The sequence below is a fragment of the Chenopodium album genome, chromosome 2 (genome assembly GCF_948465745.1).
Source record: "Chenopodium album chromosome 2, dcCheAlbu1.1, whole genome shotgun sequence".
NCBI lineage: Eukaryota > Viridiplantae > Streptophyta > Magnoliopsida > Caryophyllales > Amaranthaceae > Chenopodium > Chenopodium album.
In genome coordinates, this window is record NC_137835.1 from 42928706 (window position 1) to 43000794 (window position 72089).

Below are 72089 nucleotides of genomic sequence, written 5' to 3' on the forward strand. Positions count from 1 at the left end.
GAAGTCTCGTTTTTTGTGTCGTTTTTTTTCGGAGTAAGTCGGATGGTATCCTAAAAAAAAAAAAAAAAATAAGTAGAACTTCATTTTTTTTCTTTTTCTTTTTTTAATCCGGATGGGTTAAGGTTAAGTGTGGTCATTAAAAGGTGTATTTGTTTCGGTGTCACAGCGCTTGGGCAAGAAGCAAGGGTAGATTGTTACGGTGCGAGTCCATACCTCAACAACCTCTCGTACCAAAGAGGCGTACAAGGAAACCACCTCAGTCATCTCCACAAGATCCGTCTCCAGTCTACTTTCAACCAATGGCCACTAAGGAAGACATCGAGAACCTCAACAGGACAATCGAAAGGTTGTCTGACATGATGCAGACACTCACTACTAGAGTCAGCACTGTAGAGCAAGACAAGCAAAACAGTGTTACTGCTGCTGCGATGGACAAGATCAAGGAACAGATGAGTAAGATTTCAGAAGAGTTCACTTATGTGGAACAGCCTGTCACTTCCTCGTCCATAAGAGAGAAACTCCCTGAAAAATTTTCAACTGCTGATATTCCCAAGTTCAAGCCTACTGATAACCCGTTGTTCCATTTGAAGGCTTTTTCTGCAACCATGGCTCTTAAGGGAGTAGATGTGACATTCTTCCCTACGGTGTTTCCTCTTTCCTTAGAGCATGCCTGTCAACAGTGGTTCTATTCCCTAGAATCCAAGCATGTCGCGACCTGGGAAGATGTTGCTGAAAGCTTTATGAAACCGATACAAGTGCAACATTCAGGCCAAGACTTCTGAACGTGAACTCTCCATTCTCAAACAGAAAGAGAATGAAGGCTTCACTACTTACCTAAGTAGGTGGAGAGAAACAGCTGCACTCCTGGTAGACCCTCCCAAGGAGAAGGAAATGGTTCGCTTGTTCATTTCCAATCTGACGCATAAATACAAGCAACACTTGAAGTTTCTGCCTTTAAGTACCTTTGAAGCTGTATACGATATTGGAATCAATATCGAAGATGAACTGATGAAGTCTGTTGGTAACAACAATAACAGCAGCACTTGGAAAAACAAGAAGAACGACACTCCTTCTTCTTCGTCTTCTAAGCCCAATAATGCTACCAACAACATCGACATTAGTGATGTGCTGGCCCTTAATGCTCCTCCTCAAAAATTCCAAAGGCAAAGGAGGATTTATACGCCTTTGGGAATGACTTATGATGCTGCTTATGACCGTCTTCATAGTAAGGGATTGATTATGCCAATTGGACCATTCCCAGAACCTCGACCTGAGAATAGGACCGCTAGTTATGACCCCAATGCTTATTGCAAGTATCATCAAGGCAAGGGTCATAACACTGAGAAGTGTTGGAGGCTGAAAGACGCAATCCAAGACCTGATAGATGCTAACCAACTTCCTGTCCCTCCGGGGGGCAAGAAGCCTAACATTCAAACAGGTCCTCTTTCTGATGCTCTGGCTATCATGGGAGATGAAGTCTCCTTTGATCCGTCAATACTCATTCAACCTGTGAATGAACCTCTGCCAGAAGTTGTATTTATCTCAAGCACTGAAGAAGTGAATGGGATTTGGGATAGCGATGATGAAGATATCTATCTCAAAGATATAGCCTGTTCGTCTCTCGGCACCAGTGAAGATGTTTGGGGGGACCTTGAGGTCAAGGTTCTCACTAGAAGTGGACGGTTGCAACAACCTAACCCACCTCCACCTCCACCACAATCAAATCCGATAGTTGATCCCATCGACCCTGTGAATAGTGATGTGGTCAAACAGCTACAAAAGACCAAGGTGGAGATGAATGTATGGAAGCTTTTGGCCACTTCCCACGAGCATCGAAAGGCTGTAATGAATGCTCTGGTGAAGATAGGAGTCGATGACGACATGACTCCCCAAGGACTGGTCAACTTCCTCACTACTGAGCTGCCGAGTACCAGCAATCTGATTTCTTTTTCTGATAAGGATCTACCCCCGGAAGGGGATCAACATAATAAGGCCTTACACCTCACTGTGGTGTGTAGGCAGATGAATGTTCCTATGAGCCTGGTTGATAATGGCTCTGCAATCAATGTGTGCCCACTCCGTACTGCAAAGAAGTTGGGTATAAAGAATGAAGAGTTGACTCCCTCCACTCAGGGGATTCGCGCTTACGATAATACTCGCCGTTAAGCCGTGGGTACTATCATACTGAATATAACCACTGGGACCGTTGAGCGTCGCACCAAGTTTCAGGTGATGGATATCAAGGCCTCTTTCAATCTGCTGTTAGGACGCCCTTGGCTTCATGAGCTAAAGGCGATTCCGTCGTCACTCCACCAGAAAGTGAAAGCCATAGTGGGAGGGATTCCGATTACTATCGATGCTTCTCCTATGCGCATTCAAGTTATTGATACCCCTATCGTCCATGTTGAACACGACGAGGAAGATGAAGATCTGTGGGGTTTTTCTTTAGATGATGTTCTTGCGATCGAAGAAGAGGAAAAGTGTCATCTCGACTTCGATCCTTATTCAAACACTAGTATCAACGCCATTCTGAAGAAGCAAGGTCATTTTCCTGGAATGACCCTTGGGCTCAAGAAGAAAATGGCTAAATCTTGGGGCCATCTTGGTGCAATCAAGAAAGACACTTTCGGCTTAGGATTCGAACCAACAAAGGAAAACTTGAAACGGGCCGCCTTGAAATTGAAGGCTCGCAACAATGCTTGAATCACGAAGACAGAAATGGCCATGGATCCATATCCGTTCACTCTCAACGGCCAGTACATCAAAGAAGGGGAAGACTTCCCATGCTATGAATTCCCCGAGCCATTTGTCCATGATGGGATCCGTGAACCAGGATTCGAAGTATTCCTCGATTGTGACTTCCTCGATGAAGAACTCTCCACAGTCGAGAAGCCAGCCAACCTGAACTCTGATGATCTGGGAATTAATCTTCTTTTTGGAATGGAGAAAAATGAATCCAAGCCGGTCTGCAATGATAACTCTGAGCTCGTTCAAGCGGTCATAGCAAACAAGGAGTTTGATCCCTCCGAGTTAATCGTCCAAGCTGACAACATTTCAAGGGGATGGCGCAAGACATTGAAGATCACTACGCCAAGTGGAGAGAAGTTGGAAATAACCGCTGGGGAGGGTCCTATGTTTGATGAGCCTGAATCATCTGGGTTCGAGTCCGAGTCTGAGTCTAAGTCTGTAGATGAGTCCTTAGAGTTTGAGGCCGACCCTCTTTCTTCTATAGAGTTCAGCCCTGAGTCTTTTGTTGAGCCTTATCTTTCTAGTCCTAATAATTCTGGTGAGGTCGCAGCTGACCTTGCCTCTCTTGATGTTTTAGCCAGTGAATTCAATAAAATGAATACCTTTGCTTACGATGTGTGCCATTTCCCTAGCCCTGATCAATATTGCTTTGCTAATGATAAAAATGACAAAGAAATAATAAAAGCAATGGAAGAACACGAAAATAAAACAGCAGTTATTGAAGATACAGAAACAGTTAATATTTCCAATGATACGACTGTTAAAGAAGTAAAAATTGGATTAACGCTAAGTCAAGATGAACGCAAAGAGCTAATTAACTTGCTTAGTGAATTTGTTGATGTATTTGCTTGGTCATACCAAGATATGCCAGGAATTGACAGGGATATAGCTCAGCACACGATACCACTTATCCCAGGTATGAAGCCTGTCAAACAAAAGCTGCGCCGAATGAAACCAGATGTGGCTCTCAAAATCAAAGAAGAAATCAGGAAGCAATTGGCCGCAGGTTTCATCAGAGTATCCAAGTATCCGGAATGGATAGCAAATGTGGTCCCAGTTCCAAAGAAGGACGGAAGAGTCAGAATGTGTGTTGATTACAGGGATCTCAATAAAGCAAGCCCAAAAGATGGGTTCCCTCTACCTCATATTGACATTCTGATCGATAATACAACAAATCATGCACTCCTGTCATTCATGGATGGTTACGCCGGATATAATCAAGTACTGATGGCCGAAGAAGACATGGAGAAAACCACATTCATCACACAGTGGGGTACATATTGCTATACGGTAATGCCATTCGGGTTGAAAAACGCGGGTGCCACCTACCAAAGAGCAGCTACAGCACTCTTACATGATATGATGCATAAAGAGGTGGAGGTCTATGTCGATGATATGATTGTCAAGTCTAAAGATCGCCCAGGCCATATTGTCGCACTTCGCAAATTTTTTGCAAGACTCCGTAAGTACAACATGAGATTAAATCCAGCAAAATGTGCATTCGGAGTCACGTCAGGCAAATTACTTGGATATGTGATCAGTTCTCGAGGGATTGAAATAGATCCTTCAAAAGTAAAAGCGATCATGGCCATGCCACCACCCAAAAATGAAAAGGAGATTCGAGGCTTCATTGGAAGGTTGCAGTACATAAGTAGGTTCATATCAAAGCTCACAGCGATATGCGAACCTATATTCAAGAAGCTTAAAAAGAATGTCCCAGTCACATGGGATAATGACTGTCAAAAGGCTTTCGAAAAAATCAAAGAGTATTTGGCAAACCCACCTGTGCTAGCGCCGGCAATACCTGACTTTCCTCTTCGACTCTACCTTACGGTCACAAGAGAAACGATGGGGGCGATGCTAGCACAAGAGATCGAAAGCAAGGAGAATGCAATCTATTATCTGAGCAAGAAACTCCAAGGATATGAGACGCGATACACGCCACTCGAGAAATTGTGTCTCGCACTTGTATGGGCCGCACAAAAACTGAGACATTACATGCTCACTCATACAGTGCATGTCGTATCTAAGATGGATCCTCTCAAATATTTGTTCGAGAAAGCAACACTCAACGGCAGATTATCAAGGTGGATAGTCAATCTAGCTCAATTTGACTTGAGATTCGTACCACAAAAGGCCATCAAAGGTTCTGCAGTTTCTGACTTCTTAGCAGACTTTCCGCTAGAAGAAGCTGAAAAAGAAGAAGATGAGTACGATTTCCCTGACGAAGATTTACTCATGACCGAAGACGATAGTTGGACACTCTATTTCGATGGAGCCTCAAACCAAAAGGGATGTGGTGTGGGAGTCTTGCTCGTATCGCCCAATGAAGAACACATCCCAATTTCCATGAAGCTCGACTTTGATGTCACCAATAATGCCGCAGAATATGAAGCATGCATTTTGGGATTAGAAACAGCTGTCGCCTTGGGAATCAAGAAACTCAGAATCTATGGTGACTCCTCACTAATCATTAACCAAATCTCTAAGAGATGGAAAGTGAGGAGCGAAAGTCTCGCTACGTATCAAGCTCATCTGGAAACTCTCACGGAGCAACTAGATGAAGTGGAATACACGTATTTGCCAAGAGAAGAAAACCAGTTCGCCGACGCACTAGCTAAGTTAGCATCAATGGTGCGAATTCCAGCTAACACGATCAGAATGCCACTGACCATAGAGAGAAGATATGAACCAGCTTATGTTCATGCACTTGATGATGAACAAGAAGAAGATGAAGAACCATGGTATACAGACATCCTCAATTATGTGACAAGAGCAGAGTATCCTCCTAATACTAATAAAAGGGCACGCCGTGCTTTGAGGCTCCTGGCCTCACAGTATGTGCTCATCAGGGGAGAACTCCATAAGAGAACCGCAACAGGAAGGAATCTCTTATGTGTAACTAAAAAAGAAGCACATAAAACCATGGAAAACCTTCATGCTGGTATATGTGGAACTCACATGAATGCAAAGATGTTAGTCCAAAAGATTCAACGACAAGGTTACTATTGGACTACTATGGAGCGAGATTGTCACAAGTACGTCAAGAAATGTATGAAGTGCCAAATCTATGCAAACTTACAACATGTTCCACCTTCACTTCTCTACACGTATACTTCTCCATGGCCTTTCTCCACTTGGGGCATCGACATCATTGGAAAAATCACACCACCAGGACAAGGGGGGCATGAATTCATTCTCGTAGCAATCGATTACTTCACCAAATGGGTTGAGGCAGCCTCATATGCCAAGCTGACAGCAAAACATGTAGCTCAATTCATTGAGAAAAATATTATATGCCGCTATGGGGTACCACATGAGATGATCAGTGACAATGGAACACATTTCCAAGCCGAATGCGCGGAATTGTTGCAGAAATATCACATCAAACATCATCGATCATCACCTTACAGACCACAAACAAACGGAGCAGTCAAATCGGCCAACAAAAACGTGAAAACCATCATCGAAAAGATGACGGTAAATTATAAAGATTGGCCAAGTAAGCTACATTTCGCCCTTTGGGGTTATCGAACCTCTGTCCGTACATCGACAGGGGCTACCCCCTTTTCCTTGGTCTATGGCGTCGAAGCGGTACAACCAGTCGAGCTCGAGATACCTTCTCTCCGAATCGCATTGGAAAGCCAACTAGATGAAGTCGACTGGATTAGAGTAAGATACGACGAACTGGTCTTGCTTGATGAAAAACGCTTGGCAGCTTTGCATCATGTCCAAACCTACCAACAGCGTATGGCACGACATTTTAATAAAAAAGTCAAGACCAGGAACATCAAGGAGGGTGACCTAGTGCTTAAGGCCCTCCGCAAAAATGTGTTAGATCCAAGAGGAAAATTCAGACCAAACTGGTCAGGACCGTACATTGTTAAAGCCATTCTGTCCGGCGGAGCAGCACAATTGGTAGACATGGACGGTAACGGCTTCCATAATTTAACCAACTTGGATCAACTCAAAAAGTTCTACGCCTAGTCGCATGGGTTCATCACCCAATAGAGCTACGTCTGGCCTGATTCCTTTTTAGGATACGTAGGCAACCCCTCAAGGGGGCCCGGCCACACTCTAAAATAAAAAATGCTCCCTCTATTGATTTAATATGTGCCCGGGTCAACATTGCGTCACGGCCAAAAAAAAAAAAAAAAAAGAAAAAAAAAAAGGGTACATATGCCGCGACACGGGAAGAATTCCCGTCTGACGGGAGAAAATCCCGTGTCACGGAAAAATCTAAAAAAAAAAAAAAAAAAAAAAAAAAAAAGGGTTTTGCCGTGACGCGGGAACTTTAACCGTGTCACGGGACCTTTTGACCGTGACACGGCGGTTTTTCAGTTTCCCGTTTTATTTATTGGCGCATTCGTTGCGAATTTCCGGTACTAGCTTTGTTCTTCCATTGCGTCCGACTCCTTGACTCGGATAATATATAAAAGTCATCGTAATTTTTATTTAAGAAATAAATGCGCTATAAATGCGACTACAATATTGGCATCATACGCCTTATTTTAAATAAAAATTAAATAATAAAATGCAAAGCACTATTGATCTAATCTCTCTTCTCTTTAGGAACATCCTTCTCTTGCTCAATTAGGTCGGCCCTCACCATTAGTGTGTCTTTTGTAGCCCGAACCGTCACACCCCTAGTCGAGTTTTCGCCCCTTTCACCTTTCTTGAATTTTTTTGGTTGTTTCTCCCTATACACCATCTTTTCTTTACCCTTTCCTTTCACATAGACCTTTTTCCTTGGCATTTTAGGAGTCTTAAACTCAGTTCCTTGTGTTCTCGGACCTAGGCGATCTTTAAGAGGAGCCTTCTTATCTCCAAGACGACTCTTCACATCAGACTTGCGTGATCCGAATCGTTCCCTCTTGCTTCTAGGGTTCAACCATGCCTTGTATGCACTAGATAAGGGAGGAGGAGCTTGGTCACTTGCAGAAACGGTCCACAAAGGTCTTCCAATCCAATAAGTCTCGTACTTGTGAACGTTACTTTCATGCAACGATACTTCACGAGGACTATCGTTATAGCGTGGAATTACTTGTTCAAGTCCATACTGCCGCATCAGTCGAGAGGGACAGTAAAAGGTCAATTTGGAGATACTAGGAGCACGGCAATATGGTGTTTCATTCGTGCCAACCATCCTAGTAAGCCTCCACCAAGGCACCACCCAACGAATGGAAAATTCTCTCTTTGCAAAGAAATTTTTCCAATCTTCATACGACATGTTCGCAGAATAATTCTTCTTCCTACGGACTAAGTCGTTAGGGCCATATTTTTCAATGTCATCGGGGGCTTCAAATAATTCCAAACGCTCCATCAACCAAATCTGCAAAACAAAAAGACCATTAATCGTCAAAAAAAAAAAAAAAAAAAAAAAAAAAAAAAGAATGCAGATTCCCGTGACACGGCAGTTTTGACCGTGTCACGGCAGAACCTGACCGTGACACGGTGACTGTTTTGTGTCACGGGGGCTATTCAGAGCGTATTTTTACCTGTAATAGTACCAGAGAGCCCTTCCTGATGGCTTTCCGGTCAGATTTTGCCTCATCTAAACCACGAAATGTTTCTCCAAGGCACGTCGGCATAGGAGATCTTCCGGATTCCACATGCTCAAGCACAGACGCTAGACAAGCATGTCCTACCTTACCGTTTGCAAAAAGTAGCTTGCTAAACATGCAAAAAATATATGCCCTTCTACGATACACATGATAGGACTCAGAGACAGGGCGATTAAAATATAAGTTAGCAAGTTTTTCTATGTCTACTTCATTACCACAAACAATTCTATTTAAATCTGGATCTGTTAGATTCAGATGGCGTTCAAAGTCTTGGTAATAGTATTCACGTAAGGTAGGCATGGCTATAAGATTCCTAGCAGGAAATCCAAAAATTGCGCCAAATTCCTCCGGCAGAGGACAGATTTCATCATAATCAAATTTGAAACAGTGCGTTTCTGGACTCCAATAATCTAATGCTGCCCTAAGAAAATCATGTTCAATAGCTACATGTCGCAGGGCTAGCAAACCCCTGACATGAAACAATTCTAACTCTCTTTTTTCAGCATTGGTCAGTGAATAAGACCAGTCGCGCAATGTATTATCAAAATTCTGAGACATGATTATTGAAATATGAAATTCTAAATTATTTTGTGTTTCGTAATTATGCATATCATGAATAATCTGGTCTTATTTTATAGCAAAAGCGCTCGAAACTGCCCAGAATTTATCTTTTCGCACGCGTGGAAAAAAATTGCTGAATACTAAGCTTCCCGTGACACGGGAAATTCCACCGTGTCACGGGAATCTTTGCCGTGAAACGGCAGGTTTTGCCGTGACACGGTGAACAGTGCCGTGTCACGGCACCTTACGCGCCTGCTTTTGTTTCATCTTTTCCGTATCTATCCGGATTTTTTTTGTATTTTCTTATCTTTAACGCTTGTTTTTTCAGTCTTTTTCTGAGAGTTCTATTCCTAATACAATTCTCACCTTTTTTTTTTATTATTTTATTTTTATCTTTATTTTACGATACTTTTTATTTTTTTTTTATTTTTATCTTTATTTTACGATGCTTTTTATTTTTTATTTTTTATTTTTTATTTTTCTTTTTGGGGAAGATAATTTTTTTTAGTCATTTATTCATCATTTTATCTTTATTTCTTTTCTTTTCTTTTCTTTTGAGGAAGGTAATTTTATTTCTTTTCTTTTGGGGAAGGTCGGTACCCTCCATTACTCCATTTATGTCTTCTTTCATCGTGTCATTACTAAGTACACAATCACACACAAAGAGTCTCAAACACACTAACACACACAATAGTAGATATATAAACTGTAAATAATGTACAAAGAGTCATAATACATAAATGTATCAAGTGTTATCACAGTATGCACATAAACCCTCGGTCAAAAATCTCTAGAATCAGAATCAGTCTCATCTTGTCCCTGTGCATGTGGACCTCCCTGTGTGTATGGAAACGGCGAACCAAAGAGTCCCTCGACCATCCGAGTACGGGGAGTAGAGTCCCTACTAGTCCCCGCAGGCCCAGTAGTAGTCAAGCTCAAAGCAGGACCCGTCCAGCCGGAAAGCGGAGTAGACTGGCCCAAAGATACTGGAATCATCGGCGAAGGCATCGTCCCATATAGCGGAACTGAGAATAGGCCCGACAGTGGTGGAGGAACCCCGGATAATGGGGCCGAGAATGAACCAGGATCCAAAGGAGACCCAAACTCAGGAACTGGAGGCTGTGAAAATGACGGACGCTGAGAAGACTGCCCCTGCTGCCACTGAGCCTCCTGGAACGGCTGAGTAGTCCGCGGCTCTCGCTGAGAACGTCGGTGAGCCTCAGGAGATCGTCTACTACGACCAAGCTCCTCCTCGTCCGAGCCTCTGGGCCTCGAGCGCGAGCGGGACCTCCGTCGCTCCTGAAAAAACACAAAATCAAAAGGCGTCAATGATGCAAAACAAAACAAATGGTGGAAATGAAAAAGTAATAAGTGATACCTCAAGGACGTCGCTAGAGCTCCGACAACTCGCACCACGCCGAAGCTTGATGATGCAATACTTCAGCGCGTCCACCAGCTTCATAATTCCCATCACCTCCGGGCGGTTAGGCTGAGGACAAAACAAAGAAAAATCAGTAATAAGCAGCATTAAAAGAGTGGATAATACGTCGAAGAAAACTCACCGGCTCAAAAGCCTCAGGCACTGAATCCTGCGCCTGTCTATAACCCTCCGGCGCGTCAAGCAATATGGTCCTCCGTGATACCGATCGGCCCAGGGTAGCGGACAGACTGAGGAGGAATCTGAATCCTCCCCACAGGGTGAATGGTCGTCTGAAAATATGATCGAATAATCAAGTTATTCGACTAATTAAAACAGAGACTAGTAAAGAAGATTCTCAAAATCATACCTCGGGAAGACGGGGTGGAGGAGCCAGAGAGGGAAGCAAATCCCGCGCGTAGTCACTCTCCATGTGAACAAGCTCCTGCCACGGAAAAGTGTAGCGCTCTCCCCTGTTGATCAACCCTCTGATCAAGCGGGAGTCCAGCATCGACTCTGGCGGGGAAGAAGGCACCACAAAGCGATCGCCGCTATGCTGACGGACGACTCGCTCCCCCAAATACCAGACGAAGCGCCCAGTACCAACCAAAATGGTACGGTACACTGAAAGACGTAGGGCCTCGGGCAGATCAGTCATCTCGGCCCAAGGACGATACTGAACATCAATGGGAACCTGAAAATCATAAAATGTCAGGCGTGAAACGACAGAAACAACATCAGAAGGAAAAAACGCAACAAAGCTAATCCTTACGCCAACGGAAGAGGTGCCTCGGCGTAGTACCCCACGAAGCGCCGGAACAGACTCCACCCGTGACTCTCCTCGGTCACGCCAGCTGGCCCCGACGGGGAAGTCATGGACCACTCCCCGACGCCGGCGAGGAGCCAAGCCTGGGAAGTACTCATAGAACCATAACTGCAACAAAAATAACATTCAGCATATGAATCGAAAAGCCGAAATGGAACAAGAAAGGGAAAAGATCATCACCTCTACGACTCTCCACAGGCCGTAAACAGTGACAAGGGAGTCGTCATTCAGCTGACGGCAGCCATGATGTAGAGATAGAAGAAGATCCGCGTATCCAAGACTGGCCCAGCTGTAGGATCCTATCTCGGGAATCCTGGCCAAAGAAGGGAGGTAACAGAGGAGCACGCGTGAACTCCTGTCAGGAGAGAGGGTCATAGAGATCAGGATCAAGATGAAGATCCGCACCCGCTGCTCGGCCGTCGTGTCCTCCATATCGAAGCCGCGAGCAAGAACTGAAGCCGACTCCGATCGTCCACTCCTAGGACCACCTCGTGACACCGGACGAGTCCTGATGTGCTGAACGATCGGACCTAACAAATCAGCTACCTCAGCCGATGTCCAGGATAGATCAGACATCTGGCCTACTGCCCGGTCGGTAAAGCGCAGCCCGCTGATCATGCTGAAGTCTAAAGGGGTCACCGTCATCTCCCCCCAGGCGAAGTGAAACGTGTTGGTAGTATCCCAAAAATACTCCAACAACGCACGAACAACCGTCGCGCCGCAACCCCGGGGGCTGCAAAACCCTACAATCGCCGCATAGAAATCGACCAAGCCAGACGACTCCCATAGGGCGCTCGTAGTAGGATCCTCCGTAATGACCTGGTGAAGTCGAGGGATCAAATCACCGGCCCCGGAACCATGTTGGCGAAGTGTGCCATCGACTATGCCGGAGAGTGCACGATGAGAAACATGGTTTTCACGGCAGAAAACCAACTGGTCTGGAGTCCAGGGAGGTGGAACCCACCTACCCCTACTCGTAGAAGTCCGAGGCTCGGACTCCAAGACGTCGTCGTCCACGCCCTCAGGGACAGTGGGAGTGTCCTCCCGAAAAGCCCGACGCCGACCGCGGGTAGAAAGGTCGCAATCTCGTCGTCTAGGCATGCTATTGTCAAAATCTAAATGTTTAGCATCATTTCCTAAACATTTAATTCAAATTGCATATTTATAATAAAATCTAAATACTTAGCATCGTTTCCTAAGCTATTTAGTTGTTTATTGAATTATATGCTAAATTTTATCAAAATCTAAATGTTTAGCATCATTTCCTAAACATTTTAAATTGCAAAATAATAATCTAAATACTCGGCATCATTTCCTGAGTTATTTAATTGTTTATTGAATTATACGCTAAATTTTTACCTCAAGGCTAAAAATTGGCAAAAATTATAGTATTTAGTTTCTCCATGACAAACTAATACTACAGTGCTCCTAGCCGCATGATACTATGTTCTCCATGACAATATAGTACATATATATCAACACATCATTTCACAAGATTCATCACTATTTTTTCACCATTTCAAAGCATGAACATTATCTCACAAAGTAGCACCCAAAAATGGGTGATTTGCTCAATTCTCCATCAAATCATGCAAATTTTGTCTCAAATTCCTCACAAACACACATGTATACATATACAAGTAAAATCATGGCAAGAATTTCAACATAAAGCTTCAAAATCAAAAACCCCCAAATTGATTTTTTTAGGGTTTGTCATAAAATTGTTTATGTGAAGCAAATTCAAAGAAAAAAAAATCAAAAGAAACTTACATGAATGTTTGTAGAGGGTCGAAAATGAGGAGAATATCAGAAATTACAGCAAATTGGTGAGATCGAACTCCAAAATTTAAAAAATTTCCGGCCACCAGCACGACTGCCGCGACACGGTCAACAACAACCGTGACACGGCGAAGCAGTCCCGTGTCACGGCGAGCTTCAAAGCCGACGGAGCTCCGATGATTTAGGCGGCAGTTCCGGCGGACACAGCAACAACAACAGCAACAACAGCAACAACAGCAGCGAGGTAGCAGCAAAACGCGACAAAAGAAAAAAAAAAAAAAAAGAAAACAAAAATCAGAACAACCGTGTCACGGTTGCCATTTACCGTGTCACGATAAGCTTTGACGGCCGGCGGTTCACCTTAAACGTGGCTCGGCAATTTTGGTAAGCAAGGAGCAAAAATGGAGAAATGAAGAGGAGGTGTGAAATGGTGAAGTGTGAAAGCAAGTATGCGAATTTAAAGACAGAAAAGGACAAAAAGAAAAGAGCCGTTGTTGACTGATTCAAACAGCGCAAATAAAAAAAAAGAGAAAGAAAAAAAAAAAAAAAAAAAAAAAAAAAGGAAAACATGTGTCCCGTGACACGGGATACTAGTCCCGTGAGACGGGAATCCCTGACCGTGTCACGGTAACCTTCTGACGTGGCGCGACAAATCCAAGTCTGGTCAGGGAATATTCCTAGCTTTTTGACCAGTTTGGCTGACTTTCCGGGTTTATTGGGAGATTATTTTTTCGCTACAGTTACGCGGAAAATCCCAACTGATGTTTAAGGGGGACTAAAATTACCATTTTACCCCTGGCAAGCGTCAAAGCTTATTTTGCGGCATTTTAAACATTTAATATGGTCGGATAATCGGTTTCAAATTGTGAATCACTTATAGCCCATGTTCGGGGATAATCAAACCACCATACATTTATCAATTTTCAGCAACCGTCGGTTTTCCTCAGGCTTGGAAAGCGTTATCGGTGGATTTTTCTTCAAGTATAGAAAACCGCCAAGTCGGCTTTCCTCAGGCTTGGAAAGCGTTATCGGTGGATTTTTCTTCAAGTATAGAAAACCGCCAAGTCGGCTTTCCTCAGGCATGGAAAGCATCATCCGTGGATTTCTCTTCAAGTATAGAAAACCACGAAATTCCTTTGTCGGCTTTCCTCCAGTATGGAAGGCATTATTGGTGGAATTCTTCAAGCATAGAATGACACCAAATTCGTTTGTCGACTTTCCTCAGGCATGGAAAGTATTATCCGGTAGCCTTCTTCAGGCTTAGAAAGGTACCAAACTCTTCAGTCGGCTTTCCTCAAGCATGAAAAGCATTTCAGCCAATGTCACTCGGTAGATTCCTTCAAGTATAGGAAAATACCAAACTCGTTTGTCACTGACACACTGGTGCCAGATAAGTATTCTATCCCTTTACTCTTTTATCTGTAGAACTAACATTTTTCTGCAGGTATCGGCGTATACAGAGTGATTTAGGATCGCAGAACGTCTTAAATCATTCTCCGTCCCTATCGACTACTTTGACTATCGTTTTCGAAACTGACGTTTCTACAAACTCAGTCAAAGTGGGGGCTTCTGTAGACACCTAAAAATGTCTCCCCAAAACCAAGCCCGATGATAAATAACCTTTCACCGCCACTGTTGGTCGGGTTTAGTATTTAATCCCGAGAGTGCTTAAAAAATCGTATTTTATTAAATTCATATTTTTGAAAGGTCCATGGATCAGTCTTGGTGTTTGGTAAAAGCATAGTTTTAATTTGTTAATTAATTTTAAGCCCAAACCTTTTTTATTTTATTATTATTTTTGGCCCAAATATTTTATTTAATTTTATTTATTATTTTCTTATTTTAGCCCGAATATTAAAAGTCAGAAAAAAGCCCGTAATCATCAATCGGCACTCAAAAAGCCGAATGAAATTAGGGTTAAAAATGAATTTAGACGGAAAAGTGAATTGGAATTGACCGTGTCACGGTCAAGCTTGACCGTGTCACGGGAACACTTCCCGTCTGACGGTGGGACTTCCCGTGACACGGGAGGTTCTGCCGTGACACGGGGAGTTCCGTGTCCTTTCCGCGTAAACCCTTAACGCGTTTTCCGTTCCGTTTTCTGAAAATTTCCCGCGACACTCCAAAGACTGACCGTGTCACGGGAACTTGTACCGTCTGACGGTACAGTCTAACCGTGTCACGGTACAGCAGTCCCGTGTCACGGGATATTTTTTAGGGTTTTTTTTATCATTTTAGGGTTCCGTGTGCTCCCTCAGCACATTTCCCTATAAATACCCCCTCATTTCTGATGAACGGGGCAACGAGAATTCTATTATTCTTATTTTTTCTCTCTTCTATGCTCTTAACCTAAACACTAGCCTACCCTTTTCACTTCAAAATTCCCTCTTCAAGCACTCAAAGGAGTCCATATTTTACTCGAGGTTCTATCCTTAAACCAAGGCGTGAAAGGTAGAATCGTTTGAGAGTTTGGCCCCAAAATTAACCTTGTTTTTTTATTTAATTTAATTTAATTGTTGTTTTATTATTTCCTTGAAGTTACTAACTCGTTTTATTATTTTGTAGTTGCAAGCAAACAGATTCAAAGTAAGAGTTATGCTCTTTTTATTATTATTTTTCTAACAATTTTTCTGTTGTTAGAATTATGATTAAATTGATTCTTTTTATGTTTATATTGATTCTATTATTTATTTTGATCACAATATTGCATGTTAAAGGGAATCTGTAATTGAAAATCACGACTAATAAGATAATTTGGACAACCGGTTTAGGTTCCTTTTTAATCTTGTTGTTTAATCAAGTGATCACCAAATATTTAGACTTACGTGTGCATTAATTTTGAACCAATTTAGTTAAATAATAGTTTGGAGCGAATTGAATTATTGTTTGTATGCCTTTGAGATCACAGGAATACTTTTCACTATAAGAATCGAGTAGAGGCCAATACGGGCGAATGTGACTCCATGACTCACTTCGTACCATCATCCCCGATCCTCCTTTCGTGGTTCCGAACCATATGGAGTTAGTAATCTCATGGATTATGAATGGGGTGTAACCTTCACGGGTCAATCGTTGCCTTCGTTGTCCCTTTATCGTGGTTGCCTTTTTATGATCCGTGAACGGTTTACAAGTTCCTAAAAAAACTTGTTGGCGGCTCCCTACTTTATTTGTCCCTAATCGTAATGTCAATTCCCACTTCCTATGAGTGCCAAGCATATTCACAACATGCTTTTAACGTAGGCGCACTTCGAGCGACGCCTACACCATGGCTCCGACTTCACTTCAAGGACATGTAGACCATCATCCCTTAGAGCCTCCTCTATTGGCAAACCATCATCTTCAAACCTTGCACCGCCTAACCTTAAAAGGTGATCCGCCACCACATTCTCGGCTCCCTTCTTGTCTCTCATCTCATAATCGAAGTCTTGGAGGACTAAAACCCATTTCAACAACCTCGGTTTAGCTTCCTTCTTTCCTATTAAATATTCGAGAGTCAAGTGGTTGGTATACACAATTGTCCTAGAACCAATGAGGTAGGTTCTTAACTTCTCAAAGGAGTGAATAACCGATAGGAACTCCTTCTCAGTAGTTGTGTAGTTTCGTTGGGCATCATTGAGAGTTTTAGACAAATAATGTATGACATAAAGTTTCCCATCCTTTCGTTGTCCAAGAACCGATCCAATGGCCTCGTCGCTTGCACCGCACATGAGCTCAAATGGAAGAGACCAATCCGGGCCTTGGACAATAGGAGTGGTGCAAAGGGCTTCTTTCAACCTACAAAAAGACTCTTGACAAGCATCATCAAACACAAACTCCTTATCTTATTACAATACGGATGTGAGAGGCTTAGCAATCATTGAAAAATCTTTTATAAAGCGCCGATAGAACCCGGCGTGGCCAAGAAAGGATCTCACTTCCCTCACATTGGTGGGGGGAGGAAGTTTTTCAATGATCTATACCTTGGCTCTATCTACCTAAATGCCGGCATGGGAAATTTTATGCCCAAGAACAATCCCACTTTCCACCATAAAGTGGCACTTTTCCGAATTCAACACGAGGTTAGCCCTCTCACATCTTTCTAAGCAACGAGATAAATTAGATAGACAATCTTCATAGGTGGCTCCTCCAACAGAGAAGTCACCCATGAAGACCTCTATCTCATCCTCAATCAAATAACTAAAAATGGACATCCCACAACGTTAGAATGTTGCGGGGGAATTACAAAGCGCGAAAGGCATGCTACGATACGCATAAGTACCGTAGGGGCAAGTGAAAGTCGTCTTCTCTTGATCCTTGGGGTCAATCTGGATTTGGAAAAATCCCGAGTAACCATCGAGGAAACAATAGAAGGAATTCTTTGTAAGCCTTTCCAACATTTGATCAATGAACGGTAGTGGAAAATGATCTTTGCATGTACTTGTGTTTAGTTTGGGATAGTCAATACACATACGCCAACCGGTAACAAGTCTAGTGGGCACTAGTTGATCATGATCATTTTTCACTACCGTAATGCCCCCTATCTTAGGCACAACTTGTATGGGAGATACCCAATCACTATGAGCAATTGGGTAGATAATTCCCGCATCAAGAAGCTTAGCCACTTCCTTCCGCACAACCTCTTGCATGGAAGGGTTAAGCTTTTTTTTCCTTTGTCTAACGGGTTTGTCATCTCCCTCTAGATCAATTTTGTGCATACATAAAGATGGACTTATACCTTTGATATCATAAATAGTATAACCCAAAGCTTTCTTGTGTTTTCTCAACACATTAATTAAGAGGGAGGTTTGCTCCTCCGTTAGGTTAGAATTGACAATCTGATCCGTGCCATTTATGGCACCTTTAGGCTATGTTTTCTTTATATTTCTATGCTTCTTTGTCGTCGTTTATGTCGTGTTTTTAGAGAATAATGCTCGATTTGCATGTTTTTGTGTTAGTTTAGAGAAATGCATGCTTTTAATGGCTTTCTTATCATTTTATTAATTTCTCGGCTATTTCTCTTGCTTCTCCATTTCTTTGTCTTATTTTGTAGGTACGTCGCGGGCTATATGCACGGGAATTGAAAATAGCACCCACTAGGATCAATATGCACTTTTCGGAATTGAATTTGAGTTTGAAACAAAGGAAAACGAAGGATTGCAAAGTATCAAATAGGACCTTTGTGCATTGTTTTAGTCATATCTCAAGTTTTATAGATCGGATTAGGGTGATTCAAGTTGGGTTGGAAACTAGACTTGAAGATATTTCCAATGATAGGTCGCACGCCTTCATACGATTCTTAGATCAGAGGTTACAGCCTTCTGAAGTTGGCCCTGGAAAACTGTCGCGGGCGCGGGGTTGCTGCAGCTCCAAAACTGCCGTATTTGGGCAGTAAGCACCCGCGGTTGTCCCGAGGGCTCCCCGAGGACGCGGGCCTTTGCCCCGCGGGCGCGGCTATCGGGTTGTCCTTTCCGCTCCGCGGGCGCGGCCGATTTCTCCGCGGGCGCGGGTTTCTTGGTCTTTTACGATTTTAAGCTTCTTTTCTCCTGTTGTTTATATAGTTTTTTGGTTTTCTTTATTCTTCAGTCATGTAATTCTTTAGTTTTAGAATAGTTTTCTCTCTCTTAGGTTGAGAGATTCTCTCTCTAGATTAGGCTAGATTAGGAGTAGTTTTAGAGAGAGAAAGTGAGGAATTTCAATGGTGATTGAGAGATTGAAAATGCAAGTGTGACAATCGTGTTGGAGATCTTCTTAATTATCAATGAGCATTTCTAAACTCAATCTCATTCAATTGCTTTGTTTAATTTGATGTTTGTTTGGTTTGATTTTGATATTTGATGTTTGATTAGAGTAATTGTTCTTGATATTTTGTTCTTGATATTTGATGTTTGATTAGAGTATTTGTTCTTGTTCTTGATATTTGATATTTTGTTTATTCGTGTTCTTGATATTTTGTTGAAACTTGTATGATTGATTAATTGTGATTAATTTTTGAATTGTGTTGATTAATTGTTGAGATTAAAGTGATTAGTGAAGGTTTGCATGTGTGTAATTCAATTTGGCCTTGAGAATTATGCTAGATTGCATTGTAATTGCTAATGACATGAACAATTGATTTAGGAATTGCAATTATCAATTGGTTTTGATTGTGATTCTCTTAGTTTATTATTCATAGTGAACCCTAGCTTAACAATTAGGTGATAGCTCTTTGATTCCTATTGATTGCTCTTATCATTTAGTCCTCACAACCTTTGATTGGCATGCTCTTCCCAAGTTGTTGTAATTGACATGATTACTTGTTGATCCCCGTTCCTAGTGTTTTATTTCCTTGGTTACTTGTTTTGTTAGTTGTTAGTATTCTCTCTTACCTTCGTCTTCGACCTAGCTTAGGCGCATAATTGAAAGTGCTTGAACATTACCGTTCCTTTGGGTTCGACCCTTGACTTGCCTCTATACTCGTATTTAGGTTTGTTAAGTGTTTATAAATTTAGTTTGATCGAGGCAAGATTAGATAACGACCTAGTTTTCCCCTCGTCAAAATGGCGCCGTTGCCGGGGAACGATGTCTATGTTTGAGTGATTTTGATTGCTTGAGTCTAGGTCTTTGTTTTTACTTTTCTTTTATTTGATTTTTGTTTGCTTTGTAAAAAAAATGGCATGTCTCTCATTTCCTCAATTTGACAATGAGACTTTTTGTGAATATTTTAATAGACTAGAGGGATTTCTTGATTGTAATTGTTGTAGCCTTTGGGAGGCTTGTGAGATTTGTTATTTTGGTTTGAATGAGCAAACTAGGGATGAAGTTGAATGCATGCATAATGGTGAATTTAGAGCATTGTCAATTGATGATGCTTGGGATTTCTATGTTTGGTTTGCTAGGGATGTTTATAATAGGGATAATCATGATCCTAATATTGATATGCAATGCGTTGATTCTTCTAATATTAGAATGAATTCCCATGATTTGTCACATGATCCCTTAAGTGAACCTAGAACACATGATTTCAACTTTATTTCTCCTTTTGTTCATGATAATGAAGTGCAAGCTCAAGTTGATGCTAATGGTGTGTTTCAATATTCTTCATTATTTACCATGCCTTCTTGTGATGTGCTTCATTCCCTTAATGATGAATCTCATGTTATAAATTGTGCCCCCACTCCCCAATGTGATGTATATGCTCATGATCTTGATGTTGATTCTTCCAATATTGGTTGTACTTCTTCTTCTCTTGTTGAGCCTCAACCTTCTACATCTTTTGAATCTCTTGCTGATACATTTGAGTCTTAAATTAGGCGCATTGAGCTTGATAATGAGTTTGGGCCTAGTAAGGAGATGATTCTTAATTCTATGAGAGGTCAATTAGAGATAATGAAAAAGAATGAGGAGCGTATTGAGGAGGAAAAGAGAAGAGGAGAAGAGTTAGAAAGCCAATTGTCATCCTTGATGCTTGTTTGTGATAAATCCCAATTTAATGTGTGTGTTGAGGATGATGATGATGATGATTTTGAGCAACCAAGATAGTGTGAGGATCCCATTGGTGAGCATTTGAGTGATGGTGAAGGAGTTGAGAATGAAGAGAGTGTTGATACTGAAATTTCTAACCCTCTTTCCCATCTTGATGAGTCTCATGTGCATGTTTGTGACTCTTCTATCCATGAGTATTTCGACTCGATTGAGGTTATGACCAATGCATTCTTTGAGAGTCAAAAGAAAACCCATAGCCTTTTAAATGAGTTCATTGAGGATGCTTCATGGGAGAGAGATGAGTTTGAAATGAATTTGCATCCATTCATGCATGGTTTTGAGACCTTAGGCTTTAAAGTTGTTGAGGGAGTTGTTGTTCATAGTTGTGATGGAGGGGATTATGTTGTTCCTCTTGGAGGGTGGATGTTTGAGGGAGATGGATATCATGAGTGTTCTTCTTTTGAGGACTCTATGATTGATTTCCATGTTCTTATTGGTGATTTGAGGCATGGTGGTGAGAAAAAGTTCATTTGTGAGGCCATATCCCCTTTTCTCTTTTCTCATACCCCTTTTTCAAGAAGATTCAACCATATCCCTTACACTCCTATATCCCTCCCTTCCTTTGTTAATGAGCCTATTGGGGACCCTCTTGTCTATGATGATTTGTATGTGGCTCATTTGTCCCAAATTGAGGAAAAGGGTGATGTTGCCACCCAAAAATATTGTGAGGAGAGTTTGCCTTCTTCTTTTTCTTTTTCCTTTTCTTATTTTTTTGAGTTTTCTTTTGATTGTTCTTCCTTCTCTTGGCATCTCTCTCCTCATAGGTGTGCACTAAGCTTGTTGCATGCCTTATTTTTGTCATGTGCACACTTGCTTTCATATGAAATGTGTAGTAGTGCATTTGACAAGCTCTTGCGCGCGTGGAATTATTATTTTCTAGAGCGGTCAAGCTTGAACCTTAAGCAAGCCTTTCTCGGGAAGTAACCCGTGTTTTATTGCTTTCATTTTATTTTATTTTTAGAATAGATTTTCTCTCATGGAAATATTTGTGTTCCTTTTGCTAGGTACATGACTTGATATACTTTTGTGTTTCGATTTGGATCAAGAATCAAGGAAGCTTGACACCTATTTTTGCTAGCATATGAAAACAAGGTTCAATTCTTGAGAATTTAGCTTTGAAAGGTCTAATTGGGTCATTTGCGGGTATTTACACCCACCTAAAATCCGGTAATATCCTTCCTTGCTCTTTCTCTAATGGTTGATGCCATGTTGGACATATGTTGGTTGGTTGGATTGATCTCCTTGTTTTCCCCTCCCATGGATTCTTTGATTTATGTTTGAGTGTATAGTCTCATTCAAGCTTGGGGGAGGGTATTCTATCATGTTTGATGGGATGTTGATTCATATATGCTATGCACCTTTGTATATGCTTTTCCATGTTCTTATATTTTGTAAAACTCCAAAAAGATTTTTGTTTCTATCAAGGAAAAATTGCAATGTGTTTTGTTTTGTTCTTGCTTTAGACATAATAACATATGGACTTGTATACTTGAATGCTTTTCTTCCTAAGTGGTAGTGGTGTGCACGGTTTGAGATACGTTTGGCTGATTCTAGGATAAAGCTTGCTAAGGTAGTTGTCTAGAACTAGGGGGATCATGAAACCGGATTCTACTTGTTTGTGGCATGTTGGTAGTTGCTCCCTATCTTCGATTTGACAACCTTAGTGAGTTTTTGCTACAACCATGTGAGATTTATATTTGTTCAAGCTTCCATCATATTCTTGCATGAGCGGCATGGGGTCCTTGACTTTGCAAGCCTAATCTATAAAGCTTGATGTATGATTCTTAAACCCGAGACCGAGCTATCTAGGGAGGACAAAGGCACCTTTTTCGGGGTGGAATTTTTCATTTTTAGGTTAGTTTGATTCATATTTGTTTTTGGGTTTCCATTTTCCTTCTTGCAACCATTTGAGCCTTATACCTTCTTTTCAAGCCACATCTTTAGTTCTTTGGCCTTTTGTTTCATTTTCTTTCTATTCTTGGTTTTTTGTGAAGCAAATTGATCACGTATGATGGAGTTTGTGGTGGATAAGATGGAAATTTGGTTTTTATGAGTGCTAGTTTGTGATTAAGTCTTCTTTGTGAATAATGGCAAGTGTTTGAGTAAAAGTCGTCCTTAATCATAAAAGGCATGGACTAATAAATTGCATTATAGAAAAAGCCGTCCGAATTTAGCAAAAGGCGAGGACATTGCAAGTTTAAGTAAAAAAAAAAAAGAAAAAAATTTGAAAAAAGTGAAAATTCAAAAATATTTTGATGTATTCTTTTCTCCTTCTAAGCATTGAGGACAATGCTTCATTTAAGCTTGGGGGAGAAGCGTTTACGCTTTTTGTATATATTTCTTGTGAGTATAGCTTCAAATAATCTTGGGGGTGTTGCTTTTGTTTGGTGATTTCTTGATCGTGTTGTTAAGGATTGATCACCCTTTTGCTTCACTTTTTAGGAAAACCTCAAACCTCCAAATTTTAAATTTTAGCCTACCTTCACCCTTTATGCCTTATGTTACAACCTTGGGGAAAGACCTTTCGACCTAGAAAGTTGAGTCACTATTCGGGGGAGGGAATCATGGGTCATTGCCTAAGGAAAGGGGATGCGAAGTCAAGATGTCGAGTAGCCCAAAAATTTGATCTTTTTCCGGTTCCTTCGCGGAATCTATGAGATGCTCACTATGGGGAGATATGAGATTAGTAGGGGGAACGCGGTAAGACCTTATGGGATGAAAGTGGAGTGTGATAACTAGTTCCTATGCTTAGCATTTTTATGTTTCAATCAACCTTAGGTATCTTATAGCGTGCACTCCCTTACTTGTTTAGAAATATTTGCATTCATTGTGCTTGTACATTTGCAAAAGTCCTTTCATGAACATTTGTTTGTTTTTCTTGTATTTTGTTTTCTTTTTCATGCTTTGCCTTGTTTGTATTATTATGAGAGTTATGGGTAAACTCTTAGGATACCCTTACGAGAGCATCACTCGTCCTCTAGGGCGATCTAGGGGTTTAAATGGCTTGTCTTTAGTTGCTAAAATAGACCGTGATTCCTACGAAAGTGAGTTAGTGTATATTCCTATCTTCTCTAGTTTTCTCGTTTCTTTCTTTGCTTTAATAATGTCATCATTTTTCCCTTGGGTTGGATTTTATTTTGCTCGAGGACGAGCAAAAGTTTAGCTTGGGGGAATTTGATCCGTGCCATTTATGGCACCTTTAGGCTATGTTTTCTTTATATTTCTATGCTTCTTTGTAGTCGTTTATGTCGTGTTTTTAGAGAATAATGCTCGATTCGCGTGTTTTTGTGTTAGTTTAGAGAAATGCATGCTTTTAATGGCTTTCTTATCATTTTATTCATTTCTCGGCTATTTCTCTTGCTTCTCCGTTTCTTTGTCTTGTTTTGTAGGTACGTCGCGGGCTATATGCATGGAAATTGAAAATAGCACCCACTAGGATCAATATGCACTTTTCGGAATTGAATTTGAGTTTGAAACAAAGGAAAACGAAGGATTGCAAAGTATCAAATAGGACCTTTGTGCATTGTTTTAGTCATATCTCAAGTTCTACAGATCGGATTAAGGTGATTCAAGTTGGGTTTGAAACTAGACTTGAAGAGCTTTCCAATGATAGGTCGCACGCCTTCATACGATTCTTAGATCGGAAGTTAAAGCCTTCTGAAGTTGGCCCTGGAAAACTGCCGCGGGCGCGGGGTTGCTGCAGCTCCAAAACTGCCGTATTTGGGCAGTAAGCACCCGCGGTTGTCCCGAGGGCTCCCCGAGGACGCGGGGCTTGGCCCCGCGGGCGCGGGCTTGGGCCGCGGGAGCGGGCTTGGGCCGCGGGAGCGGCTATCGGGGTGTCCGTTCCGCTCCGCGGGCGCGGCCGATTTCTCCGCGGGCGCGGGTTTCTGGGTCTTTTACGATTTTAAGCTTCTTTTCTCCTTTTGTTTATATAGTTTTTTGGTTTTCTTTATTCTTCATTCATGAAATTCTTTAGTTTTAGAATAGTTTTCTCTCTCTTAGGTTGAGAGCTTCTCTCTCTAGATTAGGCTAGATTAGGAGTAGTTTTAGAGAGAGAAAGTGAGGAATTTCAATGGTGATTGAGAGATTGAAGATGCAAGTGTGACAATTGTGTTGGAGATCTTATTAATTATCAATGAGCATTTCTAAACTCTATCTCATTCAATTGCTTTGTTTAATTTGATGTTTCTTTGGTTTGATTTTGTTATTTGATGTTTGATTAGAGTAATTGTTCTTGATATTTTGTTGATTCTTGTTCTCTATAGTTGATAGTTGATTTGATGATGTTGTTTGAGTAGTTGTTGGCTAGGAATTGGGTGAAACATGTATGATTGATTAATTGTGATTAATTTTGGAATTGTGTTGATTAATTGTTGAGATTAAAGTGATTAGTGAAGGTTTGCATGTGTGTAATTCAATTTGGCCTTGAGAATTATGCTAGATTGCATTGTAATTGCTAATGACATGAACAATTGATTTAGGAATTGCAATTATCAATTGGTTTTGATTGTGATTCTCTTAGTTTGTTATTTATTGTGAACCCCAGCTTAACAATTAGGAGATAGCTCTTTGATTCTTATTGATTGCTCTTATCATTTAGTCCTCACAACCTTTGATTGGCATGCTCTTCCCAAGTTGTTGCAATTGACATGATTACTTGTTGATCCCCGTTCCTAGTGTTTTATTTCCTTGGTTACTTGTTTTGTTAGTTGTTAGTATTCTCTCTGACCTTCGTCTTCGACCTAGCTTAGGCGCATAATTGAAAGTGCTTGAACATTACCGTTCCTTTGGGTTCGACCCTTGACTTGCCTCTATACTCGTATTTAGGTTTGTTAAGTGTTTACAAATTTAGTTTGACCGAGGGAAGATTAGATAACGACCTAGTTTTCCCCTCGTCATAATCACGGGGAAAGACTCATCGGGACCAAGAAATGCATACCTCAAGCCCAAAGGTAGAGGTTTCAAGTCTACCTTTGGTGCTCCCTTACAATTGGGGCTTTCTTCTCTTTATTTAACTTGAAAGAGGTCATGAATGTGAGGAGCCTCTTCTTCCATGCTCGCATCCTTGCACTCCTTCTTGCTTTTCTCAAGCAAATCCTCATAGAATTGTATGTATTCTTTATGAGTACCTATCTTTGATTCATTCAACAACACACTTTTGGGAGGATTATTAGTAAAATGCAAGTGGGAGCGAGAAAATTCATTAAGAACGGTATCAAGAACATCTACTTTAAAGCATTCACCACTTGAGGAGGGTTGTTGCATGACATTATTCAAATCAAACTCAATGCAATCATTGTCAATTTTCAAGGATATCTTACCCTCCTTCCCATCGATGATAGCTGTAGAAGTAGCTAGAAATGGTCTGCCAAAAATTATAGGAATTCTCTCATCCTCATCCATCTCTAGCACATAGAAATCCACGGGGAATGTGAACTTTCCTACCCTAAGGGGAATGTCCTCAACCTTTCCCATGGAGAATATAACGGAACGGTCCGCTAGTTGGAGAGTAATGTAAGTGGGGGAGAGGGTTCCTACACTAAGCTTTTGGTAGACGGAATACGGCATGAGACTCACACTTGCTCCTAAATCACTCAAGGTTTTATCAAATTCAATGCCAATGATAGAACACGGGATGGGAAATTTACCTGAATCTTTCAATTTGGTAGGAAGTTTGTTGGAAAGAATTGCACTACAATTGGCGGTCAAACTCACCGTCTCACACTCCCTTCTCCCACTCAAAAGATCTTTCAAAATTTTGGAATAATGGGGAATTTGCTTCATAGCATCAACAAAAGGGATGGAAATATGCAAATTATTAATGACTTCCAAAAACTTCCCAAATTCGGCATCAAGTTTAGCTCTCACAAATCGTTGTGGACAGGGTAGCCTCTCCTCTCTAGGTTGGCGATTTAGGGGCAAGGGGGTGGCTTCTTTTTCCTTTGGCACCTCAACATTTTTTTCCTTTTCAACACTCAATGGCTCATTGGTTTTTTCACCCTCATTCTCTAACTCCACCTCTTCTTGGGGTTCTTCCTCAACTAAAGGGTCACTCCCTACTACCTTCCCACTCCTAGTTGTCACGGCATACAAAGGTTTTGGGTTGACTCCTTGATTTGGAATGTGAGAAGAAAACGAAAAGAGGGGGATGAAGTAGATGCAAGTTGAGCAATTTGGGTCTCAAGCATTTTCATGTGAGCATTGGTGCGTTTTTAGGCCTCTTCATGTTTCTTTTGATCCTCCTCACGCATTTTCAATAGAGCATCTAATTTAGCCATCACGGGATCATTTGGAGGGGATTCAAGTTGAAGAGGTTGTTGAGGTGGAGGAAGTTGGGGTTGATGGAAACCCGGAGGCCTATTAGTTTGGGAATTGTTAGAAACATATTGACCCCTATTTCCTCTGATGCCTTGGTTAGGAACATTGCTTTGTTGATTATTTTGATTTTGATGGTCATGGTATCGGGAATTAATTTGTTGGTTTTGATTACCATACCCCCTTTGGTTAGGGTAGCCTCTTCCATTAAATTTGGAAGGGCCTCCCCCACCATGGTATTGGTTATCATAACTACCACCACTTTGGTTCCAACCACGGTTTCCACCTTGTTTCCAATTCCCCATTTGATTGGAGTTTGGCCTAAAGTTCCCTACATTCCCCATTCTAGGAGAAAAATTCATAGCATTAACATTTTCCATATTATCATCATGTTCATGGGAAAGGGATTGAACTTCACAAGCATATACACAATGAGAGGTATCATGATCATAGGTTTCACAATTAAAACAAAACATGCATCCTTGGGGCATTATATTGTAAGAAGAGGAGGAGGAAGTATCCATACCATTGCCTTCCTTGGTTGAAAGGGAAGTATTACCATGAGGATTGGACCTTTCTTTCATCAATTCATCCATTTGCTTGGTCATTTTGGAGATTTTGTTAGAGAGGTTGTTGATTGCGTTGGCTTGCTCCAATGCATAAACTCCCTTACTAGAAGTAGCATCCCTTTCTCCTTTATACCAATCATCATAGTGCTTTGCGGCCTCCTCTATAACACACTCCACTTCATGCTCTCCTTTGTTCATGATTGGACAGCCGGCTGCGGCGTCTAGGCTTGTTCTTCCTTGAGGGGTGAGACCTCCATAGAAAGTGTGAATGAGTTGATACTTGGGTATCCCATGGTGTAGGCATTGACGTTAAAGATCTTTGTATCGTTCCCATGCCGCACTTAGAGACTCACCACTCTTTTGGCGAAAACCTTGAATCAAAGACCGAGCCTCGGCGGTCTTCCTATGGTTATAAAACCTCTTCAAGAAAGTCATAGTCACTTGGTCCCATGTTGTGAGAGAATTAGAGGGAACCTCCTTCCCTAGCCATTCTAGATCTCTCCCAATTAGTTAAAATGGAAACATCTTGAGGCGAATATATTCTTGAGTCACTCCATTGGCCTTTATTGTGTCACAATATTTCTCAAACTCTTTTAAGTGCTCATGAGGACTCTCAAACTTTCCACCCGATAATTGTTTCCTCTCGATCAAAGCAATCAAATTAGGATAGATCTCGAAATTGTTGGCTTGAGTAGTAGGAGTTAAGATCCCACTTTACGCTCTAAAGGCTTCGGGGGCCCCTAGACGACTCAAAGGCGTGTTCTCTCCCATTTTAGGACCTTCTTCAATCTCAAACTTATAGGTTGAGAAAGGGTTGATTTTCGGACTCGATGATGAGTTAGGGCTATCTAATTCTTCACTTAAGGGTGAAGAGGGTGGAGTATCTTGTAATTCTCTTACTTCTCTCTTCGGGGTGTGAGAATTTCTACTTCTTGCTCTTGCTTCTCTTCGAAGTAGGGACAAAGACCTCTCTAGCTCTGGATTGATGGGAATCAAAGATCTTGAGTGGGTTTGTCCTCTATTCATACAACAAAGCTAAGAAGAACGTAAGCACTGACAAGTAACAAAATTAGCAAACACTAACGAATAAAAGATGAGATAGTCTCAAACAAGCAATGAAATAGCAATGGAAGCCGTCTCCCCGGCAACGGCGCCAATTTGATAGAGGAATTATTGCGTCGTTAGACAACTACACCTAAATCAAATACAATGTTTAACACTCGACTTATCCTAATACAAGTATATGGTAAGAAGAGGGGTCGAACCACAGGGAAAAGCACATAAACACCGCATTCATCACTAGACTTTAAGCTATCTTGGAACAAAGGATAGGAATGACTAAGTGATTAAACTAAAGATAAAACAAGGTAAAATCAATATAACTAAACACCAAAGGAGATGGGTAGGTGTAGATGGCGCTTGATCATGTAATAACATAAAAGCAAATCAATAGTGAACTAAACACGCATGAATATCGATATAAGGTTCAATCTAACCGCCTTCCGGGGTTAATCGGTTTCTCCTAACATAGCCTCTATGTTTCCACACAAGAACCATATATTGGGAGGTGCAATCAAAGAACAATCGATAGTAATGAATCCTAACTTAGTCAACTTTCGTTTCTTGTTAGCAAAGATTCACATTTAATCAACTAACAATGTGCACTTGTGAGAAGATCAAAGAATATCAAGCATGCAAAGATTTTAATCCAATTAACTAAATCCCAATATTATAAGCATGAACAATTAGCAACTACACCATCCCCATACCCTTGGCTAAGAGACTACTCACAAATCATGTTGAGAACAATATCAATAATCAAATCAATAAGCATCAACATGATTAATAAGCAAAGAAGGAAAATCAAAGTAAACAAGCAAAATTAAATGCAAAAGTAAAGAGAAAGAGTAAGAGATTGATCATTAATTGAAGTTGAAGATCTACAAATGATTAAACAATTTTCTTCTTAATAATCCAAGTTCATCAATGAAGAAATCAACACTTTCTCTCTCTACCAAATGAAGACTAATAGTGTTTCTCTATCTAGATTAAGCTAAAAGTGCAGAAAATTAAAACTAAGTTAATCTAAATACATCAAAACGTTCTAAGATAGGACTTATATAGTCCGTACAAAGCCAGCTGAAATAGAGGAGTGGTCCGACCGAACACTAGGTAGGTTCGGCCGAACTACAGGGTAGGTTTGCCCGAACCATGGGTAGGTTCGGTCGAACCTCCCTGATCCTGGTCTGGTCGAACTTCTACGGTTTGGCCACTCCTGCAAAATTGCCAAATTGCTTCTTGACTCTGCCTCAACGTTCGGCCAGACCACTGAGCAGGTTCGGCCACACCTTCAAGAGGTTCGTCCGAACCTCTTCTGAATCTTGTTTCCTTGAGCTTTCCTTGCGCTTAGCTTCCTCCTCTTGAAAACCCCGATGGTTCCTACAAAGCATAAGCATGGAAATCAAAGTAAAGAGTAGGAAAAAGGGGCAAAATCTAGGAAAGAATATGCATAAAGGGAAAGGGAACTAAGTGCAAAGAAAAGGATGTAAACAAGCCGCAAATGTGGGAAAATGACCATCAAAGTGAACCTTAATCGTGGCATAAATGCCACTCATCAGGTCTAATCGTTCAATATATCAGGACTCGGCCAGTGTCTCGAGGTGGTCGTAGGAGCGGGCGATCAGAGTTGTCTTCAGTTCTAGCCCGTGGTTTTGACATGGAGGAGACATCACCTGAGCAGCGAGTGCGCATCTTCATTTTGATTCTCATTTCCATGACTCTTTCTCCTGATAGGAGTTCGCGTGCGCTCGTTTGCTACCTTCTTTGCTTAGGATTAGTGATATAGGATCCTATAGCTGGGCCAGCCTTGGATATGCCGATCTTCTCTTGTCGTTACGTCATGGCTGTAGGCAGCTAAACGACGAGTCCCCTGTCACTGTCTACGGTTTATGAAGAGTCGTAGAGGTGACGATCCTTTCCTCTTCTTGTTTTATTTTAATTTGTTCGACTCATGTGCTCAAAGATTACTTTTCATTGTAGCTATGGTTCTACGAGTACTTTCCGGAATTGGCCCCTCGACGGCGTCGTGGAGCGGTTCATGACTTCCCTGATAGGGCTAGCTTGCGTGACCGAGGAGAGTCACGGGTGTAGTGTGTCTCTGCGTTACGCAGGCTACTACGCCGAGGCACCTCTTCTGTTGGTGTAAGAATTACTTTTGTAGCCTGTTATTTTCTATCTTGACGTTATTTCCGATGCATCATTGCAACTTTTTATGGTTTTCAGGTTGCTATTGATGTCTAGAATCGTCCTTGGGCTGGGATGACTAATCTTCCCGAGGCCTTGCAGCTTTCAGCGTACCACACTTTTTTTGTTAGTACGCTTTGTCTGGTATCTGGGGGAGCGTGTCGTTTGTCAGCACAGTGGTGATCGCTTTGTGGTGCCCTTGTCTCCACCAGAGTCGATGCTGGACTCGCGCTTGCTTAGGAAGTTGATAAACAGGGGAGAGCGCTACACTTTTCCTTGGTAGGAGCTTGTGCGCATGGAGGGTGATTATGCGTAGGACTTTCTTCCCTCTCTGGCTCCTCCACCCCGTCTTCCTGAGGTATGATTTTTTTGAGGAATTTGTCGCTAGTCTCTGTTTAAATAGTCGAATAACTTGATAATTCGATCGTATTTTCAGATGACTGTTTGTCGTGTGGGGAGGATTGAGATTCCGCCTCAATCTGTCTACTACTTAGGGCCGATTGGTATTACTGAGGACCATATTGCTGACACGCCAGAGGGTTTCAGATTGGCGCTGGAGTCTCTGCCTGATATTTTTGAGCCGGTATGCTTTTGATACATTATTCACCCCTTTTAACACCGCTTGTTACTGATTTTTCTTTGTTTTGTTCTCAGCCTACTCGCCCAGAGGTGATGGGATTCATGAAGCTGGTTGACGCTCTGAAGTATTGCATCATCAAGCTTCGGCGTGGTGCGAGTTGTCAAAGCGGTTCTGGCGATGTTCTTGAGGTATGTTCACTTTTTCTCATTTTTACCATTTGTTTTTTTTTTATTTCGTACTGTTGACATCGTTTGATTTTCTGTACTTTATTAGCAACGGAGGTCCCGCTCGCGCTTGAGGTATGTTCACTTTATTAGGCTCCCTCGCTCGAGCCTAGTCGTGGTAGACAATCTCCTAAGGTTCATCGACATTCTTAGTCTCAGCGGGATCCCCAGCTTTCTCATCCATTTCAGGAGGCTCCGTGGCAACAGCCTTAGTCCTCACAGTCGTTCCAACATTTTCAGGGTTAGGGTCAGTGGCAGCGATAGTCGTTTTCTCAGTCTTCACAGCCTGAGCTTAGGCCTGTTATCACTCCTTTGGATCCTGGCTTATATTCAGCTCCATCGTCTGGGTTCCTGCACCGGTGTCTGGCTTGTTTTCAGTTCTAGTGTAAGGGACAATGCCTCCACCGACGCTTCCTGTTTCTTTGAGTTAGTTTACGCCGTTTGCCAATTGGAAGGGTCCTGCTTTGAGTTTGACTGCTACTAGAATTACAGGGACTAGTAGGGATGCTACTCCTCGTACCCGAATGATGGCGGGACTCTTTAGCTCACCGCTCCCATATTCACGGGCTGGAGATGACACTGATCCTCACTCTTCTAGTTCTACGGATTTTTGATCGAGGGTCTTTATTTGTACATACTGTGATGACACTTGACGCTGCTTATTTATTATGACTCATTTTGTACATTATTCACAATTTATGTATTTATTAGTGTGTGTTAGTTGTGCTTGAGACTCATTGTGTGTGATTGTGTATTTATTAATGACGCGACAAAAAAGCGTAAGAGGAGTAAGTGGAGGGTACCGACCTTCCCCAAAAGAAAAAAGAAATTAAAAGAAAAGAAAAATATGAATATGAATATGTTTTACAATCAGTCGAAAATAAATTTGTTTGGAAATGGGACGAGGTTTATAACTTCCCCAAAGAAATAAAATAATAATAGAAATAAGAGTAACAAAAATAATAAATAATAAAGGTAAAAAAAGTAAAAATAAAATGAGAAAAATTAAAATATTAATAAAAAAAAGTTGAGAATTTTATTAGGAATGAAACTCTCGAAAAACAGAAATAATAAAAAATAAACGGTGAAGATAAAATCCGGATAGATACTGGAAAAGGATTAAAAAAAAAAAAAAATGTGTGGGCGCCGCGACACGGCACCGTACACCGTGTCACGGCAAAATCTGTCTTGTCGCGGCACTAATTCCCGTGACATGGTGGGAATTCTCGTGTCACGGTGCGCGTATTTTATAACGGTGTGGTTTACGCGTATAGAAAGATAGATTCAGAGTAGTTCCGAGCGTTTTTGTTATAAAATAGGACCAGTATATTCGTGATATGCATAATTACAAAACACAAATTAATTAGAATTTCATATGTCAATAATATATCTCAGAATTTTGACAATACATTGCATGGCTGGTCTTATTCTTTGACCAATGCTGAAAAAAGAGAGTTGGAATTGTTTCATGTCAGGGGTTTACTAGCCCTGAGACATGTAGCGATTGAACATGATTTTCTTAGGGCATCATTAAACTATTGGAGTCTAGAAACACATTGTTTTAAGTTTGATTACGATGAAATCTGTCCCCTGCCGGAGGAGTTCGGTGCCATCTTTGGATTTCCTGCCAGAAATCTTATTGTCATGCCTACCCTACGAGAGTATTATTACAAAGATTTTGAACGCCATCTGAATCTAAAAAATCCAGATTTAAATAAAATTGTGTATGGTAATGAAGTAGACTTAGATAAACTTGCAAATTTATAATTCAATCACCCTGTCTTTGAGTCTTATCATGTATACCGTAGAAGGGCTTATATTTTTTGCATGTTTAGCAAGTTTTTATTTGTAAATGGTAGGGTAGGACATGCTTGTCTAGCATCTATGCTTGAACATGTCGAATCTGGGAGATCTCCTATGCCCACGTGCCTTGGAGAAACTTTACGCGGCCTTGACGAAGCAAAAGCTGACCGGAAAGCCGTTAGGAAGGGCTCTTTGGTACAACTGCAGGTAAAAACATGTTCCAAGTAGCCTCTGTGACACAAAACAGGCACCATGTCACGGTGGTTTTCTGCCGTGACACGGTGAATTCTGCCGTGTCACAGTGGAATCTGCAGATTTTTTTTTTACTGATTCTTTTTGTTATGCAGATTTGGTTGATGGAGCGTTTAGAACTTTTTTAAGCCCTTAACGATATTGAAAAATATTGTCCCAACGATCTAGTCCGCAGGAAGAAGATTTATTACGTGAACAAGTATTGGTCGTATGAAGATTGGAAGAATGTCTTTGCAAAAAGAGAATTTTCCATTCTTTGGGTGGTGCCTTGGTGGAGGCTTACTAGGATGGTTGGCACGAATGATACTCCGTATTGCTGTGTTCCTAGTATCTCAAGACTGACTTTTTACTGTCCTTCTCGACTGATGCGACAGTATGGACTTGAACAAGTAGTTCCACGCTATAACGATAGTCCTTGTGAAGTAACGTTGCATGAAAGTAACATTCAAAAGTACGAGGCTTATTGGATTGAAAGACCTTTGTGGACCATTTATGCAAGTAACCAAGCTCTTCCTCCCTTAGCTAGTCCATACAAGGCATGGTTGAAAACTAGAAGTAGAAGGGAACAAGTCGGATCACGCAAATCTGATGTGAAGAGGCGTCGCGGAAGTAAGAAGGCGCCTCCTAAAGATCGTCTCGGTCCGAGAACACAAGGGATTGAGTTTAAGACTTTTATAATGCCTAAGAGGAAGAACTATGTGAAAGGGAAGGGTAAAGAGAAGATGGTTTATAGAGAGAAGCAACCAAGTAATTATATGAACGGTGAAAGGAGTGGAAGTTCGACTAGGGGTGTGACGGTTCGGGCTACAAAAGACACATTAATGGTGAAGGCCGACCTAGTTGAAAAGGAGAAGGAAGTTCCTAAAGTGAAGAAGGATTAGATCAGTATAACTTTGCTTTTATGATTTATAATTTTTAAAATAAGGCGCATGATGCCAATAATTGTAGTCACATTATTTCAATAATAATAGCATTTATTTGCACCTTAAATAATAAAATACAATTACTTTTTTTTTTTTCTAATATCCGAGTCAAGGAGTCGGATGCAATGGAAGAATGAAAATAAAAAACATCGAACAAATAATTGAATTCGCGAAGACTGCGTCACTAAAAAAAAATCGAAAAGTCTGAATTCCACCGTGCCACTGTGGAAATTTCCGTAGCGCGACAAACATTTTTGTTTATTTTTTTAGTTTTTTTTTTGTTGTAGGTCCAATGTGCCATGGTGGAAATTTTCCGTGACACGGTAGATTTTCCCATGGCGCGGCAAACTCTTTTTTTTTTTTTTTTTTTTTTTTTTTTTTTTTTTTGCTGCAGGTCCACCGTGCCACGGTGGAAATTTGCCGTGACATGGTAGATTTTCCCGTGGCGCAGCAAACTCCTTTTTTTTTTAGCTCCATTTTGTCGTGACGCAATGTTGAATTGGCGTGTATACTTGACCGACGGATGAATTATTTTTTTTTTTTAAAGTGGTCGGGCCCCTTTGAGGGGTTGCCTACGTATCCTTAAAAAAGGAATCAGGCCAAACGTAACTCTACTGGGTCATGAACCCATACAACTAGGCATAGGAATTTCTTGAGTTAATCCAAGTTGGTTAAATTGTGGAAACCGTTGCCGTCCATGTCTACCAATTGTGCCGCTCCGCCGGACAAGATGACTTTAACAATGTATGGGCCTAACCAATTTGGTCTGAATTTTCCTCTTGGATCCAACACATTTTTGCGAAGTTCCTTAAGCACCAGGTAACCTTCTTTGATTTTCCTAGTCTTGACTTTTTTATTGAAATGTCGCGACATATGATGTTGGTAGGTTTGGACATGATGCAAAGCTGCCAAGCGTTTTTTGTCAAGTAGGACTAATTCATCATATCTTGCTCTAATCCAGTCGACTTCATCTAGTTGGCTTTCCAACGCGATTTGGAGAGGAGGGATTTCGAGCTCTATTTGTTGTACAGCTTCAACTCCAAAGACCAAAGAGAAAGGGGTAGCCCCCGTTGATGTACGAACAGAGGTTCGATAACCCTAAAGGGCGAAATTTAGCTTACTTGGCCAATCTTTGTAACTTTCCGTCATCTTTTCGATGATAGTTTTCACATTTTTGTTGGCCGATTCGACTGCACCATTTCTTTGTGGTCTATAAGGTGATGATCTGTGATGCTTGATATGATATTTCTGTAATAATTCCGCGCATTCGGCTTGGAAATGCGTTCCATTATCACTAATCATCTCATGAGGTACCCCATAGCGGCATATGATATTTTTATCAATGAATTGAGCTACGTGTTTTGCCGTTAACTTAGCATATGAGGCAGCTTCGACCCATTTGGTGAAATAGTTGATTATTACGAGGATAAATTCATGCCCCCCATGTCCTGGTAGCGTTATCTTTCCAATGATATCGATACCCCAAGTAGAGAAAGGCCATGGAGAGGTTTATGTGTAGAGAAGTAAAGGTGGAACATGCTGTAAAATTTCATAAACTTGACATTTCATACATTTCTTGACGTATTCGTTACAATCTCTTTCCATGGTAGTCCAATAATAGCCTTGTCGTTGAATCTTCTACACTAACATCTTGGCGTTCATATGCGTTCCACATATGCCGGCATGGAGATTTTCCGTGGTTTTGTGTGCTTCTTTCTTGGCTATGCATAAGAGATTTCTTCCTAGTGCAGTCCTTTTGTGGAGTTCTCCCCTGATGAGCTGATGAGCACATACTGTGAGGCCAAGAGCGTCAAAGCACGACGTGCCCTTTTATCAGTATTAGGAGGGTATTCTCCTCTTGTCACGTAATTAAGGATATCTGTATACCATGGCTCTTCATCTTCTTCTTGCGATTCTTGTTCATCATCAAGTGCGTGAACATAAGCTGGTTCATATCTTCTTTCTATGGTCAACGACATTCTGATTGTATCCGTTGGAATTCGCACCATTGATGCTAATTTAGCTAGTGTGTCGGCAAACTGGTTTTCTTCTCTTGGAAAGTATGTATATTCCACTTCATCTAGTTGCTCCGTGAGAGTTTCTAAATGAGCTTGATACGTAGCGAGACTTTTACTTCTCACTTTCCATCTCTTGGAGATCTGGTTAATGATTAATGAAGAATCACCGTAGATTCTGAGCTTCTTAATTCCCAAGGTCACAACTATTTCATGGACATTGTTGGTGACATCAAAGTCGTGCTTCATGGAAATTGGGATATGCTCTTCATTGGGTGATACAAGCAAGACTCCTACAAAACAACCTTTTTGCTTTGAAGCTCCATCGAAATAAAGCGTCCAGCTATCATCTTCGGTCATGAGTAAATCTTCGTCAGGGAAATTGTACTCATCTTCTTCTTTATCAACTTCTTCTAGGGAAAAATCTGCTAAGAAGTCAGAAACCACATAACCTTTGATGGCATTTTGTGGTACAAATCTCAAGTCAAACTGAGCAAGGTTAACTATCCACCTTGATAAACTTCCATTGAGTGTTGCTTTTTCGAACAAGTATTTGAGAGGATCCATCTTGGACACGACATGCACTGTATTAGTGAGCATGTAATGTGTTAGTTTCTGTGTGGCCCACACAAGTGAGAGACACAACTTTTCAAGCTGTATGTATCGTGTCTCATATCCTTGAAGTTTCTTGCTCAAATAGTAAATTGCATTCTCCTTTGTCTCGATCTCTTGTGTTAACATTGCTCCCATCATTTCTCTTGTGACCGTAAGGTAGAGTCGAAGAGGAAAGTCAGGTATTGTTGGCGCTAGCACAGGTGGGTTTGCCAGGTACTCTTTGATTTTGTCGAAAGCTTTTTGGCAATCATCATCCCATGTGACCAAGACATTTTTCTTAAGCTTCTTGAATATAGGTTCACATATCGCCGTGAGTTTTGATATGAACCTACTTATATATTGCAACCTTCCAATGAAACCTCGAATTTCCTTCTCATTCTTGGGCGGTGGCGTGGCCATGCTCGCTTTGACTTTTGTGGGATATATTTAAATCCCTCGAGAACTGATCACATATCCAAGTAATTTTCCTGACGTAACTCCGAATGCACACTTTGCTGGATTTAATCTCATGTTATACTTGCGGAGTCTTTCAAAGAACTTGCGAAGTGGAATGATGTGGCCTGGGCGATCTTTAGACTTGACGATCATATCATCGACATAGACCTCCACCACTTTGTGCATCATATCATGTAACAATGCTGTGGCTGCTCTTTGGTAGGTGGCGCCCGCGTTTTTCAATCCGAATGGCATTAATATATAGCAATATGTACCCTATTGTGTGATGAATGTGGTTTTCTCCATATCTTCTTCAGCCATTAATACTTGATTATATCTGGCGTAACCGTCCATGAACGATAGGAGTGCATGGTTTGATGTGTTATCGACCAGAATGTTAATGTGAGGTAGAGGGAACCCATCTTTTGGGCTTGCCTTATTGAGGTCCCTATAATCAACACACATTCTGACCCTTCCATCCTTCTTTGGAACTAGAACCACATTTGCTATCCATTCTGGATACTTTGATGAACCCTTCGGCCAACTGCTTTTTGATTTCTCCTTTAATTTTGAGAGCCACATCCGGTTTCATATGGCGCAACTTTTGTTTGACAGGCTTCATACCTGGAATGAGTGGTATCGTATGCTGAGCTATATCCCTGTCAATTCCTGGCATATCTTGGTATGACCAAGCAAATACATCAACAAACTCACTAAGCATGTTAATTAGTTCTTTGCGTTCATCTTGACTTAGTGTTAATCTAATTTTTACTTCTATAATAGTCGTATCATTGGAAATATTAACTGTTTCTGTATCTTCGATAACTGCCGTTTTATTTTCGTTTTTTTTCCATTGCTTTTATTATTTCTTTATCATTTTTATCATTAGCAAATCAATATTGATCAGGGTTAGGGGAATGACATGCATCGTAAGCAAAGGTAATCATTTTATTGAATTCATCAGTGAATACATCAAGAGGGGCAAGGTCTGCTGTGACCTCACCGGAATTTTTTGGGCTAGAAAGAGAAGACTCAACAAGAGACTCAGGATTGGAATCTATAGCAGAAAGAGGGTCGGCTTCAGACCCTAAGGACTCGTCTACAGACTTAGACTCAGACTCGGACTCGGACCCAGACGACTCAGACTCATCAAACATAGGACCTTTGTTAATGGTTATTTCCAACTTCTCTCCGCTTGGTGTAGTGATCCTCAATGTCTTGCGCCATCCCTTTGAAATATCATCAGCCTTGACGATTGACTCGGAGGGGTTAAAATCCTTGTTTGATATAACAGCTTGAATGAGCTCGGAATCATCATTGCAGGTAGACTTGGATTCATTCTTATCTGGTCCAAAAAGAAGGTTAATGTTTAGATCATCAGAGCTTGGACTAGCTGGTTTCTGAGTTGTGAAGAGTTCTTCGCCTTCATCGAAAAAGTCACAATCGAGGAACATCTTGAATCTTTGTTCACGCTTCCCATGGTGGACGAAAGGCTCAGGGAATTCATAGCATTGAAAGTCTTCCCCTTCTTTGATGTATTGGCCATTAAGGGTGAATGGATTTGGATCAATGGCCATTTCCGTCTTCATTATTCGAGCGTTATTGCGAGCCTTCATTTTCAAGAGGGCTTGTTTCACATCTTCTTTTGTTGGCTTGAATCCCAAGCCAAAGGTATCTTTCTTCAGTGCACCAGGATTGGCCCCAAAGTTCAGCCATTTTCTTTCAGAGTCCGAGGGTCATTCCAGGGAAATGCCCTTGCTTCTTCATAATGGTATTAATATTGATGTTTGAAAAGGGATCGAAATCGAGATGAAACTTCTCCTCTTCTTCGATCATGAGAATATCATCGAGTGAAAACCCCCAAAGATCTTTATCTTCTTCGTCATGTTCGACATGGACGATAGGAGTGTCGATAACTTGAATACGCATGGGAGAGGCATCAATGGTAATTGGAACCCCTCCAACTATGGCCTTCACTTTCTGGTGCAACGATGATGGAATCTCCTTTAGCTCATGAAGCCAAGGACGTCCTAACAAAAGATTGAAAGAGGCCTTAATGTCCACAACCTGAAACTTGGTGCGATGTTCAATGGCCCCAGTAGTTATGTTTAGCGTGATAGTACCCACGGCTTGACGGCGAGTATTATCATAACCACGAATCCCTTGAGTAAAGGGAATCAGTTCTTCATTCTTTATGCCCAACTTCTTTGCAGTGCAGAGTGGGCATACATTGGTGGTATAGCCATTATCAACCAGGCTCATAGGAACATTCATCTGCCTACACACCACAGTGAGGTGTAAGGCCTTGTTATGTTGGTCCCCTTCCGGGGGTAGATCCTTGTCAGAAAACGAAATCAAATTGCTAGTACTTGGCAATTCAGTAGTGAAAAAGTTGACCAGTCCTTAAGGAGTCATATCGTCATCAACTCCTATTTTAACTAGCGCATTCATCACAGCCTTTCGATGCTCGTGAGAGGTGGCCAAAAGCTTCCATGCATTCATTTCCACCTTGGTCTTTTGTAATTGTTTGACCACATCGTTGTTCGCAGGGTGGATGGGATCAACAATTGGTTGTGATTACGGTGGAGGTGGAGGTGGGCTAGGTTTTTGCAACCGTCCACTTCTGTTAGAACTTTGAACTTCAGGTCTCCGCAAACATCTTTACTTGTGCCAAGAGATGAAATGGCTATATCCTTGAGATAGACGTCTTCATCATCACTATCCCAAATTCCATTCACTTCTTCATAACTCTAGACAAATACAACTTCCGACAAATGTTCATTCACGGGTTGAATGAGTATTGACGGATCAACGGAGACTTCATCTCCTATGATAGCCAAAGCATCAGAAAGAGGACATGTTTGAATGTTAGGCTTCTTGCCCCCTGGAAGGACAGGAAGTTTATTAGCATCAATTAGGTCTTGGTTCGCATCCTTCAACCTTCAACACTTCTCAGTATTATGACCCTTGCCTTGATGAAATTTGCAATAAGTATTGGGGTCATATCTAGCGGTTCTATTCTCTGGTCGAGGTTCTGGAAATGGTCCAATTGGCATACTCAGTCCTTGACCATGCAAACGGTCAAAAGCAGCATCATAAGTCATTCCCAAAGGCATGTAAACCCTCCTTTGCCTTTGGAATCTTTGAGGAGGAGCATTAAGGGCCAGCATATCATTGATAATGATATTGTTGGTAGCGTTATTGGGCTTGGAAGACGAAGAAGAAGAAGTGTCGTTCTTCTTGTTTTTCCAAGTGCTGTTATTATTGTTTCTACCAGCAGTCTTCATCAGTTCATCCTCGATATTGATTCCAATATTGTATACAGCTTCGAAGGTACTCAGAGGCAGAAACTTCAAGTGTTGCTTGTACTTATGAGTTAAATTGGCAATGAACAAGCGAACCATCTCTTTTTCCTTGGGGGGATCCACCAAGAGCGCAGCTGTTTCCCTCCACCTGCTTAAGTAAGTGGTGAAGCCTTCATTCTCTTTCTGTTTGAGAATGGAGAGTTCACGTTCAGAAGTCTCGGCCTGAATGTTACACTTGTAACGATTCACTAGTGGAAAAAGAGCTATCCGTAACGGGCAAAAATAGCCCATCCGTAACGGGCAGTGGGCGTTACGTATGCTCCCGTTACGGATAGGCTATGTTATTTATAACGGGCAGTGTCCGTTACAAATAACCCGTTATTCGTAACGGACAAAATAAGTGCCCTTTACGAATAACGGGTTATCTGTAACGGACATGTAAAACGCCCGTTACGAATAACGGGTTATTTGTAACGGGCACTTATTTTGTCCGTTACGAATAACGGGTTATTTGTAACGGGCACTTATTTTGTCCGTTACGAATAACGGGTTATTTGTAACGGGCATTATATTTTCCCGTTACGATTAGTGTGTGATCCAAATTAAAAAAAAAATAAAAAATTCCAGCACATGCTGGTCAATTTTATCAATGAACTAGAAATTTTTTTATTTATTTTTTGTTTTTTTATTTATTAAAACGATATTTTATTCATTTTAAATACACATAAATTATACAATCAAACAAAACAAAATAAAAAGAGCAAAAACAAATCCTGATTGTTATAATAATAAAACAAGATTACTGTAATTTCCCTTTAAATTTGTACTGTATTAAATAATTTACATCTTGCCTTCAAAAAAAAAAATATTTACATCTTCCACCATCATAGTTGCAACTTGGTATCCTTTTCTTCGTCATCTATCCTTTTCTTCCTCGCGCTTAACATTGTTCAAATTCAGAGAGGGATAATCTCTGCTTCATCATCTTCTCCGAAACATACACAATTGAATTGAAGCATCAGCCTTTAGGGTCTAATATAAAAATACTAGTATTATCTAAACATCATCAAAATCACAGAACATAAGGAAGTAGCAAGCATAAGTAACACTCAAAACATAAGGAAGTGCCAATAGATTCATACTGGTTCGAATAAGTGTAATATGTATTTCACATACCTTATGACATTCCATATCATTAAAATTAAAGGATTAAAATTTAAGGAAATTGTCATAAATATATATATATATATATATATATATATATATATATATATATTTATATATATATAAAATAATAAAAAAAAAAAAAGGAAATTACTCTGATTTTCTGTTTCAGAAAGGACTCAATTCATGTCCAGTCTTATTTGTTTTATTCAACTTTGTTTTTATGTATACACCTTTTTTTTTGTTTTAGTTAATTCTCCCAATGGTATGAAGACAATTCATTCAGAAAAAAAAAATAAAGACAATAAAAATAACAAATACAAATCGAATTAAATTTTAAGATCAAAAGCAATTCGGACAGATCTATGCAAAAGCAATTCAGAAAGCTCAGATTCAACACAACAAAAATGACCACTTATGCTCTGTTCAACAAAATCTCAATTCCACTTTCATGATCCACCAACTCAAAAACCTTACATTATACAAACAACTCACTCAAAACACGACAAAATAATCGCACATTCGCTACCAAAATCCGATGCAAATCACAACCATTATCAAATAAAATCAATCCTTAATCATTCAAATTACAACAAAATTCAACTTCGAGACAAAACATTTCCACAATATATCATCAAATTCCAAAAACAACACAAAAATAAAAAGAATTAAATTTTTAGATAGAAAACAATTCGAACAGATCTCTTCAAAATCAAGCATCTAAACCCTAAAAAACGTCACAAAAACAAAAAAAAAAATTAAAGAAACCACACAAACCTGCAGAATACAAGCAGTACGAGTGAGATGAGTATGAGGTCGTTTGGGATCTCCGATGAAGGGGAAAATAGAACGAGGGTTTATATCGAAAGAGGTGAAACCCCCAATTTAACCATTTATCGTCTCTCCTCGTTCTATTTCGTCATGAATGGAAGGGGAAGATTGATGGAGGAGAGGAGAGAAGAGAGGGACTGAGTATGAGAGAGAAAGAGGTACGGGGAAGATTGAAAGAGACGAGAAGATTGAAGGAGAGGAGAGAGAGAGAGAGAGTGAGTGAGTGAGTGTGAAATGACAGAGAAAGAGGGGAATGCGGCCATTAGGTGAAACCCTAATAAAAAGCCAAGTAATGGGCTCCTCTCATCGTTGGGCCAAGTTTGGGCATTTGTATCGGGCAAAATACGCCTGTTACATGTAATATAGTATTCATAACGGGCAAAATAGTGTCCGTTACGAATAAATAAGTATTCGTAACAGACACTATTTTGCCCGTTACGAATAAATAAGTATTCGTAACGGACACTATTTTGCCCGTTACGAATAAATAAGTATTCGTAACGGACACTATTTTGCCCGTTACGAATATCTTAATTGTAACGGGCAAAGCTTTGCCCGTTATAAATAGCCTGTTACGAATGAGATTTTTTCCACTAGTGATTCATGAAGCTTTCAGAAACATCCTCACAGGTCGCAACATGTTTGGATTTCAAAGAGTAGAACCATTGTTGATAGGCGTGCTCTAAGGAAAGAAGGAACACCGTAGGGAAGAGTGTCACATCTACTCCCTTAAGAGCCATGGTTGCAGAAAAAGCCTTCAAATGGAAAAACGGATTATCAGTAGGCTTGAACTTGGGAATGTCAGCAGTGGAAAACTTCTCAGGAAGCTTGTCCCTTATGGACGAAGAGGCGACAGGTTTCTCCACTTCTTCAGATTTCTTACTCAACTGTTCCTTAATCTTGTCCATTGCAGCGGCAGTGACATTGTTCTGATTGTCTTGCTCTACCGTGTTGACTCTAGTGGTGAGTGTTTGCATCATGTTAGATAACATTTCAATTGTCCTGTTGATGTTCTTGATATTTTCCATAGTAGCCATTTGTTGAAAGTAGACTGGAGATGGATCTTGTGGAGATGATTATGGTGGTTTCCTTGTACGCCTCTTTGGTATAAGAGGTTGTTGAGGTATTGACTAGAACCGTAACAATCTCCCCCTGCTCCTTGACCAAGTGCTGTGACACTGAAACAAACACACCTTTGATGACAAAACTTAACCTTAACCCATCCGGAAAAATAAAAAATTTGAATTTTTAAATTCTATTTATTTACTTTTTTTTAAAAAAAAATTAAAATATATGGGAGGATACCATCCGACTTACTTTAAAAACATATATATATATATATATATATATATATATATATATATATATATATATATATATATATATATATATATATATATATACATGGGAGGATACCATCCGACTTACTCCGAAAAAAATGACACAAAAAAAAGACTACCCTAAAATACGGTCATGAAATGGTGCACGACTAGCGAGAAAAGTGTGTGAACACGACATTGTGAGTGATTAAGTGAGGTTATGGATGCGTGTTATGACCTTACAGCTAGACATGACACCAAACTGGACACATAAACCACATACGTACGCACAAAAACAAAAAAAAAAAAGACTGACGGGACACTTTTCCTGGGCACTGTGTCACGGTGCTGACTGTCATGACACGGTGCAATCTACCGTTAAACGGTAGAAAGCGCCGTGTCACGGCACTGTTCACCGTGGTGCGGCAAGACTTGCCGTGACACGGTGCTCAGTTCCAGGTCTTTTTTGTGAGTTTTTCTAGATTTTATTCGATTTTAGGTCCGTACTAATTACTATGTGGAAATAAAAACCCTCGGTCATGGGTTAAACAAAAAGAGTAAACACAAGAGGGTTAGCACCAAACAAATCATGTAGCATTTAGTCACGATGATGTTAAAAAGTTCGCAACCTAGAGTCAAGATCTATGTTCAACAATTGGTCAAGCTTTGGGTGACAAAAGGGTACCATGGTTAAGAGTTTGGACGCGTTAGCAAGGCAGCCTTCCTTGAGGGTGTATTCCAATGGGTGGCTCCGCGAGTTCGTGATGAAATCAAACTCGACTCCATGGTTTGGGTGGATTTAATAACTTGGATGAACCCTTATTGCCATGAGCGTTTTTGGGTCGATACAACTTAAATCCCCCGGGGCTAAGACGCATGTAGAACACACACGTTTTTTTAGAAAAATCAAAGAAAGTTGACAGTGAGAAGAGAAAACAAGGCACCAGACTGATTTTGGGGCTTCCGTGACACGGTAGAGGTTCCCGTGCCACGGTACTGCACATCGTCAGACGATGTACTATACCGTGACACGGCAAATTCTACCGTGGCACGGTAGTCAGATAATCTGACTGGTGCCCTGTTTTCCTTCGTACGCAATCAAGTTATTCAATTTTTCCTACGGGACAGACCTAAATGCGACGTTAAAGCGTTTATGCATATGCAATAATGCCAAATTAATCACATGAATATTTTTCAAGAATCTTTCAAGTCTCATCCACTCATCTTAATTAAATACCGATCACTCAAATCGATAAATAACCAAGAATCCTCCCAGTGGAGTCGCCAAATTGTAGGCGTTGCTCGAAGTGTGCCTACGTAAAAGCATGTGTGAATATACTTGGAACTCATAGGAAGTGGGAATTGACATATACGATAAGCGACACGATTAGGGACAAGGAAAGTAGGGAGCCGCCAACAAGTTTTTAAGGAACTTGTAAACCGTTCACGGATCATAAAAGGCAACCACGAATAAAGGGACAACGATAGGCAACAACGATTGACCCGTGAAGGTTACACCCCATTAATAATCCATGAGATTACTCACTCCATATGGTTCGAAACCACGAAAGGAGGATTGGGGATGATGGTACGAAGTGAGTCATGGAGTCACATTCGCCCGTCATGGCCTCTACTCGATTCTTATAGTGAAAAGTTATTCCTGCAACTTCAAAGGCATACAAATAGAGATTCAATTTGATCCATACTATTATTATGCTAAATTGGTTTAATATTAATGCAACATATAATTCTAAAATATTGTGATCACTTGATTAAACAACAAGATTAAAAGGAACCTAAACCGGTAGTTCAAATTATCTTTTTATGCGTGATTTTCAATTACATATTCCCTTTAAACATTCAATATGGTGATCAATAATGTAATAGAAGACTAAATATTAATATTGGAAGCAATTTAACAATAATTCAAACGATATAAAATCGTTAGAAAAATAATAGAAATAAAAGGAGCATAATTCTTACTTTGATTCTGTTTGCTTGCAACCACAAATAAACGAGTTAGTAACTTCAAGGAAATAATAATAAAACAATAATTAAATTAAATTAAATTAAGTAGAGTTGTTTTGGGGCCAAACCCTCAAACAGTTCTACCTTTCACGCCTTGGCTTAAAGACAGAACCACGATTAAAGTATGGACTCCTGGGAGTGCTTGAAGAAGGAATTTTGAAAGAAGAAGGGTAGGCTAGTGTTTAGGCTAGAGCATAGAAAAGAGAAAAATAGAAAAAAAATTCCTGCCCCGTACATCAAAAATGAGGGGGTATTTATGGAAAAAATGTGCTAAGGGAACACAAGGAACCCTAAAATGATAAAAACCCTAAACAAGTATACCGCGACACGGCAAAGTGTACCGTGACACGGGAAATCCCACCGTAAGACGGGAAACATTCCCGTGACACGGTGTACTATTGTGTGACGCGGGAAATATTTGCTGAACAGGAGAGAAAACGCGTTAAGGGTTTACGCGGAAAGGACACGGAAACCCCGTGTCACAACAGGTGTCCAGTGTTACGGGGAACCCCACCGTCAGACGGGAAAGTTTCCCGTGACACATTGGACTGTTGCCATGACGCGGGAATTTTCTGCTGCTTTTCTGTCTAAATTAATTTTTAACCCTAATTTCGTTCAGCGTTTTAAGTGCCGATTGATAATTTCGGGCCATTTTCTTATTTTATTATTATTTGGGCTAAAATAAATAAAAAGTTTGGGCCAAAATAAATAATAAAACAATAAAATAAAAAAGGTTAGGGCTAAAAATAAATAATAAGTTTGGGCTAAAATTAAAACTATGCTTTGACCAAACATCAAGACTGATCCATGGACTATTCAAAAATTGAATTTAATTAAATGTGATATTTTAAGCATTCTCGGGATTAAATACTGAACCCGACCAATAGTGGCGGTGAAAGGTTTTTTATCATCGGGTTTGGTTGTTCATCATCGGGTTTGGTTTTGGGGAGACATTATTAGGTGTCTACAGAAGCCCCCACTTTGACTGAGTTTGTAGAAACGTTACTTTTGAAAACGATAGTCAAAGTAGCCGATAGGGACGGAGAATGATTTAAGACGTTCTGCGATCCTAAATCACTCTGTACACGCCGATACCTGCAGAAAATGTTGATTCCACATATAAAAGAGTAAAAAGATAGAATACATATCTGGCACCAGTGTATCGGTGACAAACGAGTTTGGCAGCTTCCTATGCTTGAAGGATTCCACCGGATGACGTTCGTTGAAACGCTTTCCATGCCTGAGGAAAGCCGACTAAGGAATTTTGTAGTTTTCTAAGCCCGAAGAAACCTACTGGATGATACTTTACATGCCTGAGGAAAGTCAACGTATGAATTTGGTGTCATTCTATGCTTGAAGAAATCCACCGATAATGCTTTCCATGCTTGAAGAAACCCGACTTGGCAGTTTTCTATACTTGAAGAAAAATCCACCGATAACGCTTTCCATGCTTGAGGAAAGCCAACTTGGCGGTTTTCTATACTTAAAAAAAAATCCACCGATAACGCTTTCCATGCTTGAGGAAAGTCGACTTAACGGTTTTCTATACTTGAAGAAAAATCCACCGATAACGCTTTCCATGCTTGAGGAAAGCCGACAACTACAGTAATCGCTGAAATTTGCAAGTGTATGATGGTTCCATTATCCCCGAACGTGGGCCGCAAATGATTCACACCTTCAAGTCGACTATCCGACCATATTAGGTATTCAAAACATCGACGAAATTTACTTTGACGCTTCCTAGGGGCAAAATATTAATTTCGATACCCTTGAAATGTCAGTTAGAATTTTCCGCGTAATTTTACTAAAACTTAACTGTCCAATTTGCGCGGAAAATCGTGCAGTTTTAGTCATAATGACACGTGGATTAATCCCGCGACACGGTGTTCAATTACCGTAAGACGGGAGGAATTCCCGTGTCGCGCGATTTCTTGAAAGCCTAAAAATCCCACGCGCCTCGTGCTTCACACCGTACCACGCTCCTGAACATGCTTCACTCAGTAACGGGAAACGTTAAACGGTAACGAGGTCATGTAACGGTCATTTTTTTTAGCTTTAAATATTAAACGCGGCTCCCATTTTTTCATTCACCATTTCTTGTTCTTCTCCTGCTATCAGTTATCCTCTCCATTTTTTTATTTTAAGCTCCTCTGTTTCCCGTGCCACAGCAGGGCGGCACCGGTGCACGACCGTTTACACTGTGTCACGAACCCTGTCACCGTGACACGGTGGCGTTGCTGGGTTTTTGTTTCTTTTTTTTTTAATTATTTTTTCGCTACTTCTCGTTGCTGCTGCTGATGTTCAGAGTTCGTTGTTGCTGATCGTTGCTCCGTCAACTCCTAGAATCACCGTGACACAGAATCCGATCACCGTGACACGGTTTCTGGTTACCGTGTCGCGGCTTGTGCTGACCGTGTATTTTGCTCTAAATTTTTGCTACTTTCTTCATTTTTGGTTCTCCACAAGGATCTATGTAAGTTTCCTTTGATTTTGTCTTTAATTTGCTTCAAATGAGTAATTTCATGAAAAAACCCTTAAAAATCAATTTGGGGATTTTTTGATTTTGAGGTTTATGTTGAAACTCTTGCTATGAATTTACTTGTATATGTATGTATGTGTGTTTGTGAGCGATTTGAGACAAAAATAGCATGATTTGGTGAAGAATTGAGCAAATCACCATTTTTGGTACTACTTGTGGGAAATGGTGTTTTTTGTTGTTTATGTTGTTCTTTTGCACTTGAAATAATGACATATTGGTTGTAGATCTTGTAAAATATTCCATGATGCATCGATCGATTGTTTTCGTGAAATTTTAAAACACGTTTTGTGTTGTGTATGTACTACATTGTCATGGAGAACATAGTATCATGCAATTAGGAGAACATAGTATTAGTTCGTCATGGAGAAACTAAATACTATAAATAATTCCATTGTTTTCCTAATAATGCATCTTGAAATAAATAACTAAATAAATTAGGAAATGATGCCAAGTATTTAGGTTTTTATTAAAATACAACTTGATATAAATAACTAAATATCTTAGGAAATGATGCTACGCATTTAGATTTTTATTTTTATAATAGCATGCCTAGACGACGGGATCGCGATCTTTCAACTAATGGCCGACGTCAGGCTTTTCGGGAGGACACTCCCACGATTCCTGAGGGTATGGATGATGACGTCTTAGAGTCTGAGCCTCGACCCTCTACGAGTAGAGGTAGGTGGGCTCCACCTCCGTGGACACCAGACCAGTTGGTTTTCTGTCGTGAGAACCACGTTTCTCATCGTCCACTTGTCGGCATAGTCACCTGCACGCTTCGCCATCATGGTTCTAGAGCCGGATATTTGATTCCCCGACTTCATCAGATTATCACGAGGGATCCTACTACGAACGCCTTATGGAAATCAGCTGGTTTAGTAGACTTTTATTTGGCGATCGTAGGGTTTCGCAGCCCCCGGGGTTGCGGTGCGACAGTCGTTCGTGCGTTGTTGGAGTATTTTTAGATACTACCTACACTTTTAACTTTTCTTGGGGGGAGATGACAGTGACCCCTCTGGACTTTAGCATGATTAGTTGTCTACACTTCACTGACCGGGCCGTAGCACAGATGTCTGACCTTTCTTGGGGAGCGGCTGAGGCAGCCGATTTGTTAGGTCCGATCTTTCAGCATATCAAGACTCAGCCAGCGTCTCGAGGTGGTCCTAGGAGCAGGCGATCAGAGTTGGCTTCGGTTCTGGCCCGTGGTTTTTACATGGAGGAGACATCACCTGAGTAGCGAGTGCCGATCTTCATTTTGATTCTCATTTCCATGACTCTTTCTCCTGATAGGAGTTTGCGTGCGCTCGTTTGCTACCTTCCTTCTTTACTTAGGATCAGTGATATAGGATCCTATAGCTGGGCCAGCCTTGGATATGCCGATCTTCTCTTGTCGTTACGTCATGGCTGTAGGCAGCTGAACGACGAGTCCCCTGTCACTGTCTACAGTTTAGGGAGAGTCGTAGAGGTGACGATCCTTTCTTCTTCTTGTTTTATTTGAATTTGTTCGACTCATGTGCTCAAAGATTACTTTTCATTGCAGCTATGGTTCTACGAGTACTTTCCGGGATCGGCCCCTCAACGGCGTCGTGGAGCGGTTCATGATTTCCCTGTCGGGGCCAGTTGGCGTGACTGAGGAGAGTCACGGGTGGAGTCTGTCTCTGCATTACGTGGGCTGCTACGCCGAGGCACCTCTTCTGTTGGTGTAATAATTAAATTTTCAGCCTGTTATTTTCTATCTTGACGTTATTTCCGGTGCTTCATTGTAACTTTTTATGGTTTTCAGGTTGCTATTGATGTCCGGTATCGTCCTTGGGCTGGGATGACTAATCTTCCCGAGGCCTTGCAGCTTTTAGCGTACCGCACTGTTTTTGTTGGTACGCTTTGTCTGGTATCTGGGGGAGCGTGTCATTCGTCAGCACAGTGGTGATCGCTTTGTGGTGCCCTTGTCTCCAACGGAGTCGATGCTGGACACGCGCTTGCTTTGGGAGTTGATAAACAGGGGAGAGCGCTACACTTGCTTCCCTCTCTGGCTCCTCCATCCCGTCTTCCTGAGGTATGATTTCTTTTAAGGAATTTGCAGCTAGTCTCTATTTTAATAGTCGAATAACTTGATTATTCGATTGTATTTTCAGACGACTGTTTGTCGTGTGGGGAGGATTGAGATTCCGCCTCAATCTGTCCGCTACCCAGGGCCAATTGGTATTACTGAGGATCATATTGCTTACGCGCCAGAGGGTTTCAGACAGGCGCAGGAGTCTCTGCCTGATGTTTTTGAGCCGGTAAGCTTTTGATACATTATTCATCCCTTTTAACACCGCTTGTTACTGATTTTTCTTTGTTTTGTTCTCAGCCTACCCGCCCGCAGATGATGGGATTCATGAAGCTGGTTGACGCTCTATCTTCGGCGTGGTGCGAGTTGTCGTAGCGGTTATGGCGATGTTCTTGAGGTATGTTTACTTTTTCTCATTTTTACCATTAATTTTTTATTTCGCACTATTGACATCCTTTTATTGTGTCATTTCGGAGCGACGGAGGTCCCGCTCGCGCTCGAGGCATAGAGGCTTGGACGAGGGAGAGCCTAGTCGTGGTAGACGATCTCCTGAGGTTCATCGGCATTATCAGTCTCAGCGGGATCCCCAGCTTTCTCTGCCATTTCAGGAGGCTCCGTGGCATCAGCCCCAGCCCTCCTAGTCTTTCCAGCATTTTCAGGGTCAGGGTCAGTGGCAGCGACAGTCGTTTTCTCAGTCTTCATAGCTTGAGCTTAGGCCTGTTATCACTCTTGTGAATCCTGGCTTATATTCAGCTCCGTCGTCTAGGGTTCCTCCACCGGTGTCTGGCTTGTTTTCAGTTCTAGTGTATGGGACGATGCCTCCACCGACGCTTCCTGTTTCTTTGAGTAAGTCTACGCCGTTTGCCAGTTGGATGGGTCCTGCTTTAAGTTTGACTGCTACTACATGAACTAGTAGAGATGCTACTCCTCGTACCTGGATGATGGCGGGACTCTTTGGCTCACCGCTCCCATATTCACGCGCTGGAGATGACACTAATCCTCACTCTTCTAGTTCTACAGATTTTTGACCGAGGGTCTTTATTTGTACATACTGTGATGACACTTGACGCTGCTTATTTATTATGACTCATTTTGTACATTATTCATCATTTATGTATTTATTAGTGTGTGTTAGTGTGTGTTTGAGACTCATTGTGTGTGACTGTGTATTTATTAATGACGCGACAAAAAAGCGTAAGTGGAGTAAGTGGAGGGTGCCGACCTTCCCAAAAAGAAAAAAGAAATAAAAAGAAAAGAAAAATATGAATAAGTTTTACAACCACTCCAAAATAAATATGTTTGGAAATGGGACGAGGTTTATAACTTCCCCTAAGAAATAAAATAATAATAGAAACAAGAGTAACAAAAATAATAAATAATAATGGTAAAAATAAAGTAAAAATAAAATGATAAAAAATAAAAATATTAATAAAAAAAAGTTGAGAATTTTATTAGGAATGAAACTCTCGAAAAACAGATTAAAAAAAATAAACGGTGAAGATAAAATCCGGATAGATACAACAAAAGGATAAAAAAAAGAAAACGCGTGGGCGCCGCGACCCGGCACCGTACACCGTGTCACGACAAAATCTGCCGTGTCGCGGCACTAATTCCCGTGACACGGTGGGAATTCCCGTGTCACGGTGCGCGTATTCTACAACGGTGTGGTTTATGCGTATAGAAAGATAGTTTCTGAGTAGTTCCGAGCGTTTTTGCTATAAAATAGGACCAGGATATTCGTCATATGCATAATTACGAAACACAAATTAATTAGAATTTCATATTTCAATAATTATGTCTCAGAATTTTGATAAATACATTGCACGACTGGTCTTATTCTTTAACCAATGCTTACAAAAGAGAGTTGGAATTGTTTCATGTTAGGGGTTTACTAGCCCTGAGACATGTAGTGATTGAACATGATTTTCTTAGGGCAACATTAGACTATTGGAGTCCAGAAACACATTGTTTTAAGATTGATTACGATGAAATCTGTCCCCCACCGGAGGAATTCTGTGCCATCTTTGGATTTCCTGCCAGAAATCTTATTGCCATGCCTACCCTACGTGAGTATTATTACCAAGATTTTGAACGCCATCTGAATCTAACAGATCCAGATTTAAATAAAATTGTGTGTGGTAATGAAGTAGACTTAGAAAAACTTGCAAATTTATATTTCAATCACCCTGTCTCTAAGTCTTATCATGTATACGGTAGAAGGGCTTATATTTTTTGCATATTTAGCAAGGTTTTATTTGCAAATGGTGGGGTAGGACATGCTTGTCTAGCATCTGTGCTTGAACATGTCGAATCTAGGAGATCTCCAATGCCCATGCACCTTGGAGAAAATTTTCGCGGCCTTGACGAAGCAAAAACTGACCTGAAAGCCGTTAGGAAGGGCTCTTTGGTACTGCTGCAGGTAAAAACATGCTCCGAGTAGCCCTCGTGATAAAAAACAGGCACCGTGTCACGGTGGTTTTCTGCCGTGTCACGGTGGAATCTGCAATTTTTTTTTTCGACTGATTCTTTTTGTTATGCAGATTTGGTTGATGGAGCGTTTAGAACTTTTTGAAGCCCCCGACGATATTGAAAAATATGGTCCCAAAGATCTAGTCCGCTGGAAGAAGAATTATTCTGTGAACATGTCGTATGAAGATTGGAAGAATTTCTTTGCAAAAAGAGAATTTTCCATTCGTTGGGTGGTGCCTTGGTGGAGGCTTACTAGGATGGTTGGTACGAATGATACTCCTTATTGCCGTGTTCCTAGTATCTCAAGACTGACTTTTTACTATCCTTCTCGACTGATGCGACAGTATGGACTTGAACAAGTAGTTCCACGCTATAACAATAGTCCTCGTGAAGTATCGTTGCATGAAAGTAACATTCAAAAGTACGAGGCTTATTAGATTGAAAGACCTTTGTGGACCGTTTCTGCAAGTAACCAAGCTCCTCCTCCCTTATCTAGTGCATAAAAGGCATGGTTGAATCCTAGAAGTAGAAGGGAACGAGTCGCATCACGCATATCTGATGTGTAGAGGCGTCTCCGAAGTAAGAAGGCGCCTCCTAAAGATCGTCTCGGTCCGAGAACACAAGGGATTGAGTTTAAGACTCCTATAATGCCTAAGAGAAAGAACTATGTGAAAGGTAAGGGAAAAGAGAAGATGGTTTATAGCGAGAAGCAACCAAGGAATTCTAAGAATGGTGAAAGGAGTGGAAGTTCGACTAGGGGTGTGACGGTTCGGGCTATAAAAGACACATTAATGGTGAAGGCCGACCTAGTTGAAAAAGAGAAGGAAGTTCCTAAAGTAAAGAAGGATTAGATCAATATTTCTTTGCTTTTATGATTTATAATTTTTAAAATAAGGCGCATGATGCCAATAATTGTAGTCACATTAATGCCAAGAACTGGTTTTCTTCTCTAGGAAAGTACGTATATTCCACTTCATCTAGTTGCTCGTGAGAGTTTCTAAATGAGCTTGATACGTAGCGAGACTTTCACTTCTCACTTTCCATCTCTTGGAGATTTGGTTAATGATTAGTGAAGAGTCACCGTAGATTCTGAGTTTCTTAATTCCCAAGACGACATCTGTTTCTAATCCCAAAATACATGCTTCATATTTTGCGGCATTGTTGGTGACATCAAAGTCGAGTGTCATGGAAATTGGGATATGCTGTTCATTGGGTGATACAAGCAAGACTCCTACACCACAACCTTTTTGGTTTGAAGCTCCATCGAAATAGAGCGTCGATCTATCATCTTTGGTCATTAGTAAATCTTCGTCAGGGAAATCGTACTCATCTTCTTCCTTCTCAACTTCTTCTAGCGGAAAGTCTGCTAAGAAGTCAGAAACTGCAGAACCTTTGATGGCTTTTTATGGTATAAATTTTAAGTCAAACTGAGCAAGATTGACTATCCACCTTGATAATCTGCCATTGAGTGTTGCATTTTCGAACAAGTATTTGAGAGGATCCATCTCGGACACGACATGCACTGTATGAGTGAGCATGTAATGTCTTAGTTTCTGTTTGGCCCACACAAGTGCGAGACACAACTTTTCAAGTGGTGTGTATCATGTCTCGGATCCTTGAAGCTTCTTGCTCAAGTAGTAATTAAATTGCATTCTCCTTGCTTTCCATCTCTTGTTCTAGCATTGCCCCCATCGTTTCTCTTGTGACCGTAAGGTAGAGTCGAAAAGGAAAGTCAAGTATTGCTGGCGCTCGCACGGGTGGGTTTGCCAGGTACTCTTTGATTTTGTCGAAAGTTTTTTGGCAATCGTCATCCCATGTGACTGGGACGTTTTTCTTAAGCTTCTTGAATGTAGGTTCACATATCGCCGTGAGTTTTGATATGAACCTACTTATATATTACAACCTTCCAATGAAACCTCGAATTTCCTTCTCATTCTTGGGTGGTGTCATTGCCATAATCGCTTTGACTTTTGTAGGATTTATTTCAATCCCTCGAGAACTGATCACATATCCAAGTAATTTGCCTGACGTGACTTCGAATGCACACTTTGCTGGATTTAATCTCATGTTGTATTTTCGAAGTCATTCAAAGAACTTGCGAAGTGCAACGATGTGGCCTGGGCGATCTTTAGACTTAACGATCATATCATCGAGATAGACCTCCACCTCTTTGTGCATCATATCATGTAACAATGATGTGGCTGCTCTTTGGTAGGTGGCACCCGCGTTTTTTAACCCGAATGGCATTACCTTATAGCAATATGTACCCCATTGTGTGATGAATCCGACCATTAGTTTTAAATACTTAACCCGACCAATAGTGGCGGTGAAAGGTTGTTCACATCGGGTTTGGTTTTGGGGAGACATTTTTAGGTGTCTACAAGTATATATATAGATAGATTAATTCCCCACGCATATATTCTCCCCCTCCATTTTCTCTAACATTTCATCTTTTTTCAGAATTTTATTATTTGCTTATATAAATTTTGTTGCAATTATTTGTCAATAATCATAAGTGGATATGGAAGGGAGATGAGGTAATAATAACAACAACAACAACACAAAAAGGTTCAAAAATTTAAAATTACAATAAAAGTTAAGCACTTGTACAATACACGCTTCTACCAACCAAAAAGGGTTCAAGACTTCAAGTGTAGTCACTTGTTAGCTTTTATACCAACTAGCTTTAATGCATGATCTTTGCTAAGTTTTATATTATGTAACAAATACAAGTGCTAGAAATTTAAAATTAAAAAAAAAATGAATATTGAATAAAATTATGGCAATAATTTTTTGAAATTAATAAATTCACCTCCTAACTTTTAGTCAATATAAAAAAAAATATCAATTAAAATTTACTCTCTTTATGAATTATTATTTGCCCATTTAAAGTATTTTAAAGATTACAACTTTAAGCTTCAATATTTATCATTATATATAAGAAAAATTATATTCACGTTGGATCTTATTTAATTTAAAGAATGTGTAGTTTTAAATATCATCCATTCATTTTTATTATTATAAATAAATACGCAAAAGAGTTAAAAAAAATATGCAAATGGTCTACTGGAGCAAACAGTTTTGAATGAAAAAGATATAATAAGCAATGTATATTTCCTTTTATAAAATATGAAAATTTTGTTTAAATAAACTAAACTTTGACCAATTTTTCTTTGAATAATCTCAACTTTCGATTATTCTTGAATAATCCCTAACTTTCGATTAATCTAGAATAATCCTCAACTTTTTGAGTGGGTTTTCTTCTAATAATCCCAACCAGTCAACAACTGGTCGACAACATGTTGTACAGGGTTACCTAAACATGTGTCAAATTATGATTGGTTTAAAAATTAATATAAATATAAATTTTTATTGCATAAATTAACAAAAAAGAATCAGGGATCCACCGTTGGTGGCCTACCCCCTTCATTTAGTAGCTTACCCCACAAGAAAACCCCCCTCCCTTTCCCCTAGCAAAACTACCGACCACCCTAACCCAATCCTAAAATTCCCCCTCCCCAATCCTAAACCGGTCGAATTAGGAAGTGTTTGTTGGGTAAAGAAATAATAGGTGCTAGCTACGCGAATAAATGATGCGGTGATGTAGAGGGATGCAATGTTTGGTGAAATAGTGAGGCGGTGGTGTAGGAGAGCTGGCAGGGGAAGCGATTGGTTGTTGTTATATTTACAAAAAAATAAATTTATTTTTGGTTCTCCAAAAGTAATCCCGCTGCAAAGCCAAGTTGCTTTGGAAAAAACTAAATAATTCCCTCTCAGCTTTCCAGCATAAAATCTCATATTCCCGCTACTATTTAGTGGTCGAGGCTGGCTTACTTAGCATCATTTTATTAGTGTACAAGATATTTTTGTACATTGAGTGTACATGTAACCTTTCCCAAAATAAAGGGTTTATAATTGTTTGTAGTCCACCATAATTTTGCGATTGTTAGTCGAGTCGAAATGAACAAATGAATAAAAAAGGAAGGTACTGATGTTTGGAAAAAGTTGTAGTTTATTAGATACTCAAGTTTCAAAAGTTGCAGTTACAGTACTCAACCCTAAATTAACCTACTACAACATTTTACCATTTGCCAAAAAAATAAAATAAAAATGTTGACATAATGACAGAGGAGGTACTAATGTATGGTGTTTTTCAATGATTTTGACTATTACAAACTAGTCGTTAGACTTCAAAAAGTTAGTTGCCTCCGTTTAAAATTCTTCCCCATTGCAATCTTCAACACTCAGACCTTGCATCAAATTGGAAAAAAATAAATAAATAAAATTTCATACGCAGCATTTAAAAAATTCAAGGAACATTGATTTTTTTTTTTTTTTTAATTTTAACATTTGTTGTTGTCTAAAAGCAATTCTTGGACAAAAGATAACCCTAGTAGAAGGTTTCTTGCTTGTCGTGACTATGATGTAGAGACTACAAGGAAGGGCTGCAAATATTTTAAGTGGGTGGACATGGAAGACCCCATTGTTGGGCAAGTTGGACGATTGATGTTATAATGAGGCTTATGCAAGAGAAGCATGAACTCAAGAGTCTATGAGTTGCTTGATGCATGAGCTATCAAGGATATCATCAAACACATTGATCCTACCACCCCTATAGTAAATTTTTTCTCCATCGATCTACCCATATCCCACCATGGTAAACAAGGCCTTAAATCATTAATATTCTCTGCCAATTTGTAAACAATTTCACTTAAAAAGCTAATATCATAATGTGATTTGCTTTAATTGAAAACAAACAATGTGATTATAAGCATAACATTTGAAACATGAAAAATAAAACCATTATAAGAATAACCAACAATGAGAAGTTAAAAATCAGTGTCTTATATATATATATATATATATATATATATATATATATATCAACTACAAAATAGCTATCCAAGCCAATTCCTAATTACTATGCAATGTCATGGTAATGACAAATCCAAAAGATGGTCATTTGTTTGTTACTTACAAATCTACCCTTCCATGACATTGTAATCCTACTATCAACAACTTCAACCTACCATAAAAAACTAAAATTCAGAATAAACTAAAAAAAGCTTTATACTAGCAGTTTCTAACAACAAACACCAATAAGCTGCGCCTGGTTCGCCCCACCCATTCCCCCTCCACCCCACCTAGCAGGACTACCTATAGCTCCTCCTTGAAAAGTAATGGAAACCCATCAACATAGGTTGTCATGTCCTTGTTGAGCCAGACATGAAGGTCCCAGCTGTCATTGAAGATGAGATAGTTCAGAACCAAATCATTAACCGAGGCCCTGGGCACATAAAAAGGTTGGAGGTTGTCCAAGTGGCGAGTCTTTCACCATAGCCTCCGCTTCTTGTCGACCTTCTCTACATTCTCCTGACTTAGCCAGTCAACCTTCAGGAAAAGGTGGAGGCAAAGGAAGTTGAGGTTGCTTAAGATGGGGTGAGCGTTCGACAAAGTGTCCATACCTATGCCAAGTAATGGAGTTAGCTAGGCCTCGTTCACTTTGATAGGATAAAGTTGTATCTAGTCAAAAATAATTCCTAAGTTCCTCTAATTATGCAGATAGGGAAGAAGGGTCAATCCCATAGGGACAGAACTCTTCGTATTCCTAATTAATTAATATAATCTAAATGATATAGTAATTAAATTATAGATATGATGAACCCAACTAAGAGAGATAAAAGTACGGAGAAATCAATTAATAAAAACCTAGGGTATAGGTTCACAAATAAACAATATTCTAGGGTAAAACATAATAATCAATCATCAATGCATCAATTAATCAGATCATAAAGGGCTTTCGCTATGTATTATAATCACATAGTTAATCTACAAGTATTAAATCATCTCTCGAATCTCGACTTAACCATGTATAAATTAATCTGCCTATTGAAACTAAGCCAAAACATCAATTCTCATCTCTCGAATCTTGAATCAGTATTGCATAACTCATACAATTAAACAAGGCCTAATCTAATTGCATAGCATTAAATCAATCAATAGGAAATTAATCAAGCATTGACAATCAACAATAATAAATTACCCCTTCATATTATTTATGTATCCCCACAAACCCTAGTAAAACTACTCACACATAATTAAATCTAAACTAATCAAAGCATGTAAACAGAATATAATGAATTAAAGAAATTAAATTACTAAAAATAATAGAGAAGAAATCGTTACCAAAATAAACGGAAATAATGAGTTGAATTAAGGAACAAAGTTGTAGAGAGAGAAAACAAAAGAGAAGTCTAAGCTTCAAAAAAGATTAAACTAATGAAAGAGAGATAATTGTATAAATAGCTACTAAAACGTATTTATACAAAACTCATAAAAATCCTAATTAAAAATCTTTGGAATTTCTCCTCCAAGACACCTACCAGGTCGGGTTAAGCACCGCCCGGGCGGGCCCGCCTTTTTCATCACTGAAGCTTAGCTCGGGCGAAGGATAACATCTTTCTTCTTCCGCCCCGGCCGACTGGGCACGCCTTAGGGCGAGGGCTACATGATTCGGCGAGGATCTTGGACTTTGATTTGGGCCTTGATACTTAACCCAATCCGAATTTCCTCTAAGGGGCTTGAATACTCGGTGTCCATTGCCTCGGCTTCTCATAAGTCAATCCCTTAATCACCGGTTTGATGACTCCAACCGGCGTTGGGCTACAAAAGATGGCCGTGCTCCTCCAATGCTTGTAGTTGCTCCAAATAATCCCGAGAAAATGCTCTAAGTGTGCAAATTCATTCCTACAAAACTCAACAAAAACTACGAAAATAATAGAAAACACAAATTAGTAATAAAATTGGCTCTAAAGAGCCAAAAACACTACAAATTATGACCAAGGAATGGGGGTAAATCACTATATAAAATAGACATACCAAACTCCCCCCAGCCAAACCTTTGCTTGTCCCTAAGCAAAGAGCTTATCAATGAATAAATAAAACATGCCTCACCCCAAATAATGGAAACAAAGAACAACCAATTCAATGCAAATCTAACAAACATGCATCAAAATCAACCAATCTCATCCAACCCATCACTCATCCTCCCTAACAATTATCAAGTAGGGCAAACCACAAAAGCATATAGAATTCAAGACTAGTGCTCACACACTCAAACCTCATTTATGTGGCGAGTAAAAGTTGTACTCGATTGCTCTCCATCCCAACCCCTTTATATGTGAACAGTAACCTCCCAACTCACACTCTCGTGTGTTTAAGAAAATATGAATTCAATCTAATAGTCGACTCGGAATATGTCAAATCATTCTTTGCATTGATAAACAACTAATTTCACATTCACACAACTCTATGCACAAAGGTCGGAAGGTCTTGAAAGTTTATAATATAAGGTTAGGGTAAAAGGGTAGGATATATTTAGGAAAATGTAAGAGTAAATCCATGCTTAAGCGAGCCAAAATCTTAATAAAACTAAGGTCAAATAATAAGGACCAATCATCTCTAAAATAACTCAACTCCATCGAAAATTCACCAAACATAACACCAATCATAACAAAAAATTTGCAACACTTACAGTTACACTCATAAAATATACCAATGTAACACTTGAGCGAATAAACAAACTTTAAACTTTCAAACTTGATTTTTTATTTTCATTGAAACTCATCATTTTTTTCCTTTTCTTTTGATCAACCTTCACTTAGAAAATTTGAACATTAAACATGCTTTTTTCTTTTTTTTTTCTTTTGAAGTTCACTTATTCTTTTTCTATCATGCTTTATTTTTTTAAAAGAAATTCAACTTTCATAATCATCAAAATAAACCACAGTCAAGAAAAAATAACTTTTCAATACCACTTCACATTATGCAAATAATAAGCACACTACAAACTCCCTACCTCACTCACTATTAGCTCCCCCAAGCCAAGCTTGGGATTAGTAACCAATGGGAATAAATAGGCTTGTAATGTGGCTAATAAACAACAAACGGTCAAGACAACAACATGGGTAGCAGGATGGGAACAAATGTATCTAAAACCATCTAAAGGCCACCTAAACGAACAATGCCTTCGTCCTCCTCAATGTGCAAAATAATGAGTCATGAAACACTACTTCTTGTTGTAATCTAATACTAAAATTCATTTACATACCAAGAATTAAACACATTCCTCGCCAAATCAAATAGTCAAGCACTACATTCACAAGCAATTGGACAAAATTAACGCATGTTAGGACATCAAAGCAATCAAGTATCAAATCATGGCTAACTTATCCACAATGTTCATCATCATATACCAAGAATCAAAACAATTTTTAAGTATGGGGCATAGGGTAGCATGATTAACAATTCATTGGAACGTATTTTTTGTAATTTTTTTATTTTTCAATTTTTTTTTGTATTTTTTCATTTTTTTCAAAGCAATAAAATTATACTAGAACCAATAAATCTATACTAAAAGACACCAAAAATAAGAGAAAGAAGAGAAGAAAGATACCAACATCCAAAAATCTCCCCCAAGCCAAGATCATACAATGTCCTCATTGGCTCGGGAACTAGCCCAGCATGGCTAATCCTCAACATCATCATTCATGAAACCAAATCCTCCGCCGCTACCACCTGCACCACCAGATGAACTACAACCCAAATAATTAGGGTTTTAAGTCCCCCCCGGAGGCCCCCCAAAAGCAATGTCTTGGCCATATCCATGAAAAGCCGAATGGTTTGTGTAAATGCCATGGTCGGTAGGATCGAGGTATCCCTGAGGTGGGTGCCTGAAACAAGTCAGGGTAGAGAGCATCGTCGGGAATAGCACCCCGATGAGCATAGTCATCAAACATGGGGTATAAAGCCCTACCTTGGTTTCTCTTAATGTTGCCCAACCGTTGGTCTACAGAACCAACAATCTGTCTAATCTCCCCATAAGACCCCTTAATACGGCATAATGCCTTTCCTTTACTCTGTAAATCCCATATGGTCTCGGAATCGTGCCTAGGGGACGTGTAGACATATGGGTGTAGTCTGTACATCCCCAATGAGCTGAGGCGAACTAGAGCCCGGGGTGGAGTTCCTCAACCTCCGTCGGTCCTCCATGAGGAGCAAATCATTCCCCCCCTTAACGGGGGAGGTGAGGCATCTTCTTCTTCTTCCATTCCTCCTTTTGATTTCAATGCCCTTCGTAGTACCCTCGATGATATCCGTCGATACAATCAAGCTTCCATTGAGCAATGGGGGTACTACGCGAGGGCAAATTATGACAATCTTGTGCAAGCGGGCATACTAGCGCCCTATGTGAACTACCCTTACCACCCTCCTCAAGAGGGTCTGGTCAATCATTGGGGACCCTATGACCCTCAACACCCCACCCCCCCTTGCTACGCCTATTGGGAAGGTCCCATCGACCCTACCCAACGCGTTGGCACCCCCCCATACGACCCCTATCGTCCGGGTGGGTAAGATCCGGCTTATGACCCGGCATCCACATCCACCCCCGCTCCTTTTGATGGTGGTTGGGGTGCCCAAGGGTGGCCCTATAAGCACTTTAACCAACCCTTCCACCCTTTCATGGACACTCCCGGGTTTGATCCTAATAACCCCCCTCAACCTATTGGGATAGTGGCCTTGTGGTATTGAAGTGGCGTTGTGACGGTGGTGATGATGTTGGTGATGTTGTGATGGTTATGTGATGAGATGGTGATGTTGTGATGATATGGATGTGGTGATGTGATGATGATGATGATGTTTTATGAATATTTTTGCTGATTTCTGATGATTTTCTTTGATGATTCCTGAGTTTTTGTAGGTGGAGATGCTCCCGAGAAAAAATCCAAATTTCCCGAAAATCCAAATCCCCTTAATCCAAACTTTGTAGATAGCTTTTTATTAATTTTTTCTTCTTTTTGTTTATTTCTTTAGTCTTTTTCTTTGTTTTCTAACCTTTTCTTGTTTAGTTGTAGTTTCTTTTGTTTGGCTCATCTTTATTGAAGCTTGAAGAGGAGATGTAGGACGTTAAGGAGCAACACTAGCTCCCTTGGTGAGATTGGATATATTACCTTGTCTTATATTTCAAGCGGCATTCGGTGAGACCTTTCCTCTCTTTCTTTTTCTTTTTCTTTGAGTGCTTAGTTTAGGTCTAATTTAGGAAGAGTTGAATGGTTCGAGGTTGATTGATTTTGGTTCCAAGGAACCTGTGATCGTTGATGTTGATATCAACGATCACTTGTATGTCGATTGGGATTTATTTGATTTACATGCCTCGATTATGAACCTTTTTAATTTCTTCCTCTTTCTTGTGTGTTTTTCTTGTTCCCTTTTGTGTAACAAGCATGACTATGGCAAGTTGAAATATTTTTGATGTGGATTTGCTCATTCATTTGGATTTGAGAATTTGTGTGCCTTTTTGATGACATGTCTTAGAATGCTTACCTTCCTAGTTGATGAGGGTTTTTACGGTTTGAGAATGCTTAAGGTTGAATTAGACACATTATAAGCTAAGGTAGCCGGTTTAGAACTTTTGAGGACGTTTGAACCCCCCTAGTTCACGGGAAAGTGGTAAGATGGTGTTGCTCTCCATAGTGAATAGGATTCCCTTGGTTGGTATTTGCTTATTTTTTAGAGATGGCCACTCTTTTGCTTCACTTAGGATTTGCCACCAAAATTTTCAAATTAATTCCCAACCTTAACCCCTAGCCATGACATTACAACCCGAGTTAAGACCCTTGGACTTGGAGGAGTGCGGTCAAGGAACGGTGGAGGGAGATAGATTTCAACCCTATGGAAAGAGTGTGCATAGTTGAGATATCGGGATAACCTTATGACTCCACATAAAATTTCTTTTTTCGGTTCCCTCGAGGAATCATGAGGAGCTAACTTGGGGATGATTTGAAGCTAGTGGAGAGAACGCGGACCGTCTTGGTTGGAGTTAGGGCAGAGGATGAAATCATTAGTTCTCTACGTTTAGATTAGGTTTGTCTCCTTCAACCATGAGAATCTTAGAACGTGTTCCCCCTCTTTGAGTTGAGAAAAGTAAGCATTCTTTGATTCATGTCCCTATGTTAGAGTCCATTTGGAGCATTTCCCATCGTGAAGCTTGATTGATTTTCTTAACCCTTGTCATATTATGCTTGTTGTGTGTGTTGTCTTTTTGTTTTAGTATTCCTTGCTTGAGGACAAGCAAAAGGAAAGTGTGGGGGATTTTGATGAGTGGCATTTATGCCACTCTTTTATCCTTTTTCTCTAAGGATTCTCCCCTCATTTGCACTTGTTTGACCCTTTTTCTAAGCATTTTTACTTAGTTTTGCTTCCTCTTTTATTTCTTCTTTATCTTCCCTTTTTCTTAGTCTTCTCGCTTTGTTCTTATTGTGATTTTCATGCTTATTCTTTGTAGGAACCATCGGGATTTTCAAGAGGAGGAAGCTAAGCTCAAGGGAAGCTGGAGGAAGCATGATTCAGAAGAGGTTCGGCCGAACCTCCTGAAGGTGTGGCCGAACCTGCTTAGTGTTTCGGCCGAACGTTGAGGCAGGGACAAGATGAAATTTGGCGGTTTTGCAGGAGTGGACAAACCACAAGAGTTCGACCAGACCAGGATCAGGGAGGTTCGACTGAACCTACCCATGGTTCGGCCGAACCTACCCTGTAGTCCGTTTGAACCTACCCTGTAGTCCGGCCGAACCTTCCCATTGTTCGGTCGGACCTCTCCTTTTATCAGCAGGCTCTGTACGGACTATATAAGTCCCATCTTAGAACGTTTTGAGAGAGGAGATTAACTTAGTTTTAATTTTTCTACATTTTAGCTTAATCTTGAGAGAGAAACATTATTAGTCTTCATTGGTAGAGAGAGAAAGTGTGGTTTTCTTTATTGATGAACTTGGATTTTAAAGAAGGAGTTTGTTCAATCCTTTGTAGACCTTCATCTTCAATTAATGAGCAATCTCTTACTCTTTCTCTTTACCTTTGTTTTTTATTTTTCTTATTTGCTTTGATTTTTCTTCTTTGCTTATTAATCATGTTGAACCTTATTGATTTGATGATTGATATTGTTTTCAATGTGATTTGTGAGTAGTCACCTAGCCTAGGGTGTGGGGATGGTGTAGTTGCTAATTGTTCATGCTTATAATTTTGGGGTTATGTTAATGGTGATTAAAGTCTTTGCATGCTTGATATTCTTTAGTCTTTCTTGCAAGTGCACATTTTTAGTTGATCAAAGATGAGTCTTTACTAACAAGTAACTGAAGTTGACTTAGTTGAGATTCATTACTATCGATAATTCTTTGTTTGCACCTTCTAATATATGGTTCTAATGTGGAAACATAGAGGCTATGTTAGGAGAAACCAATTAACCCCGGAAGGCGGTTAGATTGGACCCCTTTACTTCGGTATTCATGCATGTTTAGTTTACCATTGATATGCTACTTTGTTATTGCATGATCAAGCGTCAACTTCACCTACCCATTTCCCTTGGTGCCTACCTATATTAATTTTAATCCATTTTGTTCTTAGTTTAACCTTTTAGTTATTCACACTTCTTGTTCCGAGATAGCTTAGACCCTAGGTAATGAATGCAGTGCTTAAGCATTTCTCCCTGTGGTTCGACCCCTCTATTTACCCTATACACGTATTAGGTCAGTAGAGCGTTTTAAATTCATTTGATTTTAGGTGTAGTCGCTCAACGACACGATTATTGCCTTGTCACTTAGGCTGGGGTGGTGGTGCTCGCCCTTGGGTATTGGAAACTAAAGCATCATAGGTATAAGACTCTTGCTCAAGGGAAAAGGCGGTCAACTCGGGGTTAGGGAGGGGAAAGATACGCAAATAAGGCTATGATCCTACCCTAACACAATAATGGGGAATTTGTTGGCAATCCAATTCTACCCAATCAAAACTCTGAAGGTGACTACTAGTAAAATAGGTGTCCCCCCCACCCTAAGTCCTAGCTTCACTGAACCCAACTTTCTTAACCGCTATTCTAGTAATGAGGCCTCCTAAACGGATAGGGGTCCTAGTGGTAGTACTAGCGGTGCATTTCTACTTAAGTGGTGGATGATATATCTAACTTTGTTCAATTTTCCGTACCTAAACACATAGTGTCCCATGATTTCTAGTTTGTTTGTTTTGGCATTATGGAGCTCATACCTACCTAAAAAGCATGCACCCAAAAATCTTTGCCAGATTTTAGGGACAGGATGGGGAATAGGCCGAGCACCAGCATGTTGGGCATTTGGGGGTGGCAAACTTGTTAAAACACAGTAGATGTCTTCTATTTTATATTGTTCATGCCATTGATGGGGGTGTTAAGATTCCAAATCAAACAATTTACAAAATTCGATATAAGTTAAACTAATATTTTTATTGTTTAACATAAAATACAAATTAGGACCATTTTTACTATTAACAACATTCAAAGAGGACAAAAATTCACATGTTACTCTTTAAAAAAAATTCGTATGTTAATTCACGAAAAGTAGGTAATGCATGTCAACAAAATTTTTCATTCCTATGTCATTCATGAATAATCTAACAAGATCATACAATCCTAAGACTCAAGAGTAGGGCGGTGTAACCACCGAAAAGGGATTACATTATACTCATAGAGCTTGATGAGTGTAGACACCCAAATGTGTCTCCCCAAAAACCAAACCCAATGGTGAATACTTTTCACATCATTTGATTATCGAACGAGGTGAAATGTGAAAAGTCTTGTGATCCGGTCATTTTAATACAAATACTTCTTTCTATTTTTTAAAATATTTCTTTTCTCACTCTATTTTATGAAAAATGTCCAATCTAGTTTAGTTTTATCCATGATAAGGGTCCAATACTGGTGTAGTTGGATGGGTCTTGAAAATACCATTCCAACGATGTATTATAAGCCCAATTCCAATGAATAATAATGTAGTTATGGCCAAAATACTAAATTGGGCCCAAACCGGAGGATTTTACCTACGACCCAATGCTCATGTGGAGGGTCCAAAGGTTTAATCCTATACCTAAACTAATTAGGATTTAATTAGAAGCTTCTATGTGTTTCTAAAAGATCTTAATTATCCTTTTTGAAAAGATAAAATAAAAGAATATGAAATTGAATAAAAACTTTCCTTTTTAAAAAAACTTTCTTTTTTAAAATCCTAATTCTATTCAAACTTTAAGATGTTCAAAGACAGTTAGATATTATTTTTCGTGCCTCATAATCTTTTTTAAAATATTATACTATTGGAAGGATCTTGAAATTATCTTTTTAATGATATATTATAATATTAATTCAAAAATATATCGAAAAAGATATGAAAGAAATACGAAACTCTATCCAAAACTGACACTGTCCCACTATTTTGACCATGTATTTTTATCTATAAAAGATTTTTATCTGATTGCGTTAGAATGTAGACTTCAAGCGCTTTCCACGATATATTATATGACTTATTTGGACTTCTGGATCAAAAGATATGATAAAAACAAAATTTGCATAAACTGTGGACCGACGAGTTTTATTTCGATTCAAATTCGGATTCTTTTCTATTCCTTCGACTATATTTTTTCATATAAACAGAGGTCATATATCCCCTTTTTTTCAATCATCAACAACCACCAATCATCTCTCTTCTCTCTCTAAGCTAGAAGCTTATTCTCTCTTTATTCTTTTTTTAAGCCTTCCTTTTTTAAAAAATACAAAATTCCACATTCACAAGTTCTAGACACACCTAGTCAAGTTCGAAGTTGCCTTCACCCTAAACGTGAAAGATTGATAATTTCTGAGGGTTTGGTCCCAAATTTATATTTCAATTATTTAAATTAATTGTTTGATTTAATATTTTCCTTGAAGTTACTAACGTGTGTATTTTGAAATTAGAAAGAGATACGAGGTATGAATGTAACTAATTTAATTGTTATTCTTTTGTATAGAAATCATGCTTTTGATTCCTAGTATCATGTTAGGATGTCTTTATGATTCCTAGTATCATGTTTAGGGTAATAACTAAAATTTCTAATATCATGTATGTTTCTATGGGTTGTTTCGTATTCTTTCCTATTATCATGTTAGTATCACGTTAGGGCTAAAGATTTTATCTTTAATGTTTAGTGACATGCTAGGATTTGTTATTAATCTTTTTAGAATCATGTCTAGGATCTTGCTAATATATTATTATGCTTTACTGAGATTATTTTGATGATGATGATTATTCATGTTGCTTGATATATTATTGTTGTTATTGTTTGATCATGCTTTTTATGCATATTTAGAGGGAATTTGTAATTGTAATCATACTTACTAAGATAACTCATAATCTTGTTTAGGGCTAATATGATTATAATTCAAGTGATCGCCAATAATAGGTTGGCTTGTGCATTAATATTCAACCAACATAGATTAAACAGGTTTAGGGTTAACCTATTGATTGTATGTTGATGTGTGTCATTTATGGCACACATTTGTTCTCTTTTAGGATGATTTTAGATTGCTTTTGTAGCTCTTTCCTTTCCTTTCTCTTTAGTTTTGCTCTTTATTTCTTCAATTTACTCTTTACTTAGTTGATTTTCTTTTTTCATGCATTTCTTGGTTTATTTTTTTAGTTTTCTTTTTATCTGCTTGTTTTCTTTCATTTTTCAAGTTAAGGTTGTTATCCAAATATTCCCAAGGATCCTTCCCAAGTTTGACATTGATTAGGATGCCAAATGTTCTCCATTTGAAGCTCAAGCATGAAGAAGTGCGAGTTCCCAAAGACCTTAAGTCGTGCATTCAAGTCGTGGGTGCACGATTTCTCGTGTTTAACCCACAAACATGGAGTTTGGAAAACTGGAAGATCCCGTGTTTATCAAGAGCATTGAGTGGAACACACGAGGAGCATCAACATGATTGTGAAGAGGGCTTCCCTATTCCAAGGCACGGGCACGCCTGTCTGGGTCTTTGTTCCGTACCCAGATTTGCGCGGGCGCGGTCCCCCTTATAGTCAGCCGCGCCTGTACGGGTCTATTTTGGGGACGATCTTACTTACTTCTCTTTGTCAGTTTTGCTATAATTAGATTTTTCCATTATTCTTAGAGGAGAGTTTAAATTTGAGATATTAGAACAGAATTAGGTTAGATTTTTAGAGAGAGAAACTCTAGTTTGTAGAGAGAGAAGTTCTTGATTGATGATTGAAGATTGATGATTCCAAGTGTTTTCTCCATTGATTTGAAGCAAGTTTGTAAGGATTTGTTTACTTAAATGCAATCTTAGTTTTGATCTTAATTTCATTGTTAATTGTTCAAGTTGATTGATTTTTGAATTAGTTTTATCTTGATTAATATAATGATGATGAATTTGTTGTTTAGCTTAGTTTTGTTATTGATTTCCATGAATTGTGAGTATTTTTCTTGCTTGGGGAATGGTGAAGCATATATGAGTAATGGATTTATACTAATTGGGGGAAATAAAGGGAGTTGATGTTGTGATTAAATTGGTTGATTGATTATGTGAATGTGTGTGTTTAATTTAGGAGTGATCAACCTAGTTACTCGCACTAGATTGCATTGTAAGCTCACATTGATATGAAAAATTGATTTGTGGCTTACATTTGTCGATTGGGTAGGTTTGCAAGTTTCTTAGCTAGAATCTCTCGTAGTTGGCGCTAGTTTGACCTCTAAGAGATTAGCCTAGCATACTCTCTTGATTGCTTAATTGATTTTCCCTCATAACACTCGACGTAGTCATCTCCAATCCCAATTAGTTGAATTCATTGCGTGTTTATGTGCATCCTAACCCTAGTGCTTGATAAAATTTGATTTCATTTCGGTTGTTTGATCATTTAGAATAGACACACCTCACTTCATTACTTCGAAATAGCTTAGCTTTAGCATTAGCATTCACCTCCCATTCCTAGTGGTTTGACCCTTGACTTACTCCTATTCTAGGTATAAGGGTGTGTTGAGAGATTACAAATTTTGTTTGACCGAGGGTAGATTAGTTTTCAATAACCTAGTCTCACCCTTGATCAAAATGGCGTCGTTGCCGGGGAATGGCGTAGTTGTTTGTTATTGTTGTTGAGTCTATTTCACTAAAATTCGAATATACAAATAGATTTTTTTCATTTGGCTACATTTATAGCCGTGTTACTAATATTTTTCCTTTGAGTTTGTGTGTGCAAGTTAACATGGGAGAAATCCCAAAGATTACATTGAAGGAATTGGGTACTTCGGGTGCATACAAGTATGAGAGCGGGATTGCTCCATTATTGATCCCGGATAGTGACTTTGAAAGCAAACCGACAATGATAACTTTGATTAAAAAGCGGCAATATAGTGGAGGAGTAAATGAGAGCCCCCTAAATCATTTAAAGGAATTCGAGAAATATTGCAACACAATTAAGGTGAACGGGGCTACTCAAGAATTCATTACGCTCAAGATTGTGGCCAAAATCAGTGTTGAGGTAATTGGAATAATCAAAGTAGGGGAAATTTTCAATCGAATGTTCAAAGATTTACCCCACTTGGATTTATTCCGAATACCCAAGGGAAAAGTGATAATTTGTATGATCAACCATTTTCCTCTATGATTTTCTTGGAAGATGTCATAGAGAAGCAAGCCAAATTGTTCGACACTTACATGACCCTAAGCAATGAGAAATGCTATGACATGTTAACTAACCATCAGGGGTTTGAGACCAAAATTTCTTAATTGGCTAGTGAGTTTAAGGAATTTACAAATCTTTCTTCTTTGACTTCACCAAGCATAGATCCTAAGAGCCCTATGAATGCGATTGTGACTAGGAGTGGTAGTGTCCTTAAGAGTGAAGTCTCTAAGAAGAGTGGTGCTAAAGAGAGTCCTATCAATGGTCAAATTGAGAATGAAGGAGATGAGAATAATTTAGTAGAGGAAGTTAATAAGGAACAATTTCAGAAGGTGAAAGAGAGATAAAGAGAAGTGTACAAGCCTAAGCTCCCTTACCCCCTAAAGTTTAATGGGCACAAATTAAACAAGCAATTTAGGAAATATATAGAGAAGCTTAGACATCTTCATCTTACTCTTCCTTTTACCGATGTGATAGAGCAAATGCCAAATTATACAAAGTTTCTTAAGGAGATCTTGAGTGGAAAGCGGACATGTGATGTGGCGGAAACGGTTAACTTGACCGAGAATTTTAGTGTAATCATAATGAATAAAATCCCACCAAAGTTGAAGGATCCCAAAAACTTTTGTATCCCTTGTGCTATTTATAAAATGCAAATTGATAATGCCTTGTGTGACTTGGGAGCTAGTGTTAGCATTACGCCATACTCGGTATATCAAAGACTAGAGAAGGGAGAACTTTTACCTAGCAACATTACTTTACAATTAGCCGATAGATCAATTAGGATTCCAAGGGGCAAGGTAGAGTATGTTCCCTTAAGGGTAGGAAAGTTCATCATCTCGGTAGATTTTGTGGTCCTTGACATCGATGAGGATTCTACAATTCCTATTATTCTTGGTAGACTATTTCTTGCAATTTTGGGTGCTTTGATTGATGTCAAAAGCACTAAGATTTAACTTAAAATTGGAGATGAGGGAGTTGAATTTGATTTGAATGAAAGTATGAAATATACTTCTTCATCTCTTGAGAGTTGCATGAGAGTTGAAATTTTAGACAATCTTGTACATTCAATGCATGAGCACTTGCTCACAACTAATGATCCTCTTGAGTACGTTTTGTTAAACAAGGAAAATACGGGTGCTTCTAGCAAGGAAATGTCTTTGTATGAGGATTTGTTAGATGAGAGTGTTGAAGGAAGTGTTGAGAAAATTTGCATGAAAATCGCAAGCCAAGATGCTTTGCAAGCTGCTTCAACCAAGGAAGGTAAAGGTGTTCCTATGGTAGAGATCAAACCCTTACCATCACACCTAAGGTATGAATTCTTAGGCCCAAATTCTACTTACCCCGTGATTGTTAGTGCATGTTTGAGTGAAAGCCAAGCTCAAGCATTATGCGGTGTTTTGAGAAAGCACCAAAGTGCTTTGGGTGATACCATTGATGACCTCAAGGGTATAAGCCCCACTTTATGTACACACCACATAACCCTTGAGGAGGGTGCTCTTCCTTCTATTGAA

At 39.8% G+C, this 72089-nt stretch overlaps 1 long non-coding RNA gene and 1 other non-coding gene across 2 annotated transcripts; one reads left to right on the plus strand and one right to left on the minus strand.

Annotated features, from left to right (window-relative positions):
* Positions 1 to 27565: 27565 nt before the first annotated feature.
* Positions 27566 to 27671, plus strand: LOC145608214 (small nucleolar RNA R71). Its single transcript, XR_014105755.1, has one exon. It is a non-coding gene; the product is annotated as a small nucleolar RNA R71 (small nucleolar RNA).
* A 13755-nt stretch (positions 27672 to 41426) lies between these two features.
* Positions 41427 to 42866, minus strand: LOC145585515 (uncharacterized). The gene is made up of 2 exons (XR_014100678.1): positions 42616 to 42866; positions 41427 to 41659 (listed from the first exon to the last, which is right to left on the minus strand). It is a non-coding gene; the product is annotated as an uncharacterized LOC145585515 (long non-coding RNA).
* Positions 42867 to 72089: the final 29223 nt, after the last annotated feature.